The sequence below is a fragment of the Corylus avellana genome, chromosome 8, assembly GCF_965113065.1.
Source record: "Corylus avellana chromosome 8, dhCorAvel1.hap1.2, whole genome shotgun sequence".
Classification (NCBI taxonomy): Eukaryota; Viridiplantae; Streptophyta; class Magnoliopsida; order Fagales; family Betulaceae; genus Corylus; species Corylus avellana.
In genome coordinates, this window is record NC_142497.1 from 10,062,311 (window position 1) to 10,134,399 (window position 72,089).

At 36.9% G+C, this 72,089-nt stretch overlaps 2 protein-coding genes and 1 pseudogene across 2 annotated transcripts; 1 reads left to right on the forward strand and 2 right to left on the reverse strand.

The window, feature by feature from the left end:
* Positions 1-9,692: 9,692 nt before the first annotated feature.
* LOC132162906 (uncharacterized) lies at positions 9,693-10,683 on the reverse strand. The gene is made up of 2 exons (XM_059573120.2): positions 10,278-10,683; positions 9,693-10,186 (listed from the first exon to the last, which is right to left on the reverse strand). The coding sequence occupies exons 1-2, from the start codon at positions 10,681-10,683 to the stop codon at positions 9,693-9,695; spliced, it is 900 nt and encodes a 299-aa protein (XP_059429103.2).
* Positions 10,684-19,342: 8,659 nt separating this feature from the next.
* On the forward strand, positions 19,343-29,704 carry AKINBETA1 (5'-AMP-activated protein kinase beta-2 subunit protein). Its single transcript, XM_059574700.2, has 4 exons — positions 19,343-19,770; positions 28,204-28,382; positions 28,515-28,677; positions 29,222-29,704. Exons 1-4 carry the CDS (start codon positions 19,549-19,551, stop codon positions 29,537-29,539), a joined length of 882 nt encoding a protein of 293 aa, XP_059430683.1. The 5' UTR covers positions 19,343-19,548; the 3' UTR covers positions 29,540-29,704.
* An 8,162-nt stretch (positions 29,705-37,866) lies between these two features.
* On the reverse strand, positions 37,867-54,108 carry LOC132164570 (urea-proton symporter DUR3-like; annotated as a pseudogene).
* Between the last annotated feature and the right edge of the window lie 17,981 nt (positions 54,109-72,089).

Consider the following 72,089-nt stretch of genomic DNA (forward strand, 5'->3'; position numbering starts at 1 on the left):
TGTCCTATGTCTTCAATTGAAGAACAGGAGCAAGTAAACTATGTTGGGCAGAACAATTACCCTTCAAAGAATAACCCATACTCCAACACCTATAATGTAGGGTGACGCAACCAACCCAACTTTTCTTGGAGTAACAATCAGAATGTTTTGAATCCTCAAGAGTAGCAATGAAATTTCCAACAGGGAAATAACTACCAAGCTCCACCACAAGCGGCCCAGTCAAATCCTGAGCCGAAAAAGAATGACGTTAAAAGTGCTATACTCCAGTTCTTGAATGCATAACAATAGACCAACACTCAAACCTCTCAAGCCATTCAAAGACTAGAGTCCACTACAAGTCAAGCCATTAAGAAATTAGAGGCGCAGGTAAGGCAATTAGCTAAAGACCTGAGTGAGAGGAAGAGAGGAGAGTTCCCATCTGAGACCATACAAAACTCAAGAGGACAAGAGGAGCTCAAGGCCGTAACTATTGTTAAGAGGGGAGAAGGCATAAACAACAACGGGGCATCTTCTTCGGGGCAATAGTGAGAGAATGACAACAGTCTGGCTGAAGACGTTAAACTTAGCGCTAATGGGAGGCACCTCACAGATTATCCTTTTATTTTTCAGTTTGTTTTTCAGTTTGTTTTTGTGTTTATTTCTTTTTATTTTCCTTCTTATTTGCTTTAGTGTTTTGTTTTTCAAAGACAAGTGTGCTTGAATTCAAGTTTGGGGGTGTGCTTCGAGCCATACCAGTCTAGCCAGTTCCCCCATCTCCCAGGTGACATCTTTCCATGTCTTATACACACTGGGGACAATGTGTAATTTACGTTTTGGGGTATAGGAGACACATGACACACACGTCGTCTCTATTTTTGTTTTAATTTTGAAGAAATAGTGCATATTCATGTTTATTGATAAGTGCCAAATATTGCATATTTGGACCCCTGTATTTACATTAGTTAATCCTTTAGCTGTGTCGTTATTTAATATTTTGTGTTAGTTTTGTGTTTTTAGTATTTTGTAGGTCGTTGAAGAAAAACTACAGCTTTAAAGGGAAAAATGCGAAGTTTCGAAGAAAGCATACTTTGAGAAGACCTAGATTGTGTGGTTAAGTCTAACCAAATCCAAGAAAAGGTTAAATCAGATTAAAGTTCAGATTGGATAAGATTTCGGATCGGATTCAAATTCAGATTCTGCACACGTCTTAGTATTTTGACCATAACTCTCCGTTCAAATATCGGATTGAAGTGATTCAAACGGAATTGGAAAGCTAGCTCAAAATACTACAATTTGTTGTGAAATAGGATTTTCGTAATTCGTACAGTTTCTATGCCAAAATCGCCCCGCAATTAAAGGACACAAATCTGGACGAATCCTAGTCCGATTTCAGACTTCTATTTTGACTGGGAGACAGACCTCCGAATTATCTAGGTTTACTTGGGCTTCTAAGACTTCCCTAAGCCTATAAATAGACTTCTTTGCATTCAAGAAAAGATACACAATACCAGAGAGCAAAATTCTTTTGTTTAGTTTTTCTTTAGATTTAGATTTAGGTTTAGATTTTATTTTTATGTGGAGCTAAATTCCCAACTAAGGTTGGGGATGAAGCCTCACCGATGAAGAACAACATCACCTTTATGTAAGTTTTTATTATTCTGATTTTATTGGGTTTTTTATTTCAATTGTTTTACTTTTAATCAATTGTATTGATTGATTCTTGGATATCTCTTGTGATTCAAGGATACATGTGATGATTTGAGATAATTTCATATGATTGATTGCTTGGCTTTTAACTCATAAAAATTGGATATCCCTTGTGATTTGTTCTACGGATACATCTGGTGTTTCAATTTAATTTGGATTCCTTTTGTGATTTGGTCAATGAATGGATACATGGGATGGTTTTGATTAATTCTTTGAAGTATAGTAAAACATATCTATGATTTAATTTGTGAGAACTTCGGATTAATATTGATGAACATAAAGTATGTTGTTATGATTTGGTGAGTGTGAATTCCCAAACCTTAGTACCTTTATCCTTAGATTTACTTATTTTATTTAGTTTATGTTTATCCTTTAATTTTCAAAACTCAAAAATCAAAACCCTTTTGGAACTAGATTAGGATTTAATTAGTTTAGATATAAATTGTTCTTTCAAAAATACAATTCTCTGTGGGATCGACCTCGCACTTGCAATCCATTAAACTACAATTGATTCGTGCACTTGCGAGTTAAATAAATTTGCACAACATCTATCTTAAAGTTTTTGTTGATCTAAAAATTGTGATTTAATTTTCATTAGTGAGTTTAAAATTGTGAACACGTGATCTAATGAAAGAGTTTCTCAGTTTGGTTACTTACTTTAGGCATGTGAGAATTCATCTGTTTGATTTGATCCAAACAAGCACACTAGCACATCTTTTGTGAGGTATGACATGTATGCTTGATATGTATGTTTCTCTCTTGGGTAAAGCTGGGTGATTTATTGTATGGATACTGGCATGATTCCAAAAAAAAAAAAAAAAAAAAAATGGATCAATTTTAATGTTCGCACTGAGTAACTGGACCTCTTGCCTCATTAAGTAATGAATGTTCAGGTCAAAAGGTGAAAGTTTTGAATTAATTAAAGTCATGGCTAGTTTAGTTCTATAGCCTTTTTGACTCAAGTTAGTAAGTCCTTAGGGGTGTCTTTACACCTAATGTCCTAAAACCATCTGGTTTGGGATGCATTGGCCTAACACTCGTTATATAGGTCAATTAGAAAGCTTAATAGAACTAAACATTGCACAGCCTGACCCAAAAGAATAATAATGTGACTCCATGCCATAGTTTTTCATGTTGATAAGGATCCTAGTGGAATTTGAGATAGTGAGATATTGCATATTGGAACTACTTGGAAGCTTGATATTTATTTGCTAATTCACCTTACACCATTTTGAGCTTGTGATGCCTAAGTCTGCTTTTGTAAGTGATTAAATTTTTGAAATTCCAATTCATTGTAAAGATGGAGTTTATCTTTTTAAGCTTGCTAATAACTGAAAATCCTAATTCTTAGTAACGCTTTAATTTTAAGGATGACATGAACTATGCATGAATCTTTGTGGGTAGGATTTCTGTAAACCCTCACAAGACTTCACTCATCCTACTATGGATGCCTAGGGGTTTAAAAGGCTTGTTGCATATGCAAAATGCAATCATGTTTCTTACGAAAGTGGAGGTAAAGTAGTTTTTGTTTTTATTTCTTTTTATTTCAATTTAGTATTGCTAAGGGACTAGCAATATGTAAGTTTGGGGGTGTGATATGTGCTAAAATATTTTAGCCCCTTAATTTATGTGTGTTAATCCTTTAGTTGTGCTATTTTATGTTGTTTTACTTCCTTTTCGTGTTTTTGTCTAAAAATAAAGCGTTTCTAGAAGTTTTGGGCATCAAGGGCCAATTTTGGGAAAAGATGGAGTTCGGATCGAGTGTAACACACTTAGGCTCGAGCGCATCAGTGTTCGAGCGCAATAGAGGAACGATCGAGCGCAAGCTGCGATCGAGCACAAGGTATGGCGATTGAGCGCATACAGGCGAACCAGATACGGAAAGACTTATTTTCCACTTAAAATTAGCTTTTCCCAACCCTAATTGGACTAAGGTTTTGTTCTCCAATTTTATTAGGTTTTCTAGGGTTTCTGGGTCTTTCTAAAGCCTATAAATAGACCTCTAGGCCTCTTAGAAAATATAGAATTCCAGAGAGAGAAATTGGAGGCTACTTCAAGAAGCGTTTTCCGGTTTCTTCTTTCCCTTTTCTTTTTATGTTTTAGTTTTAGTTTCACTATGTGTAACTAAACTTATTGTTAGGGCTAGATTGAAGCCCTAATCATATATTTTTAATTTAATATTAGTGCCTTTGTTTCAATTATTGTGGTTTAATTTAATCGATTATGTCTATGTGATTGAATTCCCCATGTGAATGTGCCTCATCATTATTTGCATGTGTTTGGAATCTGTTAATTAAGTCAATTTAGATGACTGAACCTTGGGCTTAGTAAAGTGACAAAAGAAATTCACCATGGGTTCTTGGCTTAATCAACATGGGAATTAGGAGTAGATACCATGCCTTAGGACTCATGTGTTTGTTGATCTCCATAGAATTATGTTTCCCTAAAGAACAACTTAGTAGTACCATGCTAAATTCTTTAGGGAAGAAACGAATTAGAGTAGATACCATACCTAATGCCTAATTCATTTGTTAGAGAGATCAATAGCTTAAGGTATAGATACCATGCCCTTAGGTTGACAAGCATTAAATATACCATATGATTGGAACATTGGCCTAATATTTTCTTAATTAGTATGATTTGTGGTGGATATCAAAACCCTAACTTTTTCATTATCTTTATCTATTATCAACATTGCAAATCTGTGACAATTTAGCAATTTAATTTGGAAAAATCAATTCTAAAATAAAAACAACAATCCTCGTGGGAATAATCTCGTACTTACACTCTATACTTACGTTTTGATCTCGTGCATTTGCGAGTAAAACGTACCAAGTATTTGCCTATTAATTTAGGTAGGTATGTGGCACAATAATACCATCATTAAGAAATAAATATAAGGGGTAATTACCTTTTTTCCCCATCAACTACAACGCATTGTCACTTTGCCCCCATGAACTGACAACCCTACAGCCCGATTATATCAAACTACCATTTTGTGTCCAAAACACCCCTTCCGTCAGTCAAAGGCATTAACTCAGAAGGTCAACCCGTCACGTACGTCCCACATGCCATCTTGAAATTTTCTATCCCACTTTTGCCCACAGTAGGGTTGTAAGTTGATGGGGGCAAAGTGACAATGCGATGTAGTTGATGGGGGCAAAGTGACAATACATTGTAGTTGATGGGCGGAAAATGTGGGATAGAAAATTTCAAGATGGTATGTGGGGTGCACGTGATGGGTTGCCCGTTTGAGTTAACGCCTTTGACTGACGGAAAGGGGGTTTTGGGCACAAAATTGTAGTTTGATAGGGTCGGGCGATAGGGTTGTCAGTTCATGGGGGCAAAGTGACAATGCGTTGTAGTTGATGGGAAGAAAATGTAATTACCCCCAAGTATAATCTATCTTCGGTTAGCACGGACCGTTCACCTAACCATTAAGATGCAGTACGATCCGTCTTCCCTAGGTATGGATTATCTAATTCCTTAATAGGCTACACACAATTAATGAATAAGCATAACCCATCTTCGGTTGGCACGAACTGTCTACCTAAATTACACCAAACTAGGGTGTAGTTCAATCCGTCTTTCCTAGGCATGGCCTATCAAATCCAATTGATCATGTGTCAGTTAAAACCGTTGTATAATAATTATTCATATAATTACAGAAAATATGAATGATTGAGTTCAATCAATATAAAAGACTTTCTAAGACAAGAGACAAATTCATAATGATTGAATATAATCATTCATAATGATTCTCACAGTTATACAACTATCATGCGTATAGAAAGACCCAAATTAAAATACAATTAAATTATTATTACTTAGAAATGGCTACATCAACGCACTATTACAGAATTAGTTGCTCATCCTGATCTTGGGAAGGCCTCTTGCCATGTTCCTCTTCTCTTCAACTCTCCAAGCCTCCAAAAAGATATTTTATGTCCAAAACTATGTATACCTCTCTTCAAGGCTTAGAGGCCAATTTATAAAGTGTAAAACAAACCCTAGAAGCCTTATGAATTCTAGAAAACTGTAATTTAGTCTCCCAATCGGATTGGGAGACCTAAAAAAGCTTTCTTTATCAATTTCAACATCTTCCAGGCTTTTCAACACGAGTGTATGAGCCCACCTACTCACGTGGGCTGAGGTGCGCTCGATCCCACCTATTGTGAGCTCTAGCGCGCCTACACACGTGGGCTACTTTGCACTCTTATCTTGCAGGACAATTTTGGCATAGCAAACTTCCGAATTAGGAACTTTGTATTTCACATTGAATTGTATTATTTTGAGTTAACTTTCTACTGCCACCAGGTTCACCTCAATCCGATACTCGAACCAAAAGTTATGGTCAAAATACTGAGACATATGCTAGGTCTTCTCAAAGTGTGCTTTACGCCCAAAATTTATGGTATTTCTTGTATCTTTATTAAAAACCCGAAAACAGTAAAACAACACAAAATCAAACAAATAATAACACTAAGGAATTAACATATGCAAATTAAGGGGCTTGAATGTGCAACATTCGGCGCTTTTCACACCCCCAAACTTACATATTGCTAGTCCCTTAGCAATACAAAACAGAAAATAAACTAAAAAAACAACAAGAAAATCTTTTTTTCTTGGGATGTACGATTGTATTTAGCGTATACAACAAGCCTTTTAAACCCTTAGGCATTCCTAGAGGACGGGTGAAGTCTCGTGAGGGTGTAACAGGAATAGAACCCACAAACGTTATCATCATTATATTATTCAAAATGATGAAGTATGACACAAATAATGGTTCTCATTCATTGGCAAGCATAAAAAGATAAACTTTATCTTCAAAATTCTAAGAAATCACAAATCATATCACTTACAAATGGCAGTTTGAGATACAACAAATTACAATTAGTGCAAAGTGAACTAACACATAATTATGAGATTTCAAAGTAATTACAATATAAATGAATCAACATCTCATAATTTATTGAACTTCCTATCAGATGAAACAACCAAGGCATATATTTTCTCCTTTTATATATATATATATAAATAAATAAATTTTATGCAGGCGATGCAATGCTTAGCTCCTTTAAGCTTTCTAATTGACCCATATATCGAGTGTTAAGCCAATGACTCCCAAACCAAATGGCTTTAGGGCATTAGGTGTAAAGACACCCCTAAGGACTTACTAACTCGAGCCAAAAAGGCTACGAAGCTAAGCTAGCATTGCTATTAATCAAACAAAAGTTCTCACTTTTTGATGCGAACACTCACTGCTTAATGAGTCAAGAGGTACGGTTACTCAGTAGGAAACTCAAACTTGACCAATATTATTCTTTGTATATATATATATATATGCCAAGATTATTCATCCAATAAGTCACCCAACTGTATTCAAGATATTGAAAACAAACATGATTGATCTCAAATTTCATACCTTACAAACATATGCTAGTGTGCTCAAGGTAAATTTAAATTGAAATAAGAAGCATCTCATATTTCCAAAAGTAAGTAACAAGACTCAAAATTTCTAAGTCAAATGATCATGTGTTCATAACCGAATCCTGTAGGATATGGCTATATTGAGGGTGTCAAACCTCAAGGACTGTAGGGCTTTTATTATCAAAATTTGAAAGATAAAAGATTGATTTGTTTGTGTCAATTAAAAGTGCATGAAATAAACGGAAATAAAGAGAGTAAATATATGAGAGAGAGAGAGAGAGAGAGAGAGAGAGTAGGGTATTGACTTCATCACTATCCGCACAACAATGATTAACCATATTTAATTATAGCAATTCATTCTATGCATGTTACAATTTAAACAAGAAAATGCATTATTAAAGAATAAAAATAATTCATCTTCGGTTAGCATGGATCGTCCACCTAACCACTAAGATGCAGTACGATCCGTCTTCCCTATGTCTGAATTATTTGATTCTTTAATAAGTTTCATACAATCAATGGAATAGTATAACCCATCTTCGATTGGCACGGATCGTCAACCTAAATTACACTAAACTAGGATGTAGTACGATCCGTCTTTCCTAGGTATGGTCTATCTAATCCTATTGATTGCATGTCAATTAAAAACCATTGTATAACCATCATTCTTATAATCCCAGAAAATAAGAAGGATTTGAGTTCAATAATAGTAAAATACTTTCTAAGACAAGATAAGAATTGTACTAATATTGAGTTGGAAATTAAGATCAATTGCATTTAATATGAAGAACGGAAATCAATTATAGCAATCCTCCGAGTTATACAATCAACATGCATAAATTAAAAAACTGGAAATTAAATACAATCAAACCATTGTGCTTGGAAAGTGGTACATCAATACCCCACAATTGGTTTAGCCGCTCATGATCTTCTAAGCTCTAAAGACAATTTTCTGATTTTTAACTCTAGAAAGCGGTGTGTCTGTTTACAATGTTTAGAGCCCTATTTATAGGGATTAGGAGAACCCTAAAAATCCTAGGAAAACCAGAGGTCAGTCTCCCAGTCCAATTGGGAGACTGAAAACCAAGTCCAAGCTGGAAAAGGATTCTTGCGGTGCACTGTACGCCCATGTACGCTCGATCCGAAGGTTGTGCGCTTAAGTGCAGTGCGCTCGAGCTTAGTTGATGTGCGCGTGAGCGCATGCATGCGCTTGATCCTGGGCCGCAGGTGCTTGAGCGCAGGCATGCTCGATCTCAAGAACAGCTGCGCTCGATCCCAAGTCCAGAATGCTCCAGCTTTTGCCCTTTTAAGCCCACTTTTCAATGGTTTGCCAAATAAACCTGAAACACAAAAACAAAACAGAAATCAAACAAATAATAATGCTAAGGAATTAACATTTGTAAATTAAAGGGCTTGAATGTGCAACATTCGGCGCTTATCAGTAACCTAGATAGGTGATCTGCAACCACATTCTCACTACGCTTTTTGTCCCTAATCTCAAGGTCAAATTCTTTTAATAACAATACCCACTTGATTAATCTAGGCTTTGAATCCTTTTTAGCAAACAAATATCTCAAAGTAGCATGGTCAGTGAATACAATAACCTTAGAACCAACTAAATCCGACCTAAACTTCTCTAAAGCAAATATGACAACTAACAACTCTTTCTCAATAGTAGAATAATTTAGCTGAGCATCATTCAAAATTCGAGAAGCATAGTATATAGCATGAGGTACCTTGTTGATTCTTTAACCTAAAACAGCTCCAAAGGCAAAGTCAGTAGCATTGCACATGAGCTCAAATGGAAGACCCCAATCAAATGCGATCATTATTGGTGTAGATGTGAGCAGCTTTTTCAATATGTTGAAAGCATCCATGCATTATTCAGTTCATTCAAACTTGACATATTTGGCCAGTAGTGCACAGAGGGGTCTAGAGATTTTTTAGAATCCTTGATAAACCTTCTACAGAACCTAGCATATCCCAGAAAACTTCTTAAACCCTTGGCCGTCATAAGAGGAGGGAGTTTGGAGATGATGTCAATTTTGGCCTTATCCACCTCAAAACCCTTGCTGGAAATAACATGACCCAACACAATGCCTTGTTGTACCATGAAGTGGCACTTTTTCCAATTGAGTACTAAGTTGTATTCTTCACACCTCTTGAGGACAATCTGCAGATGATTAAAGGATTCATCAAAGTTAGAGCCAAAAACACTAAAATCATCCATAAATACCTCAATGAATTTCTCCACAATGTCCAAAAAAATGCTCATCATGCATCTTTGAAAGGTGGCTAGTGCATTGCATAATCCAAATGGCATCCTTCTATAAGCAAATGTGCCAAAAGGACATGTGAAGGTGGTCTTTTCTTGATCCTCTGGTGCAATTGCAATTTGATTGTAGCCATTGTACCCATCCAGAAAGCAATAGTATCTATGGCCGGCTAACCTTTCTAGCATCTGATCAATTAATGGCAAGGGAAAGTGATCTTTTTGGGTTACCTTGTTTAGCCTTCAGTAGTCAATACATACCCTCCAACCGATGGTGACTCTTGTAGGTACCAGCTCATCTTTGTCATTCTTCACCACTATGATTCCACTCTTCTTTGGCACTACCTGAACCAGACTTACCCATTTGATGCATGCACTTGGCCGGACTTATTCCCTTGATGTCGGCAATAGTCCATCCTAACGTAGTTTTGTGCTTTCTAAGAACTCTCAATAGCTTCTCCTCTTCCCCCAAACTTAAGTTTGCAGCAACTGTCACTGGTAGGGTCTGGTTCTCTCCCAAGTAAGCATATGTTAGATTTTCTGGCAACTGCTTCAATTCCAATTTTGTTGCCTTGACAATAGAAGGGAAAAGAGTAGTGTTAGTAGGCATAAGAGTTTCAAAGGGAGCGGGATACTTACTTGGATGTTGTGGAGAGGACTCAAGAAGGTGCATGGCTTCAATGATGCCATCAGTAACATCTACAAAGTCTGGCTTAATGTCTTGTTGTGTGATACTATAAGTGAGGGTGGCCTCCAATGGGTCCATATGATGGACCTGAAAAACTTTCTCAACAACACCTTGAATTATACATACATTAAAGCATTCTAGATTATCTTAGGGTAATTTTAATGCATCAAATATCTTGAATTCTATCTTTTCACCATTTACCTTCATACTGACAGCACCATTTTTCACACAAATTTTTGTTATCAGCTATTCTCATAAAGAGTCTTCCTAAGATAATAGGCAAAGGCAATGGCATAGGGCATTCTTCCATATCTAACACAATGAAATCAGTAGGTAAAATAAATTGATCTACCTTTATCAAGACATCTTTCGGTATACCTCTTGGTCTTTTAATGCTTCTGTCTACCAATTGTAAGGTGATTGAAGTCGGTTGAAGCTCCCCCAAACCCAGCATCTCATACACATTGTATGGTAACAAATTGACACAAACTCCTAGATCCAGCAATGCACGATCAAAAAGATGGTCACCAATCCTGCAAGGAGTAGTAAAACTACCGGGATCTTTCAGCTTTGGTGGTAGTTTTCTTAACAAGACTACGGTATCCATCTATGCTAAATTATCTACAACCACATAGTTGCACATATGGAGGAAAAAGGGAAATAATACAAGGGTAAGTCCGACGACTTAGTGAGTATAAATGCACATGACGTACCCGTCATTAAATAGTGAACTCAGTTGTTTATAAAGCACATGCAACATTATGAGATGACAGTTTATCATGGATGTGATATAGATATAATATATGCTTATGATCATGAGTAACAGTAATAGTTCAAATGTATGGTCTACCTGAGATGTTACCCCTTCTCAGCAGGGTTGGCGTTGTCTCAAGGGACCTGTAATACACCATCGGTGCTCCGGATATTGTACGCTACCGTACATAACATTAGTGGCATGACCGAGTCCGACCTCGGGTGGCCCAGACCACTAATGATGTCCGTCCTATAGTGACCATTCGTTAGGGAATGGCTGCGCCTTGGTCACGAAACCATTGGATCCAAAGCCCACACACACATACATTTGACCAGAAAGTTAACCTATATAGTAAGCCCATGGCTGTTGTCCTGCACGTACCGGTGTACCATGTTATACGGTTCATATCAGTCTTTTACATGCATAGTTTTACAAGCCTCATCATTATCTTATTAATCAACATACGTTTTCGCAAAAGAGAGTTCACAATAGTTCTATAATATATTTCAAAAGAATTGCAAAATATGCATGTTTGATATATATAAAATAGACGTTCAATACGGGAAAAGTAACAACAAGCATCCATGTGAGTTTGTACTCACCTGGGTCTTAAGGCTCCTCCATAAAATTCCTTTGAGGCTCCATAACCTCGAATACTGATAAAAGACCTATCATTAGTTCTAAATCCAACTTAAACGAACCTAGAACATGAAAGCAGAGGCTATCAGACAATTGGCCAAAGTGGCATTCCCTGGAATACTTCTGAAGTATGTCCGGGTCCGTGGTCGTACGTTCGCCCAGAAGGCTTGTACGTCCGGTCTCGTGGCCATACGTCCGCCCAGAAGGTTCAGGTAGAACCTCATTTGGTTTAACCGTCCTTCTATCCTCCCAAACTGGTTCTAAAGCTACTAAGAGGATTCCTAGGACTACCTATCTCAAAATAATGTCTCCATGCAAAAGGAAATATGCCCAACAAGAATTAAACTCTAACCCATGCTTAAACCAAGATTAAGGCAACAACATAACTAGAAGCTACAAACTACTAACTAAGCTAACTATGAAAAGTATAACGACTAAGGAACAAACTAGGCTTAGAAGATTACCTCATTGAAGCAAAACCTCCAAAAATCACCTCTTCTTCTCCAAGAACTCACAAAACCCACAAAACACTCACACATGGTTATCAGAGAGCTTGGGGGAAAGAATGGGCGTGAAAGGGTTAGGGGTAAGGGGTATTTATAGGTGAGGAAAAGCAGAATTGTACTATTGTCAGCGTACGTACGGTGGTCCCCCAGCGTACGTCCTCACTAAAAACAAGATCGTATGTATGATGGTCCCCCTACGTACATCCGGTCCAACAATCCAAAATTTCCAAAATGCCATTCCAGCTGTCCCTAGTGACCCAAAGTTCAAATTAACCCTCTAACTAAACTTTCTAAGCTTAGTTAATTATTTGGGTCACTACAGCTGCGCTGGTGCGCTCGAGTGGAAATGACTTGCGCTCGAGCGTTTGTCTACAATGCGTTTACAATGCGTTTGAGCACAAGTTGGAAGGATTGAGCGCACGTACGGCTTTTCCTTGCAGCCTTGTGCTCGAGTGCGCTCGAGCATACTGAGGTGCGCTCGAGCTCACTACGCGTGGTGTGTCTAGCAGGAACTGCAAAACAAAAACTAAACATAACTCTTTTTTTTTTTTATTAGATAAATAAAAATAAAAATAAACAAAAATAATAGTTTATAAACAAAATTAAAATGAACAATTCTAACTAAACTAGTAGAAAAATCAAATCAATCTCGACAAAAAATTATTTTCACAAACAAAATAGTTCCCTGACAGTGGCGCCAAAAACTTGTAAGTTTTAAATGTTACTCACAAGAGCACGAGTCGTTTACAAAATAGCTTTTGTAAGTGCAAGGTCGAATCCACAGGAAATTGTGTTTGTGTAAATAAACTTCTATCTAAACTAATTGAATTTTAAACTAGTTCCGAAAATTGAATGATTTTTTATTTGAAAATAAAAGGCATAAACTTAAACAAAATAAAATTAATCAATGGACGAGTGTTAAGGTTTTGGAATCAGGCTCGACAACTCATAGCAACAACTTTCATGTTCATCCATATTTCTCAACGTTTTCAACAACACATTTTATGTATGTTCTATTTTTGCAAAATAAATGAATCAAATCATCCAAAATATCCGTTCTTTGTACAAATCACAAAGTATACCCAAAATAAATTAAATCATCCCATGTATCCATGCTTTGCACAAATCACAAGGGATATCCAACTTAAATCAAATAATCTGATGTATCCTTTGAACAAATGACAATGGATATCAAATATTTAAGCAAATAAACCAAGCAATCAATTAAGAATGATCAACAATTAATTGAACATAAACAAAATAATGAGAAATAAAATTCATATCATTGGAAAAGTATCAATTTACATGAAAATTATCCGTTGCTAATCATTTGTGAGGCTTCATCCTCAACCTTAGTTGGAGATTTAGCTTCTCATGGAATTGAAAGAAAATACAGCCACAATTGAATCCATGGAGTAATGAGAAGCTTACAAAATAAAACCAAAATTGAGAGCTCCTAAAGTAAAGAAAAGCCTACAATTTTCTTGTCTTCTCTGAATTTTCGTCCCTAGTAGGCCCCCTTCTCTTCTGAAATTTCTTTTTCTTTTTATAACTTTATTTATAGGGTTTTTGGGGGTAAAAACGGCGCTGGTCCGTACGTCTAATACATGGCCTGTCCGAACAAGCCTTTGCAATGTTCGGACACCTTTTCTTCTCCTGAATGCGCTTGGGCGGTATGGATGTGCGCTCGAGTGCACATCCGTTCGGACAGGCATTTGTGTTGTTAGGACGTGTGTGCTTCAAAACACCCTCTAGTGGGCACTTGATGCTTCCTTGATGGCTTTCTTCCAAAAAATTGTATTTCTCACTTTAAATCCAGTATTTTCCCTTAGCAACCTTCAAAACATTGAAATTACAAAACTAAAACAAAATGTTAGATTATAATACGACTAAAGGATTAACAAATGTAAATTAGGGGGCTCAAATATGCAATATTTAGCACTCAACAATCCAGGTTCTCCAAATCTGTGGAAAACCTACCATTAGTCCTAAATTCAACTAAAACGAACCTAGAACATAAAAACAGGAGCTATTGGATGACTAGCCAAAGTAGAGTTCCCTGGAACGCTTCAAGTCATACGTCCGGGCTCATGGCCGTACGTCCAGCCAAAAGGTTCAGGTAGAACCTCATTTGTTCCAAATGTCCTCCTATCCTCCCAAACTTGATCTAAAGCTACCAAAAGGGATTTCTAGGACCTCGTATCTCAAAATGATACATTCAGGCATAAGAAAATTTGTTCAACAAAGGTGAAATGCAAAACCAACTTAAATAAAGATTAAAGAGAAACAACTTAACTAGAAGCTCAAAACTACCAACTAAGCTATCTATGAAAAGTACAACATAACAACTAACTAAGGAACAAGCTAAGCATAGAAGATTATCTCCTTGAAGCAAAACCTCCAAGAATCACCTCTCCTTCTCCAAGAACTCTCAACTCACCAAAAACACTCAAGCAACAACTCTAGAGAGGCAATAGAGGCTAAGTGGGGGCAAGGGTCGTGTAAGGATGGGGTATTTATAGGTGGGAAAAAGTTGTGAGCGCTGTAGGGCTGTTCTGAAAAGCTGTGTACGTATAGTACTATTGGGGTGTACGTCCGCATACTGTTTACCCAGTGAACCATAGGCTGCATCGTATGTACGGACATTAACCATTGGTCAACCAAAAGTCAGCATACATCCGGGTGGTCCCGCATGCATACATTAGCAGACTATTTGTAGGCTTCCACGTGGTCCCCCACGTGTACGTACCATTAGAAAGTCCAAATTCCCCAAAATGCCCTCCCAGATATTCCTAGTGACCAAAAACTCAAATTATCTTTCTAACTAAGCTACCTAAGCTTAGTTAATTATTTAGGTCACTACAAAAACATTATAAGAAATGTCATTGAATTAGGCCAACCTAAAACCTAACAAAAGGTAAAATCCACTCCGGGGTAGCTAAACCCTAAAAATCACTATATGTAGATTTCGAGTAATAGACTAGACGATAGTCACAACCTGGAGGACCTCTAAACTTAGTAAGAACAACAAGCCTCCCAGCTTGTCTCCATCCTGACCATTTTCATGGAGTACATTTCCTCACCGACCCTTCAGTAAACTTCTTTCTTCAAGTAATCATGGCAACAATCTTTATGTAAGTGAATGAACAGGCAACACGCTAAATAAGAGCAAAGGGTAGGCCGAAGCTTTATCACATCCTCTTTTTGAACAAACACTCCCAAGACATAGTGCTAGTAGAGAACTATTGAGACTAGCACAGAGAAAAGTATTTCCAAAAAGTCTCTAATGAATAGTGACATGAAAATCATTTTTATAGGAGAATGTTTTACTCTCCACGTCCTAACGGGATACATTTCTCATTAAGATGGGATGAACAAAATCATAGATCTGAAAATTCCACGTCCTAATGAGAAAGCAGTTTCGTTATGACGGGAAGAACAAATGTCACATCTTCATCACATGTCCCGTCCTAACAAACTATATGACGAGAAAACAGGGAGTCCAACATTGGTCCTATTACATGTCCCGTCCTGACGAGGAAACAATAGCTTTAGCTTTAATCCTGTTACATCCCCGTCTTGACGCAACTCCTGATGAGGAAACAGTAGATTCAGCCTCAATCCCGTTACATGTCCCGTCTTGATGAAAGTCATGACGAGAAAACAGTAATCCCCTGTTACATGTCTTGTCCTAATGGTACTCTTGAGGAGGAAATAGTAACTCCTTGTTACATGTCTTGTCCTAACAACACTCCTGACGAGGAAATAGTAAGCTCTTCATACAGTCCCGTCCTGATGGGGTTCGTGATGGGAAAACATAAAATTGTTCAAAAACCCATGAAGACCTAAGTGCTATTTCCCAAAGTTTTAAACACAAAAGAATTACAAGAAATATCATTGAATAAGGCCAAACTAAAACCTAACATTAGACATGGGAATTAAGGGGTAATTGTTGGACCTACAACCTAGCGAATAAGAAAACCTCTAGCATAAAACAAGTAATGCTACAAGTCTCCCTTGAGTCCCTCCAAGAATAATGTGGCTATTAAAATCACAATTGAGCTTGTAATTGATCATTATTGGATTTTGATCAAATGCTGATTTTAATAGCCACATCATTCTTGGATAGACTTAAGAAGGACATAAGAGGGACTTCCAGAATTACTCAGCATAAAACTCATAAACCCGAGAGTATTGTGCTGGCCATCACACCGAACCCATTCCCATGTCACGTCAATAACTGCTCCATAATTCCCAGCACGAGGTAAGAGGCGTGAGGGAGGTCATGTGACATGGAATATTTGTTCCAGGAAAGGTTACCAATGAAAAGGCAATACTATAGAAAAATTTACCATCAAAGGCGACCAACCTCGGGTGAAAGGATAATTTTTGTCTCCTTCCCCTAGCCTCAACTTTTTCTCATTAGCTATTTGTTAACTTAAGCATATGAGCTATCTCCACCGGTCAACTTTAACAAGCTCTTTTGATAATATTTATTTTTTAAAAATAAAATAAAATAAAATTTCAGGCACTATATGATTGATACTGTCACAAGGAAAACCGTTTTAATAAAATATAACATCTTAACCTAGGTTAACAAATCAAGCTCAGTCCAAGTGATATATCATATATGGTTAAGAAATAGGGAAAAGTCCACATCCTCCTCAAACTACCACTCAATTGATAATTGTCCCCCCCAAACTGTTAATTAGGACAATGTACCCCCTAAACTACCAAAAATTTGGCAATGTCCCAGGCCTGTAAAAAGACAAATATGACCACAAATATTTTTCAATAAGACAAAAATACTCCAATAATGTTTTCTTAGTTTTTATTTTTTATTTTAATTTTTAATTTTTTGTTTTTAATTATTTTATTAAGGATATTTTCGACATTGAGAAAACTATTAACAATTTTTGGTAGTTTAGGGAGACATTATCAATTTAATTGTATTTTAAGCGGGAGTACATGAACTTAAAAAGAAATAATCTAAACTTCAAACTAAAATCAAAGCGGTGAAGAAACGAACTAAAGTGAGAATCGTGAATACTTATCACGAGCTTGATTTTATTTTACTCTTTTTCTTCTCTAATTAAACTTTGAACTAAATGTTCAGCTCCATTTTTCAAACAAAAACCGAGATTAATTATTTCCCATAACGTATATAAGCTCTAGAAAATATGCTAGACATTGAGTGGGGTTGACGAGGGTAGATTAGGTAAAGGATTTTATATTCCAGCGTGTTCATAAGAGATAACGTCAATAAAACTATTGGATTAAAGGTATCCTCTTTACATTTTCTACAATCTCTTATCCAGTGTCCATTCATGCTGAGCTGATGCTGCTGTTAAACTACCAAAGTCAATTATTTGACTGCGTTTATGATTGTGATTTTAAAAAATAATTTATATTTAAAAAAATATTATAAAATATAATGCGTTTGACATTACAATATAAAAAAATATGTAAGCCAAAATTATAATTTCACAAAATAAGAATAGTAATTTATATAATACTGGCGTGCATTAACAGTTAAGCACGTCAATTTTATAATATTTATTTTTTACTATTTAAATAGTTATAATTAAATAACACTGACGTGCATAACGGTTTATGCACGTCAATGTTATAATATTTATTTTTTACTATTTAAATAATTATTTAATTATATTTTATAATTAAATAATACTAGCGTGCATAACGCAGTGTTATATAAATCAATGCCCACAAAATAAATATTTAATAAAAAAATATTTTTAACATAATTAGCTTTAAAAAGCATCAATATCAAAAACGAAAATTTTAAAATCATTCAACCTGATCCATAATTAGCTCACTGACACCGCTGCTCTAAGCCTCTAAAGACCTTATCCGTTTTTGTTTTTTTTTTTTTTTGGGCGAGCGTTATCATTGCCACGGAGGATAAACAAACAAAAAAAGCAGGCGAAACATTGCTTCAATGGTGGCGGGTCTTAATCACACACGTGGTCTTCGTTTCCCACGTAAGACAACCTCGTAGATAAAATTTAGTATAAAAGTATTTGCATCTCCACGCGCCTATCCTCACGCTGTAGCCATCCATGAAAGATCCATCCAAATCAGCAAGGGGGCTAGGTACTTTCATTGTTTCTTTTTTCCTAAAAATAATTAACCCCCACTAAAATAGCTTAAAAAATAATATTGAGGATTAAATTTAATTTTGGAAAAATTTCACTTATCTTAAACTTAAATTGCCATGAAATTTGCTAGGACTATATAAATGGGACGGTTATAACATCTAATTGCTAACTACATAACTGCTTTTGGTAGACAGTTATAAAAAACTGCTAATCTCCTAAGAAGTGACGATTAGCAGTTTTAAGAGTAGAAAAAAACGGTTAATATAAATATATATTATACCTTCTATATTAAAACAACGCCGTTATGGTGTTTAAAACCAAAATGCTGTCGTTTTAAATACGAGTTAGGAATAAAGTTTCATTATTTTTTAGAATACTTTTACCCAAAATTATTTGAATAAGCCCAAAAAATATGCATTATGAAGGTCCAAAACACTTTAAAAAGCTCATATAAAAAAAGTGGCTATAGCCACTAACCATTGGTTATAAAAGAACTGCTAACTGCCGTTATATAAATCCAATAACCGTATTAAGCCATTGCGGTTAGCGGTTTTAATCAATAACAGATAATCTCAACCGCTTGTATACCCCTAATATTTGCAATATTAATTTAGAATTATCAAAATTTGTAATATTGCTATCTCATGTTTCAACTCCTTTTAATTTTACATATTAGTTACAATTTTCTGATAAATTAAAAAATACACAAGATAATCTGTTTTTTAAATTAAAATAAAAAAAATAAAATTTCGTAGTGTGAATTTAGGTTCTTATTTTATTTTACTTTATTTTTGGTGTTTCAATTAATGTTAATTTGTATTTTTTTTTTTACTGAAATATAAAAAATATTCCACTTGTTTACTTTATGATTTATTTCTAAGCCCTAACAATATGGATATAATTAAAAAGAGAAAAAAAAACTGAAAAATAAAATATTAACATTACATTTTATTAAAAATAAGTTAAAATTATCATTACAAAGGTCAATGAATCAAAAGACATTCAGAACAAGCTGTATGTAAAATGCGCTCCCCCGTTGCATGCGGATGTAGCCAATTGGAGCGTGACTGAAAAACAGCGAGTGGGGCAAAGAAAATAGGAATTTTGAATTAAATTAATTTGAGTTTTTATCCATTAGCGTACGGCTTTGTTGTCTGCGCAATAAAGCTCAGAGGCCAGCGCTACGTACAAGTAGGCACGTTCCTTGGGTCCCGTAAATAAACCCAACTTCAGCGTCATTTTGAAAAACCCCTTTCTAAAACATTTTCTTGCACCCCCGCCACCTCGCTGCAACCACCTTCCCCACCTGCATTTCCTCCATCTCTCTCTCTCTCTCTCTCTATACATTCATATATGTATGTATGTATGTATGTATAATGCATATATAATATACGTGGAAGATTTACTTGTGTCTTTGGTGGATCTGTGAGAGTGTTTTTGCTGGCGAAAGAGCGATGGGAAACGCCAACGGGAGAGAGGAAGGAGGCGGTGGGATTGGGAGGGACGATGATGATTCGTTATCAGGAAGAAGATCCAACGGTGAATCGGGGGTCGGTTATAACCACGCGCCCAATTCGCATCCGCCAGTGCGCCTGGCGTCGTCGGATTCGATGGGCAACAACACTCCTCCTCAGAGCCCCGGGCGCTCTCGATCCCCCATCCTGTTCGCTCCTCAGGTGCTCTCAATCTTTCCCCTCCTTTCATAATTTATGTTTGTATGTGGCTATGTATGTATATACACGCACAACGCACATTGGGCCTGTGAATGCAACAATTTGAATGAGATTTTTTTTTTTTTTTGTGCTTCATTGGATTTGGAAGTGCTTACAATCACAAGAGAAATTCAAAAAAAGAAAGAAAAAAAAAAAACGAAGTTATAATATCTTATTTTCTCTTGCTTGCTTATTTGGGAGACAGTGGAAGGAAAATAAATGAAAGAAAATATGGGTTTGGTAACTTTTGTTGTTGCAGATAATTTGCTCTCCATAACTCATTTACTAACCAAACAATAGAAAAGAAGGCAAAGTTCAAAATTTTTATCTTCTTTTCCATTCTCTCGTGGTAAACCAAACAGAGTGTTAGTTTACGAGGTCACAAATTTAGCCATTGGGGTATGAGTAATACTTTTGTTGGTTACGTGCATCGTTTTTTCTTTTTGCTTTTTGTGAGAAAAACAAATTTAGTTTATCATGTTTTGATCACTTTATTTTTATCTTTTTGTAGTCAGCAGCTGGTACATTTAGAATTTTGATGATTTGTAGTTTAAATACTTGTATGTAATTTGTGGGAGTTCCAATAAGACATATGGATTTTGGAATCTACAACTTGGCAAAAGTTTGATAATAGATGCGTGAAGATGTAATTTTAAAGATTATAGTAGTTTGGTTCTTTTTTTTTTTTTTTTTGGATAAAGTTTGGTTCTTTTTTTTTTGAATAAGCTAAGTATTATATCCAATAGAAACTGTACGAAAGTACAGGGGCATACCCCATCAAAATGAAAACTCGGTCTAGTGGGCATACCCTTGTAACCGCAACACAAAGGAAATGAAAATTGCAATAACTCTATCGAAACACCTCATCCAAGATTCCTCACGATCTTTGAAGCCATATATCTTTCTGAAATGGTTCAAGACCATGGAAGGTATCAATTCTAGCCTTAACACAGAAAATAATGTCCTAAATGACACAATCGTGTTTAGTTTTTTTGTGGGAGGTTCTTGCTTTCCTTTCTCTTTGTTAAATCACCTCTTTTCCCATACGTTTAAGTTGATAGGAAGAGGTAAATTTAATCCCTTAACCATTATTTTAACACTCTCCCTCATGTGTGGGTTCAGTGAGACCCAACATATGGAATATTTAATTGAAATGGGAGTGAATTGACAAAGTCAAGCTTTGATCCTATGACTTTTGGCTTTGATACCATGTTAAATTGCTGGTTATTCCAAAAGTTTATGGAATATACCGCTACAACAAACATTAATTTGCATGTTAGGGTATAAAGGGACTTGCCTTTAAAACTGCGTGACATCCACTCTACATTGTCTTTCTTGCTACTTGGAGACCACCCAATGTTGCACTTATCACAAAGAAGGCATCAGATTTCTATTGAAAATGGCATTAGTGTGGACAAGGATGGCTGGAAATGAATAAGCATAATGGTGTTGAAGTACATATTACTTTTTTTTTTTATTTTTTTTAGAAAGGGAAAACATTTCATACTCATTCATTGATAAAAGGTCGCGAGCAAGAGTTCTTACAAACAGAGCAAAAAGTTTTGAAGCAAATCATAGTCGAAGCTAAAGTTACAGTCATCAACCAATCAAGCCAAACAAAGGCAACAACATCCGCTAACCCATGACTATTTATCAGGTTTAAGATCAGATCTACACCAAACAGACACCATTCAATGCATAGGTAGCACTTAATCCTCGGCCCTGAGAGCAAAGACTTTCATGCCGAAACTCATCCTCCTCGACCCTATCGCCAGGATAACGTTCACATCCACAACCCAAAGGTCTGGACCAAAAGCAAAACGGGTAGATCATAGAGGGAGGACAAAGCCTGATTACAAACAAAAAAAATAGAAAAGAAAAAATGTACAGGGAAATAAAATAGGAAAGTAAAAAACAAATACATGAAAAAAGGAAATACAACAAAAGGAAGCTCACAATATAGGGAAAATAACAAGAGAAGCACACAAAGCGGATGATAGCAGCCGGAAGAAGGCCGATTGCGTGCTAGCTGGAAACCGACGCAAAGGGTGGCGTTAGAAGCTCATCACTGGGGGACACGTGAAAAGACCCGGCAACTGACGGTGGACGGCAAAGCAGGCGTGGAGGAGATCAGCGGCGCACTCAAAGAAACTAGGGGGAGAGTTTGAGTGAATCTCCAAAGAGTGGCACCCACAAAGTGTGCCAAACAAGCAAAAACAAGAAACAAACACAAACACAATGAGAAGCCAACGACAAAAAGGAAAAAAGTCATAGAAACAAACCACAGCCGGATCGATGAATTCGATGCGAAAGGTGGGATGGACATTGACGGATCCAGAGAGCAGGAAGGCGGGGCACGCGTCGAGGTGGGTCAGACAGAGGAAGGGAGATCGAGCTAAGGCAAGCCGATTCAAAGCCAAGCCCGACCTAGACAAAGCGCGGCAGAGATAGATGGTGGTGGAAAAAGACGGCACAGTGGAGAATGGCTATGCGGGCACAACGGCAAAGGAAGACGGGTAAAACGCCAGAGAACAGGACAAAAAGGAAAAGGGGCGGCACAGAAAGAAGATAACTGCACAAGCCGAAGGGGGAGGGAGGAGGCAATGGAGCTAGGGGCATCAAGTAAATAGGCTAACTCACCATGCAAAGGGGGCGAGGGGAGGAGGGAGGCATCCAACGGCCGCCCCTCCTCCCCAAACCTGGGTTTACCTTACGTGTGCGGCGCTCTAGAGAAAGAGCTAGTACATGCATATTACTTCTACAACATGAAGATGTGGTTGACCATTCATATGCAAAAATTTAGAAAACAAAAATTAAGGAAGAATAAAGGAAGGTGGAGTTGACAAGTGTCACAAATTAATCTGTTTGGTAGCTTTAATGAAATGATGTGTGTCGATATGGTTACTTTTCCATTTTGTGCATTCTGTGCAAGCCAGGTGTAATACAATAGGAGTTGGATGTCTCTCTTTAAAATGGGATCTCCATTTGTTAGAATGGTAGCAATATTCAACAAATCAACTTAATTGATTTGGCAAAATTCACGTGGCATACTTGTTGGTGTCTAAAATGTCTACTGCATATTGCAAATGGGCACTCCATTTGCCCATTTGGAATGTCAAGTATAAAATATGCTATGCTGGAACCCTTTGTCAACAATGTAATAATCTTCACTTCGTATTCTTCCTGAAATTTTGTGACGTCTGTCCTGAGAAGTTTGCAAGTGAAAGCTGAATAATCCTCACTTATAAATATTTGGGAGGTTCATCTCAGCAGTTGGAAAAAGTAATCCTCCTTTAGCATCAGTTTTCCTGCATGCAAAATATGTTTTGGGGTTGTTGAAATGAAGAAATATACCTTTGTTCTTCTAAAAAGACATGGACAAGCACATTAACAATCAATGTGGTCTTATTATCAAGTTTCACTCTAGTGTAATAAAGAAAGACAACCATCTTGCCGTATGCACCGATTTTTTTGGAGGTTGACTAATGTAAAGAGACTATCAAAAGTCAACTCAGAACTTTGCCATTGACTTACCTTTGTGTCCCTCAGTTTTTTTTTGGATAAGTTGTATTTATTAGATATTATATGCAATTGTGCCTAGGTTGGTCTTTGTGCTTTTAATAATATTTTGATTACTTAAAAAAGATGCAGCAATTAATGGTCATTATTTGCACATGTCATGTATGTAGTTGTATAGATTACATGTTATCCTCTCGAGTCATTATCATTTTATTTTTGTAGGAAGTGGTCAAATAGACCATCTCATGTGATCTTTAAAGATCTTGTATTTAAGAGGGTACCATGAGTCTCTCCCCTGGTCCTTTGGAGGTTTTGGCCTATGAATACTATGATAAAATTTTATTGCATTGATCCTGAACAGACATCGTTAAATTCATCTCTTCCTGCTCAAAGATTTTTAATTTGTGATCAATTTGAGAGTACATGTGAGCTTCGAAGAGGAGAATGATATGTTTTTATCCTTATTGCTGCTTCCATTAATTTGACTTCCATTCCTCAACTGAAGTGGTGTGGCTTGGCTGGGAAAATAAAACAGTACAGTATGTGTTGGGTGGGGGGGAAGATAGGGAGAGGGAGAGAAAGAGCTTTACCTGTTTGGTTATTTTTCCTTTACTCTTCCCAATTGCATGAGATTCAGAAGGGAAAGTGTATGCCAGTCAATCTATTTGTGGTTTGTTTTTAGTTTCTGGTTTGGTGTTAGTAAATTGATTCATATGTTTATAATGTCGTATATCAAATCACTTTTTGATTATTTAAGGAAAAGGTGAAGAAGGAAAGCAAAATTATGACTCCGTCTATAACTTTTTTCAGACCATCTAGCACTCTAGCTCTAAGGAAGTCTTGGATTAGGCCAGTCACACAATTTGGCTCTGAATTTTGCTCTATATTTTGTTGTATTTATCACCAAAACAAACATATTGAGACAAAGAAGCACTAGGAGTCAGCATGGAATACGTCTGCATTTAAGGACATCAGGTTTGACTTCTTTAATATATGTTTGATATCATCTATAAAATCCAAAGATTGTGAAGATGTATTACTTGGTACCAGGATGCATATGTAAAGTTGGTTACTGATAAAGGATGTTGACACAGTGTCAATCCGATGATCTGACTTAGTATTAAAGATGGTTGATCGCATGTTGAAATGTATAGGCAACAAGTTAATGTGCAAAGCTTTGAGGGGTTGAACTTGTTCTCAAGGTGATGATCTAACATTAGGCATAGCAATAAAGATGGTTGATCCCATGTTGATGTGTATAGGCAACAAATATCTACAAAGCAATGAGGCATTGAACTGGTTCCACTGTATTGCAACCCAACTTTGAGATTCTCTTCCTCTGTTTTTAATATTTTATTTTCCAATCAATACCCATATTCATGCAGACTTTGAAACAAAGAACACTTAATGAGTATTAAGAATGACATACTTGGCACTTTAATTTGGATTACTAGGATTTCTCTTGGTAGATTTACTAAAATTTGGTTGAGAAATGCATTCTAAAACTTAGGTGCTTTTAGATTATTTTTAGTCTTAGGGCCTGTCAAATATATTTTAGTTTTTGTAGAACCTTACCTAATTGTAAAGAGAAATTTTTGATGTGTCAGTGTAGTAACAAGATAATGTTTTGTTTCCTACATTCAAGCCCAAAAAACATAACTGCTAATGCACAGGGCTTCATAGATTGCTATTATTTCCAAATTGTTTTGAATCATGACCTGAGAGTTTATGCACATACATGGTGCTTGCATGTGCAAGTGGTGCAAAAGGAAATTAAGGTGTGACGTAGTGATACGATGGAACGTTTTGCACCAGCCCTTAGTTCACTCCTTTGGGGTTGTATTGAAGTGGTAGGCTTCCCAAGGCCTTGGAATGTGAGATGGCCTTAGTAGAGCCTTAGGAAATCCACAAGAGGTTTTTAAGGTATAAATAACAGTAAACGAACAAATAAAACAAAAATAAGAGAAGAAAAGAAAAAAGAAGGAGAAGAAGAATGCATGAGAAGTGGATGCTAAGTCCTGTGGGGAATGTGGAGCAAGTGGAATTGTTAGCCGGTATTTTAGGGTGTGGGGCAGTTACGTTGCCAGTGAAGTACCTTGGTCTCCCGTTAGGAGGCTCTTATAAGTCCAAGCATATTTGGGATGGAGTTATCGAGAAGATAGAACATCGGTTGGCCAGCTGGAAAAGATTGTATTTGTCGAAGGGGGGTAGGGTTACTCTTATCAAGAGCACTCTCGCTAACTTGCCCACTTATTACTTGTCTTTATTCCCTATTCTGGTGAGTGTTGCTAAGCGCATTGAGAAATTACAATGCAATTTCTTATGGGGTGAGATAAGTGAAGAGTTCAAGTACCACTTGGTGAAGTGGTCGCAAGTCTGCACTCTGATTAAGGAAGGAGGGTTGGGTATTAGGAATATATTGGTGTTCAATTGCGCTCTTTTAGGGAAATGGTTGTGGCGATATGGGTCGGAGAGAGATGCTTGGTGGAGAGTTGTGGTAGATTCGAAGTTTGGGAGCTTATGGGGTGGGTGGTGTTCTGTTGAGCCTAGAGGAGCGTTAGGGGTGGGATTATGGAAGAATATTAGAAAAGGGTGGAAAACTTTCAAAGGTGTTACGAGATTTGTAGTGGGGGATGGGACAAGGGTTAGCTTTTGGCATGATTGGTGGTGTGGAGATACAACTCTCAAGATAGCTTTCCCGATTCTTTTTAGTATTGCTTGTGCGAAGGATGCCTTAGTTGCGGATAATTTGGAGATGCTAGGTGGGTCCATTCAGTGGAATGTGAGTTTTTCTAGAGAGGCTCATGACTAAGAGGTGAATGTCTTTGCCTCTTTCTTCCAGGTGTTGCATGAAGCTAGAGTGAGACGATGGTTTGAAGATAGATTATGGTGGAATTCCTCCATTAGAGGAACTTTCAAGGTCAAGTCTCTCTTTTTCTCCTTGGCGTGTTCGGAAGGGAGGAGGTTTCCCTGGAAGAGTGTGTGACGGACAAAGGCTCCTCCACGGGCAGGTTTCTTTGCGTGGTCGGCGGCTTGGGGCAAAATTCTGACCTTAGATAACCTCAGGAAGCGACATGTGATTGTGGTGAACAGATGTTGTATGTGTAAGAAGAGCGAGAAGACGGTGGATCATCTTCTTCTTCATTGTGAAGTAGCGTCTGCTTTGTGGAGTGCATTTTTTGGTCGTTTTGGGTTATCGTGGGTGATGCTTGGATGGGTTATCGAGTTGCTAGCCTATTGGTGGTCTTTTGGAAGGGGGCGGGGGGTGCCGCGGTCTGGAAGATGGTGCGTACTTTTTTTTTTTTTTTTGGTGTTTATGGAGAGAGATAAATAATAGGTGCTTTGAGAACTTGGAGAGGTCCTTCGAGGACATTTTATCCTATTGTTTCCATACTTTGTATCTTTGGACTGTAGCGTTTGTTTTTCCGGTATCGATTAACTATGATGATTTCCTTGTACGTTTTTCCCCTTCTAGTTAGGTGATCCTCTTTGTATACTTCTAGTGTACTTTGGCACGCCTTACGCTTTTAATAAAATCTACTGATTACTTATCAAAAAAAATAATATATGAGAAGTGGACTGGGAGGAGGGAGGGGAGTCCTTGGACATTTGGACCACAAACCTGTCAAGAGCTGTCTGGAAGTTGAAATCCTTGGGTTTCACTTTCCTGGAGTTTTTATTATGAAATTTAAAGGAAATAAGATCTATTCTCTTGTTTTCTTTTGTATGTGGGCCTTCAAATAATAAGAATATTTGAACAGTACATTGTGCTTCACATAGCTTTTAAGTACACAAGTTAGAAGCAATATATGGAATGGTGTCGTTGGACACATTTGGACCACAAACCCTGTTGAGAGCTGTCTGGAAGTTGAAATTCTTGGGTTTCACTTTCCTGGAATTTTTATTATGAAATTTAAAGGAAATAAGATCTATTGTCTTGCTTTCTTTTGTATGTGGGCATTCAAATAATAAGAATATTTGAACAGTACATTGTGCTTCACACAGCTTTTAAGTACACAAGTTAGAAGCAATATATGGAAACATATCTTTAACTACCGATGACACACAGAAATGAGGCATTTGCTTATATTTGTTCAGGTTTTAACTGGTATGAAAAGGTCAAATATTATGAAATCTCAATGAACTAGATTTTAAATCTTTGCATAACATGATGGGCCAATCAATCTTAATTAGAAATTGGAGGGCTTCATGACAAAATTCACCTGTTCCAATTCAATATAATTCAATGCTATTGGACTAGTCCTGTATTTGAATTTTTATGAAATTATAATTATGATTAATATACTCCTCAGGCTGACTGCATATTGTATGAACTTTCTTTATCACAGCATGGACAGTTTCACTTATCACTAAATGTTTATAAATTTTTTAAGTTTATGGATCTTTTGGATGATTGTAGCTCAAGCTGAGCTAAAATTTTGAAATCCACTAAGATTGGGTTGAATGTAAATTTCAATTTCCAGTCAGAACGTCGATCCTTCTTTATGTTTCTGTGTTTTAAAATGGTCTAATTTTTACATGATATCTTGGATGCCTTGGATGTTATTCGAAGTACGGACAAACTTAGTAGTATTTGATATTTTAGGGATGCGTGCTAGTGCACAATTGCTCACATGCATGCGTATTTTGGTTGATTCCTAGTGTGTGCTAGCTGCAGTAATTTTGTAAGCGACCCATTTTTGCTTGTGGTGGAGAATCTGCAGATTAAACTATGTTCTTGGAATAGTCAGTTCTACTGTGAAAATGATGAGACAATAGTAAAAAATCTGAATGTTGTTTTGACACTGTGAACTAAGGAGCTTTACAATACCCTTATTATTCATTCAAACTGATGGGTTGTCTTCTGTGCATTTGCAGGTTCCTCTAGCTCCCTTGCAGATGGCTGATGGGCCTCCCCTTTTCAATAATATCTGGCAGAATGAGTCTCAGGGAGCTGTTAATCATCCTCCTGAGCCAGGAATCCCCACCATGATTATATGGAACTTTGGTGGTAACAATGTGGCTGTGGAGGGATCTTGGGACAACTGGACAACTAGGTAAACTAAAGTCACTTTTTGATCATAAACATTGACTTTATCCTATCTGGTAAAACTATGAAATGCCATTTTTGGCTTAAAATATACCATGTATGTACAAAGTGTGCTACACGTACTTACTTCTTTTTGCAGGAAGATGCTGCAGAGATCTGGTAAAGACCACTCAATTCTTATGGTCCTTCCATCAGGTATATACCATTACAAGTTCATTGTTGATGGTGAATGGAGATATATCCCTGATCTTCCTTTCGTAGCTGACGAAATGGGCCATGTTTGTAATCTTCTTGATGTTCATGTAGGTGTCTTGCTTACCCTTTATTTTGCATCTATATTCTCCTGTATTTTTTTTTTTTTTTTCCGAGAGAGAGAGAGAGAGAGAGAGAGAGAGAGGAATTTTATGCAAGCATGTACATCAGCTGCTTGTGATGATCCGAATGCCATAAGTGGAAGTGGAACTTACATGCAGACACAGACACATATATATGCTGTAGTAGGGTAATCAACTCTTACTTTGTAACCATAATAGTAGTTCCACTAAGCCATTAATTTATGTAATAGAAATCAATTATCTGGATCACCATTACTTTATCCATTTTTCGTAACAACTAGGAAAATGTAACAATTTAGTTTGTTAGTTTATTCAAACAGACAGATTTCATTTCTTTGGACTCCCAATCAAACAACTTTCACTATATGACTTCACTTTCTTGGACTTTTTTGAAAGATAAAAAAAAAAAAAACTGATTTCCCATGAATTGTGTGGTTCAAGATTGAATTTTGCATACGCCATCATTATGATCATCTAATTGTCCTCTGTTAGCTTTTGTTGTTTTGTGCAGGATTATGTGCCTGAAAACTTTGAGAGCGTCACTGAGTTTGAGGCTCCTCCATCACCAGAATACAGCTACACTCAGGCTTTGCCGGCGGAGGAGGATTTTGCAAAGGAGCCATTGGCTGTTCCACCCCAGCTGCATCTAACTGTCCTAGGTATGGAGAACGCAGATGAGGCTTCTTCTTCCAAGCCTCAGCATGTTGTGCTCAACCACCTCTTCATGGAGAAAGGATGGGCCTCCCAGTCTGTGGTTGCCTTGGGGCTAACCCATAGGTTCGAGTCCAAATATGTAACAGTTGTCCTCTACAAACCACTCAAAAGGTAAAACTGCCACTTTTCAAGCTCAACTCTGTAAAGGAAAAGATCATAAATGCTTTTAATGTTAATTATGAAGGTATGTCTGTTTATAGAACAGCTCGAAACTTAACTCACAACCATGTTTGTTCTGCATGCAGCAAAACGTTAATTTCAATCATTTGCTTCTTTCTTATTTACATTTCACATCTACTCTTTTTTATCTTTTTGTTTTTGGGAAAAGATCAAATTAGCTCCCTTTTGCTTTGCTCCATTATTAAAAATTACTCTTTGAGTTTTCAATATTATCAAATAGATGTCTACAGTTCAAGTCATTATCAAATAAATCATTTGGTTCATATTCTGCCAATTTTCTAACTCTTGAAATGTCAATTATGTCCTAAAGAAAGCTAAAACAATGCAAAAATATAACCCAAAAAAAAAAATCAACCGCCCCTTGCAAAGGGCATTATGGATCATAGAAGGGGTAACCAACCCCCTCCACGGTTTGAGACGTACCTTGCACCAACACTTGAATTCTTTTCTGCATGGTTACATCTATAGTTGTTACTATTTCTCTTTTTTATTTTTTTATTTAATTTTTTATGCATTTGGTTTGCCAAGAATGGTGTTGACAGATAGTAAAATGTAATAATAGAAGATAGAAGAGGAATTGGGAATGCTTCTAAACACAAGGTTGGTAGCGGCTCACTTGATGAGGCGGTGCGCACGAAAGTTTGCACTTCTAGAAACTCTTGTAACATTCCAAACTTGAAAATGTAGTTTCAATTGAATGTCGGCAATGATTAGAGCAATGGTCCATTCGGTGAAGAAATTCTGATTGTTTATAGCTAAGGTGGAAACCAAAGAGTCACCTTCAATCAACAAATTGTTGCAGCCTTATAAGATAGCAAGATCTATTCCTGTAAGAGCAGACATGGATTTTCCCTTGCTCACATAAGTGGAAAGCAGTTTTTTGGTGAATGCTGAGATGATGTCACCCGATGAGTTGCTTAGGACAGCAGCAGTGACTGAAAAATAAACATTAGTAGCAACATCAAAGTTAATCTTCATAGAACCTGTAGGAGGAGGAAGCCAAATAGATTGATCAAATGAAGATGCTTTCCAAGCTTGGAGATGTGTCCGGATGACATTAGAGATGGACTTCAAAGTGTTAGAGACAACCGGGGTGATATGTTTGTGAATCAATTGGTTACGGGCAAACCAAATCTGGTCTAGAACAATCATTGCTGTCAATTGGAATTCAAAAACATCCTTAAAGGGGATGCCAAGCATAGAGTGAGGCCTAAGCAAAATTCTAATCCATGAGGGAATAAAAATATTGCTAAAGGCAGTAGTATCCAAGGGCCATTTTTGGTTTCTCCAAATAATCTTGGCAAAGGGCATTACCATGGCAGAGAGGGCATTCCCACACCTTCGGATCTGAATGAGAGACAAATTTCCCAATGTTTTCTCTAACATAAAGGGCATTCCAACTCAGTTTCCAAAGGAACTGCTTGTGTCTATGTTGGAGTTTTAGGCTCCAAAGAAGGTTCCGGTCATCGTGGTCTAGGGGAGGAGTTCTGGAGTTTTGTGAATGAATAAGCAATTCATTGGCTGATTTGGCAGAGAACTTTGCTGTGGGGGAAGGGGCCCCAATTAAATTGACATTTCTAATGGAAAAAGGGAGATGGAGGTTGAGAATTTGGGAGGCTGATAAGGGGTCGAAAAGTTCACAGATAAGAGAGGAATTCCAAGAATTGATATTCCTATCTATAAGGTCTGAAACATTGAGGTTAGGGAGGGGGGAAATGGAAAGAGTTGGGGGTAGAGTTAAAGCCAAGTAAGGAAGGGATCCATGAGGAAGACCAAATGTTGAGATCCAAGCCTGTAGAAACTGCCCAGCAAGCCCCTTTCTCGATAACAAGTCTATTCTTGAGAATACCTTTCCAAAGCCAAGAGGACCCATTCTTGATAGGAGCATCCAAAAAATTGCCATTGCCCAAATATTTAGCTTTTTAAGCCCCAACCCACAAAAGATCTTGATTGGAGTAGATTTGCCAACTCAACTTTGAGAGGAGGGCGCTGTTATGGAACTCCATAGATCTGATTCCAAGACCCCCCAAAGATTTGGGGGTGCAAATGCTTTTCCAAGACAAGAGAGTGAGATTCTTTTTCTTATCAAGTGGAAAGCCCCACCAACATTTCCTCAACGTAGAATCAAGTTCAAGGCAAAAGGATTTGGAAAAAAGAAATAAGGACATAGTGTGTGGGAATTGCATAGGCCACAGTTTTGATCAAAGTTGTTCTATCGAGAGCAACTTAGATTTCCAACCAGAGATGCGGGAAGAGATCGTGGATTTAAGATCTTCAAAAGCTATATTCTTATTTCGATGAAGAAAAAGAGGAATGCCAAGGTATCTTGATTTAGTGGTCCTGTGATTGAGGTTGAGGGTAAAGCAAATGGAAGCAAGCTTGAATGGGAGGGCCACAATTTTTGCTAAAGAAGATGGCAGATTTTTCAAAGTTAACCTTTTGCCCTGACCAAGAGGAATAAGAATCGAGACTTTTTTTGATAGATGCGGCTTTTGAATTTTTTGCTCTCGAGAAAATCATGAGGTCGTTAGCAAAGAGAAGGTGTGAAATAGGATGGCTGAGTCTTGAAATCTTGAGACCATGAATGAGACCCCAATTTTCTTCTCTAAGGATGAGCCTAGAGAGAATTTCCAAACCCATGATAAAAAGGAAAGGTGATAGAGAATCGCCTTGCCTTAGTCCATGGGTAGGAGAGAATTTTCCAAATGGGGACCTATCCAAAAAAAATAGAAAAAGAAGCAGTGGATAAACATTGATGGATCCAATGCATCCAAATGGAGTTGAACCCCCCAGTAATTTTAAAATCTTGATAAGAAAAGGCCATTCCATAAAGTCGAAGGCTTTTTCCATGTCAAGTTTTAAGGCCATTAAACCTCCATTGCCTTTCTTATTCTTTAGAGAGTGGAAACTCTCATGTGCCATCACATTGTTGTCTTCAATGAAGCGGCCTTGAATGAAAGCCAATTGGTAAGGAGAGACAAACTTGTGAAGAAGGGTTTTGAAGCGGTTTTGCCAAAATTTAGGATATGATCTTGTAGTTAAAATTTACGAGGCTAATGGGACAAAACTGGTTCACTCTAGAGGGATTGTCAATCTTAGGAAAAAGAGCAATGTTAGTGTGATTAAACTCTTTTAGAAGGAAACCTCCTCTAAAGAAAGATTGAACAAAAGTAACCACACGAACCTTAACTATAGGCCAATAAGATTTGTAAAACAAACCAGTCATTCCGTCTGGGCCAGGAGCTTTATTAGGACCTAATTGGGAAATGGCTTGGTAAATTCCTCTCTTCAGGAATTTTGCAAAGCATAAGATTGTCTAAGTCAGAGATAATAGGGGAAACCAAATCAGCAAGACCATCATTGATCATAGGGTTAGTGGAAGTAAAAATGGAACGAAAGAAATCCACAAAGTTGCTGCCAATATTTTCTCTATCATTAAGAACCATACCATCAACAGTTTTGAGAAAAGAAACAGAGTTATACCTCCTACAGTTTATAGTAGAAGCATGAAAAAATTTTGTGTTGAGGTCACGACAAGTCAACCATTGCTCCCTGGATTTTTGTTTTCATAGGATCTCCTCTCTAGCAAGTTGTTCTTGAAGGAGATCATTTTCAATTCCCAAGTTCTTATCAGAGGGAGGAGTTTGTTGAATTTTATCCAAGTCTAAGAGAATGGAAGTGATTCTGGATTGAATCTTCCCAATGCGATTTCGATTCCACTCAGTAAGAGCTCTCTTAGTATTCTTCCATTTTTGGCAAAGGGTAAAAGCAGGAGAACCATCAACAAATGCATGCTAGGCACCAGCAACCACGTCATAACTGGAAGAGTCTCTGATCCAAAACGCTTCAAAAGAAAAAGGCTTGGAGATATGGAAGTAATTACCACCGGTTTGGAGCAGGATTGGATTGTGATCTAAAGCCACTGCTGGAAGGTGTTTGATGATAACATTCGGAAAGATGTGGACCCAAGATTGGTTGGCCAAACCCCTATCCAATCTGTGGAACCATCAACAAAAGAATGCTAGGCACCAGCAACCACGTCATAACTAGAAGAGTCTTTGAACCAAAAAGCTTCAAAACGAAAAGGCTTGGAGATATGGAAGTAATTACCACCGGTTTGGAGCAGGATTGGATTGTGATCCGAAGCCGTTGCTGGAAGGTGTTTGATGATAGTATTCGGAAGGATGTGGACCCAAGATTGGTTAGCCAAACCCCTATCCAATCTTTCTTTGATTTTAGCTCGTCCATGTCTACAATTATTCCAAGTGTAAGAATTTCCATTGAAGCCAAGGTCAACCAAACCATTTTGATTCACAAAAGAGACAAATTAATTATGGGAGGTTGCACCAAAATCTCTTCCCCCTCTTTTTTCACTAGGGTTCAAAATGGAGTTGAAATCTCCAAAAACTAGCCAAGAGCCTCCAAAAGCATTACCAGTAGAAGACAGATTCTCCCAGTATGCAGCCTGGTTGGCTCAAGAGTGAGGACCACGTGTACAAGTCAAAAGCCACAGGCAAAAAATAGGGTCTGAGTACACCAAGCATGAAATATGATATCCATCCAGACGAATAGGTTTAATTTCAACTCCTTGCTTCCAAGCTATAACCATGCCTTCACTAGAGCCATTAGTAGGGAAGTGCAACAAAAAAGGAAAGCCAAAACCATTAAGATTTTGCTGGACTGACTGAATTGAGATTTTTGTTTTTGACAAAAAGATCATATCAGGATTGTTCCTTTTGATTAGTGCTCGCAGAGTTCGGATTGCCGCGGGGCGAGCAAAACCCCGGCAATTCCAGGCCAGTAGATTCATTTGGCGACTGTGGGCGTGATAAGGCTCGCCAGCTCAGCTGAAGAAGTATTAGGTTCCATTGGGAAAGGGAGGACCAGAGAGGCTCTGTTAGGACTGTCAGGAGTTGTAGGAGACTCCATGGGAGATAGACGGATTTGCTTCCCGTTATTTCCATGAGGGGAGGAAAAGAGGGAGTAAGGTTAGAAGCATTTGGGGGTTGAGTGGATCCTTTTGCGGGGGTATGGTTTGGTAAAATTTCTGGAGCTGACTTGAGTGCTAGGAGAGGAATGTTTGATGCGAACCTCAATCGACACGCTTTGAGACCCAACAAACAATATTGGAACTTAACCCAAGAAAGCTAAAATCAGATGTTTAGATAGAAAACCCCGACCCAACGTTTATAAATGAAACGCGAACCAAAGGTATAAAAAGTAACAACCTTCGACCCAACGTTTATAAACGAAACGCAAACCGAAGGTATAAAGTTTGAACGCCACAAGGAAGAATCCTTGATAAGTTCACAAGTTCTCTGAAGAACTAATAGAAGAAGCAAACCTCACTTTTTGTATTTTCATTCCTGATTTCCATTACAATGAGTGCATGCTATTTATAGAGCATGGCTGAAAATATGACTACCTACTTGCTATGGAAAGGAAATTAAATTGGTTCCAACATTGGAAAGTAAATAAAGTAAAAAATGACTAACTAATGAAAGCCTAAAATTAAGGTTGATTTGGTCTGAAATTTGTAGCTCCTCCATGCCAAAAATAGACTGAGATTGGCAATTAAATCACGCCTAAGGAAAGTCTTGAGATAGGTAAGTCAATCAACCAACTAATTGGCATGTAATTTGGCAAGTCAATCATCCAATTAATTGGTATGTAATTGGATAGTCAATTAGCCATAATCAACCATTAATCCATGCCATTGCTAAGGAAATTTTGTGCAATCTGCTCCATGAATAGCTTGGATCAAATTTATTACGCCTTCATCTCCCTTCGGGCCAAGCTTGGAATGCCCCATTTTAGAATCAGCCCAAATCTCTTGAATCAGCCCATTAAGTGCTTCTTTGATCTTCTTGGATCTTGCTCTAGTAATAGGCCCAACTGGAACATGCAACGGATCCTTTAATGGTGCTTGTTGAATCTCATCAATGTTGGTGTTTTATTTTGGTTGAGACAAGCAAACTTTGGTCCGTGGAATTAGGAGTGGGGTTTGGTGGGTCCTCAGTAATTTCTTCAATATCAATGATTTGGGAATGGTATAACTGAGGGGTAGAAGAGGTAATGGTAATTTGGTTTCCAAGTGTGGGGACTTGTTTGGCTAAGGTTGTGTTGAAAGGTTGGGGAGTGGCGAAGTGTTTGCCAGCATACACGGTAGAAAGATTGTGAGGTGTATCTACGGGCATTAAATGTTTGGAGATTTGGTAGTGTATAGCTGCATGAGGGATAGTGGAGAAAGTAGGCGGCGTTGGTATGTAAGGCGCTGCCATCATGTGTGATGGGTTTTCCTTGGAATGGGCAAAGGTCAGAGGTTTAGTGATTGAGGTAGGTGAGTTTATAGACTGGGTTACCGAGTTCGGGTATGGGAGAGGTTGAATTGACTCAGTATGTGTGAGAACCAGGGAAGAGGATGAATCAGGGACACCTATGTGAGGGAGGGGATTTGAGCTTCGGCTTTTTTGAGGGTTAGGAATGGAGAGAGAGTTTCCATGCATAATAGGTTGCTGAGTATGGGTCGGTTTGTTGGTAAATATGATGGTTTCCACACTAATGGCTGGTGGGGGGTTGGTAAGGAGGTGAGGGCCGTATGGAGGTACTGAAGTTGGAGAGGGATTTTCAGGGCAATAGAGTTTGGCATGACCAAGTCTTCCACAAGCAAAACAGAAGTTAGAGAGTCTTTCATACTTGAAATGAATTCAAATCAAGGGATTCTGCAAATTAATATTGACATGAACCCTCAAGAATTGCTTGCGGTTTAAGGCCAATACAGTATTCATTTCCACCTCAATGAGCTGACCAAGCTTGTTCCCAATGGCTTTAGCGTTTCTCGGATTCATCAACTCTAGTGGTAAATCATGGATTTGAACCCAAAAATCACCATAAGTAAAGTCAAGTTCTTTGTAGGTCATGCTTGCTTCCCATTTCTTTAAATTAAGCAAGTGGCCATTTATATTCTAGGGAGAAAGATCAATGACCTTTTGTAGTTGTGTAGCGTTCTTGAAAGTGAAGAGAAAAGCATTTTACCGATGGCTTCGAAGTGCAAGGAGTAAAGGAAGTTCCAAGCAGAGTGGAGGTTTCCTTTCACTTTTGATTTGGCTATGGGATTATGAGATATTAACTTTTCCTGCAAGCATGTGCAGGGAAGGGAAGTTTTCTGAAGGATTTGTGGGCAAGAGGAGTGGTGGATTGTCAAGCCAATTGAGATTTTCGGCTTGGTGGGTGATCTGTTTGATTCCTTCAAAAGGGTTTTCTATGGAAGGAGAAAGAAGGTTAAGGTAGGAGTTGGGGAGAAATGAGTTCTCCAGGAAAGCTTTTACGAGAGAGGGAAAAGCAGCATGTGTTTGTTTTGTTGCTTGTGAGTTTTTAAGTCTGAGATTCAATATCTTGAAAGAGAGCCATTGCCCCTCTTCTGCACAAGGGAGAAGGCTCGTGGATCGAATCGGTTGTCATCTCCGTGACCTGGCATCCTATGTAGGTCGCAGTATGACTTGGCCACCACTTCACAATGGTGGTGGGTCAACCCTCCGCCCCTCCATGACCTACCCCTTTTTTTATGCCTTTATTCATCGCATAATTTGCATCATGTAGTGCAGCTTCATTCTTCAATTAAATTCCAAAAGGGCGGTTAATGATATCATAATACAACTTTCGAATTGCACGTTTCACAATATGGAGGGGTTACGGCTCAACGTCAATCTTAATTTCATTTTATTGATGGACATCGTACGCCAGAAAATGCATTAATGCCTATGTGTTTGAAGCCAGCTTGCAAATTAAATCCAGGCTGTTGAAAAAATTATAGGGTTTTTTTTTTTTTTTTTTTTAATCATAATACAACTTTCGAATTGCGCGTTTCACAATATGGAGGGGTTACGGCTCAACGTCAATTTTAATTTCATTTTATTGATGGACATCGTACGCCAGAAAATGCATTAATGCCTATGTGTTTGAAGCCAGCTTGCAAATTAAATTCAGGCTGTTGAAAAAATTATAGGGTTTTTTTTATTTTTTTTATTTTTTATTTTTATGGGACCTAAGCCAAATCCACTTGGAAAACTAGTATTTTCACATAAAAGACCATATTTATTAAGAAATCCTTGTTAAAGATTCCAAAGAGATGGTTACTATTAAATGCACCAACTTCAAATCTTGACTATGAAATAGAGAGAATCATATTCTAAATTGTAGTCTAAAAGATTCATTCAAGCTAAAATAACTATGCAGGCTTAGACATATGGAGATTTGAACTTATTACTCTGATGCTTCTTTCCTCTTGGCCTTCTCTTTCTCAAGTAGGTAAATTTTCTCTGCTTCAGTAATAGCCAACATGATTGTGTGCAGCTTGAGATTCATCTCCTCCACCTTTTCCATGAGCTTGTCATTTGTAAACATGGCCAAAACAACGCTTTGCATGGTTCCCCAGCTTTCTATTAGTGGTAAAACAATAATTACAATAGAACCAATGGTGCCCCATGCCATAGCAATCACTGCCGAGAATCTGAAGTACCCCTTACTGAATGCTCCTGCATCATACAAAATTAAGTTACTGAAGTATAGTTGGGACAACGGATCTAGATTAATGCTATTTAGTAAACTCTTATGCGATTGCTAGACAACTACGATAAGTAAAACGAAAATTAAAGTCTGATTTTTACTGTTACGTCATTTCAGCCTACTAAATACCATTTCTCTTTCATATATCAATGGGGTTCTTCACCGAAAGGACAATTATGTTTGGAAGACTACAATAATAGCATGGATTTTGAATATTGCAAAGAATTCATGCAGCAACCGAGTAAAAGAATTTACCTGCTGGAAGAGAGAGAAGAGGCCACAATATGACAATCAGAACAGTAAAACCAACACCCCATTTTACAATCCATGCTTTAGCTCTCATCAGTTTTTGCTCATTGAACTCTTCTGCTGGCTGTTCACTCTTTTCCTTCTCAACCACTGTGATCTGCTTAGTGGTACCCCAGTCATAGTTTTGAGGCCACAAAATGCTACAAATAGCATGAACAGCTCCTACGGTAAGTAGAGAGACAAGGTTTCCGGCAAGCATCGGTGCATTTCGCCCGGTCGTATCAAGATTTACCCGGCCATACTCGGATTTTGTAACCGACAACCAAGTGATTATTCCAAGAACACAACCACTGGTGGCACCAAGAATGGCACCAATTGCATTTGCTTTTCTCCACAGAAGCATAAAAGCAATCGGCATAACTACTGAACCAATGAGCACTCCCATGGCTAGATACATCTAGCCCAAGGAAATCCCAGCTTTGTTGAGTATTACTGCTAACATCCCCATAAAGCATCCAAAGATAAGGACAACACCCCTTGACACTCTAAGGATTTGCTTCCCACTTGCCTCTGGATTTATGTAAGTACGATAGATATCATATGTGCATAATGAGGATACTGCAATCAACTCAGATGAACCAGCAGATGTCACTGCCCTGATCATTATAAAAACAATCAAAGGTTGAATAGGATTTAGAGAACTTGGGGTTTGAAGAATATTAGGCATTCAAATGCAGGAAAAACCATTAAGATGAAAGCAAAATGCAAACCTTATGGTATTTCACATGAGCCAATCTTTTAGAATATTGAAAACCAAAATGAAAATTGATTAACCGACCCTTCCAGGTCTCCTATAAGTACTTACATGAAAAGCATAGTAAGAAGAAGAACAGATCCTGCTTTCCCCATCAAAGCTGTAGCAGTAGCAGGAGGAACAAGTCCATGGCTTGCCTCACTTGCTGTAATCGGCAGATCGAGGGCGAGTGCTCCCAAACCCAGTGATGTTGCCAAAGAAAATGGCACTGCAAACCATACCAACCCACCCAACAAGTAGCCCTTATGAGTTGAAGAAGGTCTTGCAGCAATGGCACTCACCCAATATCCCTAGAATTTTATTATTTGAAAAGTGTTAGCATGTGAGGCTAATTCTAAAATGGAAACATACAAGGGAAATGGGCTTACATTGTCAATAAACACAGTGCCAAAGTTGCCAACAATGTTGATAATCCCAAAAACAAGCCCGCCGGAACTCAACATTGTCAAGTAAGACCCTTTGTAATTCCCACTAACGGGGCCACAAGATTACCCATCATGGGAAAGTGGCTCCTCACATATTCTTGATTTGCTTGCTACGTCAACCAGATGATTGTATACAATACTAGGGCTACCAAGCTTACTGCTTGCCGTGTAAACCAATTAGACAAAGATGACTAAAACAATATGTACTGAAGCCAAAAGTAAACAAAACAAATCTCAGGTTAAAACCAGAATATAAATCAAACATTACATAGAAAATTTTAAGACAATAATCGAGTAAATTACCTATAACAGAATGTATATAGCTAGCCAAGAAGGTTGCTTTTAGTCCTCCGGCTAGTGTGTACAAAATAACTCCAAGTGGTATCAGAAAGCTAGCAGCATAAATGTTCACTCCAGTCAGTGCATTTACAACAGCAGATCCACCAAGGAGCAACATTGCTGTTACAATAATATTTGTCAAAAAGCAGAAGGCAAGGAAGACAATGTGCTCCACAGTCCCCCAACTGGCATTAGATGAAGATTATCATTAAGTTAGAGGCAAAAGATCTAGCAGAAAAGTATTTAGCAAAGGATGCATTCAAAGTGCAACTTACCGAGCTTTTACTATTTCACAAACAGTATGAGCATAAGGAGCCTTTCTTTTGATCTCTATAGCCATTAAACCAAACAAGAGTACCTGTTCAAAAACAATATTAAAATCAATTACTATTATAGAATTTCTAATGATGAGAAAAATTTATAGAATCTCCGAAGGGAGGCAAATTTTCATTGAAGATACCTGGATGGTAGCCCCACTAGCATACCAGAAGGGCCCACTAACACCGTACGCCAGTGTAATTTTTTTTTTTTTTAATTAAAACACGCCAGTGTAATTTTTTTTTATTTTTTATTTTTAATTAAAAATAAAATAAAATAAAATAAATTTAGCTAGCATGCGCGTGCGCTGTATCACGGTCCATCAGGTCCATCTAAATGTGGTAAGAATGTGGAAATTACCTGAGATACAACCACACTAGCAATAAGTCGAGTCTTGACGTTTCTCCTTACAGTGTTGAACCATTCAGATGTATGGCGAGACCCAACATAACGCTTCTCTAGCCACACCCGATCCCACAAGCAAATTTATGGTCAGAAACAATAAATTAACCAAAAACCGAGTGGTAATTATAATTGTAGTTTTCAAGCTTGGGTGATGAATTTTCAAACAAATGGTGGCAGATAATAATCATAGGTGTTGGTACAGTTTCCGGTATGGTATATCAATTGAACTGAATACCTCTCAATGTGAGGGTTGCTTGTATTATATAGGGATTGTATAGCTAATTACAGGCTGTATCTCAACGATTATAGCAATCTAGGAGAACAAATATGGTAACTAAAATCTACCTATTAATTACAAGATACTATAGCTATAATACAAAAATATGTCATAACTAGAGAGACTAATTATGGCTAAATATATATGATATATATGCTGTATCTAACTCACATCTCCCCTCAAATTGATGCTGGTCGATCAAGAAGCATCAATTTGCTCACAAGGAACTGATGACGCTGTCGTGTCATGACCTGGGTGAAAACGTCAGCTATCTGGAGATTAGTGGGAACATGAGGAAGAGAGATAACACGAGTGTCCAAGGCTTGCCAAATAGAATGACAGTCTACCTCAATATGCTTCGTACATTCTAAACAGGATTAACAGTTATTTGAATGGCACTAGTATTATCAGCATGAAGGAGAGTAGAATCAGATTGAGAAAAACCAAGCTCAGCCAGAAGCCCACGAAGCCAGACAACCTTAGAACAAGCAGCAGACATTGCCCTGTATTCGGATTCAGAAGATGATTTAGAAACGTGAGCTTGTTTCTTACTCTTCCAAGAAATCAAAGAATCACCAAGAAACATACACCAACCTGTGACAGACCGCCGAGTATCAAGACATCCGACCCAATCCGCATCACTATAAGCAACAAGGCGAAGAAGAGAGCCGGTTGGAAAGAACAACCCATGGCCAGGTAACCCCTGACGATATCAAATGATACAGCAAACAACAGCTAAATGAAGATGGCGTGGAATTTGCATAAAGTGGCTAATCTGCTGGATAGCGAAGGAAATATCAGGCCGAGTAATAGTCAAATAGTTCAAGCTGCCTACCAACTGTCGAAACACAGTAGGATCAGAAAGAAGATCACCCTCCTCACTTCGATATTTCACATTAACCTCCATAGGAGTATCCACTGAAGAAGAATCCTAAAGACCAGCGAGGCTAATCAAGTCTTGGGTATATTTGTGTTGATTCAAGAATATACCTGAAGAATCAGTGTGCACCTCCAACCCCAAAAAATAGGTAAGAAGAACAAGGTCTTTCATATGAAAAGAAGCCTGAAGATTCTGTTTGAGATGGGTAGTCAAACTGGAGTCCGTGCTAGTAATGACAATATCATCCACATACACAAGTAAAAGAACGAGACCAGTCGGAGTCTTGCAAAGGAACAAAGAGGAGTCATATTGGCTTTGGACTAAGGAGAAGCAAAGCAGAGTAGACCTGAATTTTTCAAACCATGCCCGATGAGCCTGTTTTAAGCCATAGAGAGACGGCTTTAACTTACACACAGTTATAGATGGAGAAGAAAACAAACGCAGAGAAGGAGTCATGTAAATATCCTCTTTGAGATCACCATGAAGAAAATCATTTTTGACGTCCATCTAGTGAAGTGGCCAGCCTTGGGAGACGGGAATAGAAATAACTGTACGCATTGTGGTCATCTTTGCCACTGGAGCAAATGTCTCCTCATAGTCCACCCCATATTCTTGCATGTTCCCAAGAGCAACTAATCGTGCCTTATACCGATCCAAAGTCCCATAAGAGCGAAGCTTAATCGAGTAAACCCATTTACAACTGATGGCTTTAACATTAGAGGGGCAAGGAACCACGTCCCATGTATGATTGTCCTGGAGAGCCTGAAGTTCCTCATCCATCACTTTCCACCAACATTCATATTTAACAACCTCGGAAAAGCATGTAGGGATGGAAATAGAAGACAAAGTAGCATTAAAAGATGTGTGGGAAAAACCATAACGATCAGGAGGACGTGATATTCGGGCAGATCGTCGAGGACTAGACTTAGGAACTGTCTCAGATGGCGGGTCAATATGAGGAGAAGTTGTGGAAGCAGTTTCAGATGAAAGGTCAGTCTCGGGAAGGGGCAAAGTTGGTAGATGTCGAGTATACACAATTCTAGGTTTGAATCATTCAGGCAGAGGAGGCAATTCATCAAAACAAGGTAGAATACTAATCTCAGTCAATGATGCAACATGTGTAGAAAAGAAACATTGATTCTCAAAGAAAACAACATTACGAGATATACGAAATTTGTTAGAACAAGGATCATAGCAAACATAACCTTTCTGAGAAATACAATAACCCATAAAGGCACATTTAACAGGCTGAGCAGTAAGTTTGTGACGTTCATGTTGAGGTAAATTGTAGCAACCCAGATTTTTAAAGTCTTATTTTAGAGATATTAAATTGATGCTATGATTATATTAATATTCATATTAGGTAATGGCATTTACTTTGAGGTTGAGATATTTATTGATGATATTAGGTAATAATATTTATTCTTAAGGAACTTATTAGATCTTATGAATATTATTGGAATGAATATTGATTTGAGGTTATTATATCATGATGATGATTTTATATTGATTATTTTATTGGGAGATTTAAGAGATATGATAATTGATGATTGATTGGTATAATTTGGAGTATGATTGTAATAATTGGTGATATAATAGGATAGTAAATGGTAGGTATAAGGATGGTAGAATAAGAAGGTAGAATAGTATAGGGTTGGTGAAATAGTATAGGGTTGGTAGAATAGTATAGGGTTGGTGGAATAGTATAGGGTTGGTGGAATAGTATAGGGTTGGTGAAATAGTAAAATGAGGGTATAATTGTAAATTGAAGGTAGAATAGTGTTTGATTTTCTCCTATAAATAGAACTCTTCTCCTTCACAATTTTCACCACTCATCTCCTCTCCCATCTCTTGCATATATTCTTCCTTCTTCCGCTTTTTACTCGGTCTTTCTTCTTTCTAAGAGTGTTTACTCAGAACAGAGAGAGAAAGGGCGAGACCAAGCGCTACAAGAAAGAAAGAACACAAGAGAAACCGAGAGTGAGATGGGAAATTTAAGACAGAGAGCTGAAGAGGAAGAAAGAGAGTTTAGGCGAGAGAGAGAGAGAGAGAGAGAGAGAGAGAGAGAAAGTCAGTGAAGGGATTGTTATGGGTATGGACCAACTACAGCAGAACGGGTTCCAAGTAATTACCTTTGATGATCCATTCATGTAATCCACTGTAAGTATTCTTACTTACTGAGTATGATATTGATATCCAATAATACAGATTTTTGTGGTTTTATAACTTGTCTAGCATTTTGCTATATATGATTCAACAATGATTTATATTGTCGGAAATCAATTGACTCACTACTTCACAGTTTTTGTAGTGCTTGCAGGAATGGAAAATCAAGGTAATTATGCAGTTGTGATTAGAGATTCATATTGAGATGTACAGAGATTCCAAGTTGGTTAAGTTTTGTCTAGAGTTTAGACTGTCGGATAGATTTGTATAAATGCCTTGTACGACATAGCTTTGGGTATTTTTGTATAAAGAAAAGTATTTTTAACAGTATTTTTTTTGTATTGATAATTACAGTTTTTCCGCTATATGAGATTGTTACAAAATGGTATCAGAGCCACCTAGTAACACCAGGTCATGTGGTATTGAAGCACTGCATGACGTTTTAAGATGGGGAGTTTGTAACACCCCGGTCCCATATTGGGAAAATGAGAAGAAGCCCACATTGAGTGGGTAGTTTATAGAGATAGTCATGGGTGCTAAGTCCCACATTGCCTAGTTACTAGGTGAAACTAGGCTTTATAATGAATTCTAGGGAAGCTCCAAATTGACTAGTCATTTTGGGGTAATAGCGCAGATGTGGCTAGCGCTTTTCCCTGGGATGTTACAAATGGTATCAAAGCATTACCCAACCTGAGATGGTGGGAGTGTGCACAAGCCTATGAGGGTCGCTAGTGGACACACGTTGGTGATGCCAAAAGTGGGTCATATTATAATGGTGTCAGTTAAGACACAATGAAATGTATAAGGGCCAAAAGTTAAGGGCCGAGAATGAAGAAATTCCCTGAGGATTGCCAACGGTGACACTGGTGCCCAAGAAGAGTGCTTGTAGAGTCTCACATCGCCTGGGTATGGAATATGTTATGATATTTATTTATGAACAGATTGAATTTAAAAATTTTTTTAACTTGAGTAAGTTATGGTTCAAGTATGATTTGTTTTTAATTTGGGTTGCTCTATTTGAAGATAGGTGGTAATTTATGGGCTTTAATTTCGAGGACGAAATTCTAATAAGGAGGGAAGATTGTAGCAACCCAGATTTTTAAAGTCTTATTTTAGAGATATTAAATTGATGCTATGATTATATTAATATTCATATTAGGTAATGACATTTACTTTGAGGTTGAGATATTTATTGATGATATTAGGTAATAATATTTATTCTTAAGGAACTTATTAGATCTTATGAATATTATTGGAATGAATATTGATTTGAGGTTATTATATCATGATGATGATTTTATATTGATTATTTTATTGGGAGATTTAAGAGATATGATAATTGATGATTGATTGGTATAATTTGGAGTATGATTGTAATAATTGGTGATATAATAGGATAGTAAATGGTAGGTATAAGGATGGTAGAATAAGAAGGTAGAATAGTATAGGGTTGGTGAAATAGTATAGGGTTGGTAGAATAGTATAGGGTTGGTGGAATAGTATAGGGTTGGTGAAATAGTAAAATGAGGGTATAATTGTAAATTGAAGGTAGAATAGTGTTTGATTTTCTCCTATAAATAGAGCTCTTCTCCTTCACAATTTTCACCACTCATCTCCTCTCCCATCTCTTGCATATATTCTTCCTTCTTCCGCTTTTTACTCGGTCTTTCTTCTTTCTAAGAGTGTTTACTCAGAACAGAGAGAGAAAGGGCGAGACCAAGCGCTACAAGAAAGAAAGAACACAAGAGAAACCGAGAGTGAGATGGGAAATTTAAGACAGAGAGCTGAAGAGGAAGAAAGAGAGTTTAGGCGAGAGAGAGAGAGAGAGAGAGAGAGAGAGAGAGAGAGAGAAAGTCAGTGAAGGGATTGTTATGGGTATGGACCAACTGCAGCAGAACGGGTTCCAAGTAATTACCTTTGATGATCCATTCATGTAATCCACTGTAAGTATTCTTACTTACTGAGTATGATATTGATATCCAATAATACGGATTTTTGTGGTTTTATAACTTGTCTAGCATTTTGCTATATATGATTCAACAATGATTTATATTGTCGGAAATCAATTGACTCACTACTTCACAGTTTTTGTAGTGCTTGCAGGAATGGAAAATCAAGGTAATTATGCAGTTGTGATTAGAGATTCATATTGAGATGTACAGAGATTCCAAGTTGGTTAAGTTTTGTCTAGAGTTTAGACTGTCGGATAGATTTGTATAAATGCCTTGTACGACATAGCTTTGGGTATTTTTGTATAAAGAAAAGTATTTTTAACAGTATTTTTTTTGTATTGATAATTACAGTTTTTCCGCTATATGAGATTGTTACATAAATGAACAAAACAAACACATCCAAAAGTATACAGATTAAGATAGCTAGGATGCTGATGATACAAACGATAATAAGGAGAATCAAAATTCAAGACCTGAAAGGCAGTTTATTAATTAAGTAAACTGCAGTAGTTAATGCCTTAACCCAAAATTTAGAAGGAACAGAGGATTCAAGCAATAAGGTGCAAACAACGTCCAAGAGATCTCGATTCTTTTGTTCCACCACCCCATTTTGTTGAGGAGTATATGGACAAGACCGATGAGAGACAATTCCTTTGTGGTGTAAGAAATCATGAAACTCGTGGGACATGTATTCTCCACCAGAATCCGACCTCAAAATCTTAATACCTGTAGAAAATTAGTTCTCAATATATGCTACAAAGGTCTAAAAAACAGACAGGACCTCAGATTTGGCCCGAAGAAAATAGACCCAAGTATACCAACTGAAATCATCTATGAATGTCACAAAATATTTATATCGAGCATGAGAAATTACAGGAGAAATGCCCCATACATCACTATGCACAATATCAAAGCATTTTGCAACACGACTACCATGAGAAGAAAACGAAAGAGTCTTACTCTTACCAAGTTTGCATACAGAACAGTCAAATGAAAAATTTTTAGAAACTCATTCTTTATTGCCTAACAAATCAGAATTTAACATATGAGATAGAATAACAGAGTTTGGATGACCCAAACGTTTGTGCCATACTTCGTTCGAAGTGTTAACTATCCTACAAGCCAAAGATAAACAACTAGGAATTGAAAAGTGCAGTGGAAATAGTCTGCCAACTTTAGGCCCCTTCGTGAGTATCTTCCCCGACTCTTTATCCTACACAAGACAACCATCACGAGAGAAATGGACATCACAGTTTTCTTCAACTAACTGGCCAATGGAAATAAGACTATTAGAAAGTCCAGGAGATACATAAACATCTATGAATGAAGGATTAATATCTCCTACTTCATTAATATCTAAATGACTCCCATTAGCTACTTGAATATGGGAGGAACCATGATATGGATGAACATTGCAAAGAGTATTAGACGATCTGGTCATATGATTGAATGCAACAGAATCAATAAGCCAAGACTTATACAAAATAGTACCATTACCTTGGAGCCCTAAGGCGAAAAAGGCTAACATAATCATTTGCTGGACCATTTCAGGAGTAAGAGCAGTTGATCCGGCTGCAGAAGAAGAAACTGAGGACATCATTGGAGCAGAAGAGGTGTTCACCGCAGCCTGAGAGGCGGTAGCTTGACGATTCTGAGGCCAAGCGAGACATTCTTTGATAAAGTGGCCCTATTTCTTATAGTAGTTGCAAGATTTCTTTGCACAGTTGGCGGCAATATGACCATACTCCTTGTAGCTGAAACACTGGACCTTGCGCATATCCTTAACCTTCCATTTTCCCATAGGTTGCATAGGCTACTAGATTCGGGTTGGAATCTTGCTAGAATGTAGCCTGTGTGAGAAGACGCTGTTCCTCGCAAAGTAATTCTCCAAAACAAACATCCAAAGATGGAGAAGGATCCCGGTTCATTAAATTTGAGCGTGTAACCTCAAACTCGGAGTGCAATTTCATCAAGAATTGATCTCTCTTGCTTTGCTGATGAACAATCTGAACATCAAAGAGAGATGCAGCAGGTACCTTCGCATAAACCATATCAGAAAATTCTCCCCACAAATTCTGAAAACTAGAAAAATACTCCGGAATGGAGAAATTGCCTTGAGTGTAACTAGCAATCTCATATTCCAACTGAAAACGGCGTGCAGTATTGTCCTGGTGATAAACCTTCAGCAAATACTCCCACATGGTCTTCGCAGTCTTATAGGGCCTCAGATTGAGCACAATAAGAGGATCAACAGACCTTAAGATCTAGGACATCACACATGCATCCTTGACCTTCCACTTATCCAATTCCTTAGTCTCCGTAGGAGCTAGATCGCTATTGTCAATATGGCCCCACAACTCTTTTCCCGTAACAAACATTGAAACTAGAATTCCCAAGCAGAATAGTTTTTTTCCAGTAAAACAGACCCCAAAAGTCTCGCTAGAAGACATGATGAAATAAAAAATCAGAAATTATAACACCTGATAAAGGAGTAACAGGCCACCAGATCTGTTGGACAGCAAGCCCAAGTCCACACAAGTCAAACAGCACCAAATAACAACCAGCCCAAGCCTAGCAAGTCCAAGTCCACATAGCACCAAACAACAAGCCCAAGTCCATGCAGCCCAACCTGAATAGCAAGTCCACGCAGCCCAAGCCCAGCAAGCCCAAAGTCCACACTCACCGCACCAAACAACACCAAATACCAAGTCCGTGCAATCAGTAAGCCACCCAAAAATCGTCGAACAACAACCCAAGTCCTCTAGAAATCATCGGCAGCCCCAATGCCTCCACGCCGACAACCCCAACTCCTTTAGAAATCGCTTGCAACCCCAATGCCTCCATGCCGACAGACCCAACTCCTTTAGAAATCGCTTGCAGCCCCAATGCCTCCACGCCGACAGACCCAACTCCTTTAGACATCGCTTGCTGCCCCAATGCCTCCACGTCGACAGCCCCAAAGCCTCCACGCCGACAACCCCAACTCCTCCAGAAATCACTGACAGCCACTCCAAGACTACTCTGGCAAGGAATAGCAACCACAAGACTTACCGACAACCTCCACAAAGTCTGCCGATAGCCACTAAGGAGAAATTTCAGTAAAAATAAATTCCCTACCCACAACAGAAACTGCCGAATAGCAGTTTAGAACCCTCACCAGAATTATCCACAACTTTCCCTGAAGTTACTGATAGCCAAATAGACCAATAGCTCAGTCCCAACCCAACTCAAAAAACTCGAATCACAACCCTAATTTAGATGATTTTGGCTCTGATACCATGTCAATTGAACTGAATACCTCTCAATGTGAGGGTATCTCGTATTATATAGGAATTGTATAGCTAATTATAGGATGTATCTCAGCGATTATAGTAATCTAGGAGAACAAATAAGGTAACTAAAATCCACCTATTAATTATAAGATACTATAGCTATAATACAAAAACATGCCATAACTAGAGAGACTAATTATGGCTAAATATATATGATATATATGCCGTATCTGACTGACATGGTGGACCCAAGGGTAAATGGGGGATTCTTTCTTGTTTGCTTTCCTTTGATCCAGTAAAAAAGAACACAAGTCAAGAGGATGCACTGGGTGGTGGCCAGAGCATTCCTCCTCCAATGCCTAAGTCAGTGACTATTTGAGCTTAGTATAGTGTTTAGTTCAATTTGTCTCCATACCTGTGGCATATGAGCCCTTTTATAGCTAGGTCCCTTGGAGATGGTAATAATGACCGGGCAGAGGATCCGAGATGTTACGGTCCCTTGGCCGTTATGTGTGATGAGAGATCATCCTTGCCATTGGTGTCATTCTGAGGATGGTGAGTGGCGGATATCGTGGGTGGTGTGATCATGGGAATGATGCATAACCGTCGATGGCATTTAAGGGTATGTCATTACTGACCCAACAAGTATGCCACAATCAAGCTACTAGTGTGACTGGCGCATATCTAGCCCGCAACTCTCGTCTTCTCACATTAAGTATACCGTTGATTATGCAAACCGAGTGGACGTAGTCTTCCGAGAGTGTGGGTTTGGCAAAATGACGTTTTTCCCTACTTCCGAAGCCAGGTTACTTCTTCGCAAGCCCATATGAAGGAGCTAGGCTTTTATCTGGGCAAGTGGGCTCTTAACCGGATTGTCGGATACCCGGCCCAGTGACTTTAGGATAAAATATGGTGTAACAACAGGCTTCTATATTTCGTCTATATCTTTGACAACATCAAGAAAACAAACATAAAGTGGACATTGTCCTTGAATCAAACTTGGTTTTCTCTATAAAAACAAAAGGAAATGAGAAACAGTTCCACCTTGTTCTAGGAATGTCTCGTTAGAGCCAATAACAAAAAAAGAAAGGAGATTATAAGAAAATGTTTAGTTACAGACAATAACTTATTCTTCGAATTCTGCAAGGGTAACCCCTTCAATAACCTTGGCATTTGGAGCAAACAATTCATTAAAAGTATAAGCCAAAAGTGTTTAGAGACAAATTTAAAGAACAATTTGTAAAGTACAACCAAAGATGTTAGGGAACCAGTGGATTTTGGAAAAAAATCTTCAAAATTAAGTCTCCTACCAGGCCTTTCCTAAAATTCTTGATAGGCAAATGGGACACATAAATTCTTGTAGCATGACATAATACTTGCCTTATCCAAAAAAAAAAAAAAAAAATCACCAGTGGACTAGACTTCAAAAAGAGATGATTATTCATGACATAATACTTGCCTTATCATTAAAAAATGAACATATATAGTTCACAACTTTCCATCACAAGAAAAACTTTTTCAACTCAAAATACCTTTCAAAATTATTAGCAAACATATCCAGTAGTTTTCCTGAATAATGTTTTCAACGGAAAACGTTTTACTATCAGAAAAAGTTTTATGTTGAAACAAGCGGAAGCTAAATAAAATCCAAACGAAAATATTACATAAAGCATCTAGAAACAAAGAAAAAAAAGATTGCTTAATAATAAGGGTTAACTACTTTTTTAGTACCTTGGTTTACACTTTTTTATTTTTCCCCACTATGTTTGCAAAACAGCAAAATTGATACCTCCATTTTTTCCATCAGTCTAAATTGACGGAAATCTAAGTCATCGACACTTGTCACTCGGTAAGCCCAACATCTGTCGTAGTTACACATTGAACTTGATTTCTCCTCACCTTCTGGCCACATCATCCATCCTCATTCCTCATCTTCTTCAAACCCGACCTCCCTACCCATTTACCCCTAAAATCGCATGAACCCTAGAATGCTACACAGTCAGTTCGTTCGCTACAACCAGAATCGAGCTTAAATCAAATTCATGTCGCGATATTACTGAATATGACGTAGATTTCCGTCTATTTAGTCTGGCAGAAAAAACAGAGGTATCGATTTTGCTATTTCCCATAGGTCAGGTATTAGATTTTACTGTTTTGAAAACATAGAGGGAAAAACATAAAAAAAGGGGAAAAATATAAAAAAATCCCCCCAAACTATGAGCCGTTTTCGATTAGCCCCCTAATGTTCCAAAAGTGATAAAGTAGCCCCAAAACTACCAAACTATTGCAGTTTGGCCACTCCGTTAGTCAAAACCGTCAGTTTGGATGGAAACTGTAAAACGACGTTATTTTGTTACAGGTAAGTTACTACAATGCCCTTTCATGAAAAAAAAAAAAAAATGGGGGAAAATTATAAAAAAGCCCCCCAAACTACTAGCTGTTTTCATTTTAGCCCCTAATGTTTAGAAAGTGATAAAGTAGCCCCAAAACTACCAAACAATTGCAATTTGGTCACTCCGTTTGTCATTACCATCAAATATGATGAAAATTTTAAAACTACGTCGTTTTGGCAAGGGTAAGTTACCAAAATGCCCTTTTTGGAAAAAAAAATCATATTAAAACAGGCAAGCAAAACAACGTCGTTTTGCTTGAAATTATGGTTTCCTTACACTTACAAAAACCGCGCCGCTTTAGTAAGTGTTAGGAATTAAAAGAAAAAACCCTAGACCCCACGCAGGTAACCCACAAAAAAACCCCCAACCCCAATTTATCTCTCTCCCCAAAACTGCCGACCACCACATCGTTCTATCTCCGGTAGCCTGTAAATCTTACCCATAACTCAATCTTTTTATTGTATTTCATGGTATAGCTGTCGGATCAGTGTTGTTTATCTACAAACGTGGTTTTTTCGTTTGATTTCTACAATGGGTAAGAATTTTTTGGTGGCGCTTCGTAGCCACTAGATGGTGTGGCCGGCGGTGATGGATGGTGGTGGCAGGGGCAGCCGATTTTGAGAGAGAGAGAGAGAGAGAGAGGGGTGTTGCGTTTTTTTTACTTGCGGGAGAAGGTTGCCGGAGATAGAACGACGTGGTGGCCTGCAGTTTGGGGGAGAGAGATAAACTGGGGTTGGGGGTTTTTTCTACATGGGGTCTAAGGTTTTTTCTATTAATTCCTAACACTTACCAAAACGGCGTCGTTTTGGTAAGTGTAAGGAAACCCTAATTTCAAGCAAAATGGTGCCGTTTTTCGTGCTTGTTTTAATATGATTTTTTTTTTCTAAAAGGGCATTTTAGTAACTTACCCTTGTCAAAACAACGTAGTTTTGAATTTTCCATCATATTTGATAGTAATGACTAACAGAGTGGCCAAATTACAACTGTTTGGTAGTTGGGGGGCAAAAATGAAAACGGCTGGTAGTTTGGGGGGCTTTTTTATATTTTTCCTACATTTTTTTTTTTTCATAAAAGGGCATTGTAGTAACTTACTCGTAACAAAACAACGTCATTTTGCAGTTTCCGTCCAATCTGACGGTTTTGACTAACGGAGTGGACAAAATACAATTGTTTGGTTGTTTGGGGGGCTACTTTATCACTTTTGGAACATTAGGGGGCTAAATCGAAAACGGCTGGTAGTTTGGGGGGCTTTTTTATATTTTTCCCATAAAAAAGTGTAAACCGAAGTACTAATAAAGTAGTTAACCCTAATAATAATTAGGAGAAACTCTACTTAAACCCCTAAATTGTTATCATTTTTGCAATGTCCCCCCCCCCCCCCCCCCCAAAGTTCAATTTAGTATATCGAACTTTGAATTTTTTTCAATGCACTTCGTTAGAATTTTCTGTTCAATCCCAATAAAATTCCTAAAATACCCTGATTTGTTTTGCGAAAAAAGAAAGAAAAAAATTGCAAAGATTAAGGCGTTGGTCCCAAGTTAACGGTATTTGCAAAAATACTCATGCCTCAATCTTTGCAAAAAAAAAGGTATTTTGGAAATTTCGTTGGAATTTAACGAAAATTTCTAATGGATGGGAGACATTGAAAAAAAATAAAAGCCCGATACACTAAATTGAGAGGTTTTGAACTTTATGAGAGACCTTTCAAAAAGAGTTATAATTTAAAGAAGGTAAATGAAGTAGCACCTATCGAGAGTTATAATTTAAAGAAGGTAAAAGAGTTATAATTTAATACCAGTGAACCGAAAACTTAGTAGCACCTATCGATAACTTAATTCAAACGTGTTTTAGGCTTAGTTTTTCATGATGTGGATGCATTTCATGTTGAGTCCAAGTTATTATTTTTGACTTATTCAAAGTGGTTGTTAGCTGTTGCATTCCATGTAGGAAAAAATTGGTTGTTCATATACATTGGATTTGTTGCTAATTTTTAGGTAGCAGAGATGGTGGGTTATCATCTACTTAAATAAGGGCCCGTTTGGTTTACGAAATAGGTATTCCATTAGGAAAATGCATAGCTATTACTTAGAATAGAAAAGGGTGGAATGAAATAATTATTCTTATTCCTTAGTTTGGTAACAACAACACATATGTTTAGGCAAATACATAAATTAGTGTGTATAGTCAACCAAACACTAAATATTGAGTTTGTGGGAGAAAAGAAAAAAAAGAAAAAACAATTATGGAAAAGATAAGGCATACCCACCAGGAGAGATGTGAAAACAGTGAAGAAGGCACCAAAGCCAAGGATAACAGAGTACCCAACAACTTGATTAAGCACTGGCTTCCCATCAAAGAAATTGCTCTGTCTGACGTAGCCACCCTGAGAGAGATGATAGTAGTTGCCTGAGAATCCCAAACGTGGACACTGCGATTGAGATGTAGCCATCAAGAAACTGAGGGAGCCGACTGCAATATCTATTGCTCTCTCATGTTGGTTCCAAATCCATGGGCAATAAGAAAGGTTTGGAAAGTTGGAACCAATGAAATTCTAAGTCAAACTAAGAAGGTATCTATCTCTTTCTCTTGAATTAGGATAAATGAACCGAAGAATATTCAGTTAGTATATGAATATCCAGTTAGTTATATTTGATGATTATTTTTGTCATCTCAAAAAGTAAAAATATAAAATTAACCTTCTAATATAACCAACCAGAGGTTATCCAGTTCACATGAAATGGAGAAAATCTTGTACCTCGTAAGTATGACAGGAATACTTTAAGTCAAACTACCCGCACTTTGCTTAGGGCCTATTTCATCCATAAAACCCAATTATGGGCAAGCCCAATAGGCCTAATGATAACTCTGATGATCATTGGTCACATTTGCTATGCTAAACTTGAGAATGGAACAATGGTATTGCTTGTAGAACTAATCCTAATCCTAATGTTGGAAATAATTTTAGATTGTGCACAAATTTACATTGGTATAAAATAATTACAATATGAAAATTAACATTCTAATAAATAAAATAAAAGAGATGAAAAGTAGAGTATAGAAATATCTCACAATATGCTATAGAATCACGCAAGAGCGTTGTCCTTAAAGGTTGATTCGTGCCTCCCGGAGTGAATAACGCGGTGCGATCAGATCCTTTGACACGCAACCTCCCAAAATTAGACTATAGTATCTACCTTCGTTAAGGACGCACTTCCAATAATGAAGAGTAATAGAACAACCCTTTGATCTTATTAATAAAAAATCACATAGAGAAAATACAAAGAATAGAACACAATAGGTGGGCATAGCCACTAAATCTATCAAGAGTATATATATATATGTGTGTGTGTGTGTGTGTGTTCTTTTCCTTCTCAAACTTAATATTAAAAAATATATTCGTGGGATGTTGAGAATACTCTTTTTTATAGAAGTGGTATGCTGATTTTTCTTTTAAACTATGTAATAAATACAAACGGTCATAAAAGTAATATCATTGAAAGGTTGTAAATAAAAAAGTAGAATTAGTCAATAGCTTGTAAATAAAAAATTTAATGATTGAAAGGTTAAAAGAAAAATCAATGCTTGTAAAATGTTTTAATGACTAAATGGTTTGTAAACAATATTAATGTCCAAACCATTATAAACCAAAATGGTTAAAGCTATTTTTATTTCTCATAAAAACTCATGAAGATAATATCAAATGATAAAACGGTTTCAAAGGATTGAAAAATGAATGTTTGTAGCACATATTACGACAATCCCCCACATGTTACAAACATTAAAATAAAATGAGATTGAAAGCATGAATCGATGTGGTACCCAAAGGTTTTAACCACACCTAGGATAAATAAGTAGGAACTTAATAAATCGTGGTAGAGTTAAACTCTTTTAACCAAATTCACAAGTTGACCAAACTTATCACCCACATAACTTTCTCAAAAAGAAATCAAATCAAAGAAATTTGGGTTGTTCTATAGCGGGTTGGCGCCTTATACAGGCCATGCGCCTCTTGGTTTCATGAGTGCTCTAGAGACTTGCCAAAGTCTCATAGGAGGCGGCACCAACTCCACACTCACATAGGTGACGTAGATAAAAAATGTGTGCAGAGAACACCCCATCCCAACAAGGGACTATGGACCCATTAAGAGTTTTCAACTCATCCTTACTCACTTTGAATCTTTTGTTGTTATACCCAAAAATGGCTTTAATGAGTGCTCTAGAGACCTACCCAAGTCTAATAGAAGATAGAATCTCCACACTCATATAGGTGGTATCCATCGAGAGTGTGTGCAGGGAACACCCCATCCCAACAGGTAGGGACTATGGACCCATTAAGAGCTTTAAGCTCACCCTTAATCACTCTGCATCTTGTACTGTCTTACACCATAGGGATGGACTCATCACTAATCTTCTCAACAAGATAGTTAATAAACATAAATCGACAATACCATACCTCATTTCACTTGTGACTTTATTTCCCATTAAACCTCATTAATGGGATCTCCTATCATAGAGGTTTGGTATCAATCACAGTGTCTTAATTTGGGTTTCAGCCCTATCCCCATCGATGCTTCTCTCACTAGCCTTCTTGCTAGTGGCATGGTCAAAAAATCTGCAAAATTCTTTTATGACCTCACAAAGTCCATGGACATATACCAACCTCAATAAGTTGCCTCAAAATATTGTACACTTTCTCATTATAAATTATTTGCTCGAGCTTTGGCAGCCTGATAATCACAATAAACACATAGATCCAACTATGTTAGCATATAAAGGCAAATTAAATAAATTAACCAATAGGTTCTTTAGCCATTCATCTTCAATTCATGCCTTCTCCAATGCAATTAACTTTGACTCCATAGTAAACCTTTCTATGCAAGTCTTTTTGAGGACTTTCAAGAGATAGCTCCTCCAGCCAGAGTAAACACATAATAGCCATTAGTAGGCTTTGCTCATCTGAATCAATAATAAAATTGCATTCCTTTCAATATAGCAGGATAATCACAATATGACAAACCAAAATTAATTGTGCCCTTTAAGAATCTCAACAATTTAGTGATAGCATCACAATTGCTCAATACCATAATTATGAGTATATCTACTCAATTTACGAACAATTTATGTAATACCAAGGCATATACAGTTTGTCAAAACATCATGCTACCAATGATTTGTGCATACTTTTTCTTGCAAAAACACCATCACCATGATTCTTAACCAAATGTATTTTTGAATTATATGGTGGACATAGGTGGATAATAAAAGTGCTCAAATCTTTTAAGCATCTTTCAACATAATATTTATGGGATAAAATAATACAATCATTATCTCTAATAACTTTAATGTTTGACATTAGCTTTACCTATGTCTTACATATCAAAATTAGATGCAAGAAATATTTTAGTTCATACACAATATCAATGTAAGTTCATAAAATAAGCAAGTCATCAGTATATATAAACAAATAATGACACATTCATTTTTGTAAAACTTGCTATGCATTTACCTACACCATTAATCAAATATGCATTAGACAACGTCACCTTGTCAAACTTGTCATGCCATTGTTTAGGAGCTTGCTTTAATCCATACAAGGATTTCACCAATTTTTTTGGTCGGGGATTACTAGTCCCTCAAGTTGCTCCATATAAATCTCTTCAACATTTAGAAAAACAATTTTGACATCCATTTGATGTCCAACAAGTTTATAAACATAAGCAATGACAAATAACATTCTAATGGATGCAATTTTAGTAATGAAAAATAAGTATCAAATAATCAGCATTTGGCCTTTGCTTGTAGCTTTTAGCTATTAAGTATGCCATGTACTTATTTATTGTATCATTTGGTTTAAGCTTCTTCTTAAACACTTATTTACGACCAATTGGTTTGGTCATAGAAGGTAACTTAACGAGTTCCAAAGCATGGTTAGACATAATTTATTCCAATTCATTATTTATAGCTTCTAACCAAAAATGCATCAAATAGAGATTTAATTGCTTCAACATAACATATTGGATCATCATCAACAAGATAAGCAATAAAATCCATACCGAGATTCCTTTTCGTTTTAGCTTGCTTCCTTCTTCTCAATTCTTACACATCATCAACAATTTATTAGAAGCAACAGAAAATTCATGAAATAATTTTTCCTTATTTTTCAAAGGAAACACATGCTTAAGAAAAATAGCATTTTTAGATTCAATAATAGTAGTGTAATCTAAAACATCACTTTTGATAATAAAAAATCTATAGCATGAACTATTACATGCAAAACCAATAAAATCACAGTCATAGGTTTTAAAACCAAGTTTCCTCATGTTAGATTCGAGTAACATAACATTTGCCAAATACCCCAACACTTCAAGGTATTCGAAACAATGCTTATGGATGTGACAAACAAAATAATGGCTTCCCCCCACACTTTGGTGAATAGCCCAAAACTGACAATCATAGCATTAATAATTTATTCCAATATTCTAATTTTTTTCATTCCCTTGATGTAGCCAAGATTTACATATATAAATCTATCATGCTAAATATTAATGGAATAAACCAAATAGTCACAGTAAAATAAATTTTCATTAATAACATACAAATACTTTAAGAAATGACTTCCATGAGCTCATTTTTCTATAAGTATGATATGTCATTTTCTCTTCTTTCTTTTCTCTCAATTGATTGTTTTCTGAAGCATTGATTTGTTAAGAACAAATACTAATCACAAATTGTGATTTTTCAACATGCATGGCTCTTATATATAGGAGTTGCATATTACAAGTTCTATTAAGATATTAAAATAAAATCTTTTTAACTAAAACCCCCAATAAATATGCAAAGTATCAAGCTCAAAGAAATAATAATCAACTATTATTGGCTCATTGTCAAAAATATGACATTGGTATCAATCTAATGATACAATAAATTTATCAGATATCAAATGAGTCTCAATAAGAACATCAATAATCACATATATTTTATTATAAACCATCATAACAAGAAATTTGAAAGCTGAATGATATAGATGAAAAATTATCAAATACTTAAAGTATTTATGCTAATCTAGTATGTCATAGCTAACATAAATGCTAGATACTATTTCTTCTTTGAAATAGATGAATCAATAGAAGTCACCGCTTATCATATACAAAATTCATGTAATTATAAAATTTTGCACCAACTTTAATTCAATCAAGGAGCACCTTCATAACTTGAATTTTTTTCATTTTAATAAATGAAATGGTATATTATGTCTTAAAAAAAAAAAATAAGACCTATGAATTAGCATTTAAAACTCACAACGAAGCCAACAGCTTTACTCCAAGATCTTCCAAAATAGATTGTCACCACCACACACCAACTGGGTGCCGTGAGAACCGATCGACTCAATATGCGCACCACATCTCTTTCTCCTACTATGTGCTTACCTGCAAGAATCTTTAGCAAAGTTGTATTCTTTGCACACAGTTAGCAATGCCTATATATTTTTCTCCATCATAACATGAGTAACCACTCACTTTGTTATTATTAGTCGACGTAAATATTCTCCAACAAACTTAGCATTTCACAATAGAAATTGCTAAATTCTAAAAATCTATAAAAAGGCTTAATAATTTTTATTGCAAGATTCATGACCCAATCAATAAAATATTATTTGACAAACAAATTAAATTAACAAAATTTGGGGTCAAATAATCAAAAACTCTTCTAGTCAAAATATTTTCACTTACAATGCCTACACATGACATTAAACTCTTTTTCTAATAAACAAATCAATTATCAGATTTTTTTCATAATAAAATCTTTCCACTCAAGAATTGATTTCATCTTTCTCGTATGCAAATTGTATACCGCATACTCTTATAATATTTAACTTCTCATAAGTTTAAATACTACTGTTATGATCTAATCAAAATATTTGTGCAACCATCATGAAATCAACCTTTAAGATTATTTGAAATAATTTTGGATGGTACACAAATTCTCATTGATATAAAATAATTACTATTGTGAGTGTATTTGTGAGTGTTGTGTCCCACATTGAGAAAATATAAAAGAAAAGAGTGTTTAATATACCTAAGTGGACCTTAGTCCATTAGCTTAGGCTTTTGGGCTAGAGTTGTGTTCAACTATGTATATTAATGTACTCTTGATAAAAACTCCATAGCCGTTTTATCTCCCAACAATTGGTGTTAGAGCCTAATTCTACGATGGTTGGGATTAGTACATCTTCTGCGAAATTTGACGTGATGAAGTTTGACGAAAGTGAAATTGGTAATTTTGGGTTATGGCAGATGATGAGTGCCAAATATTGCATATTTGGACCCTTTAATTTGCATTTACTAAGCCTTTAGCTTTATTATTTTCTGATGTTTTGGTTAGTTTTGGTGTTTTAGTGATTTGCAGGCTGTTAAGAGAAAAATGCGGCTTTAAGGTGATAGTTACAACTTATTCTGGGCTTAAGACACTTCATGGAGTATTGGTAGCAAATTGGGATCGAGCGATGATTCGCACTCGACGAGTCCCACTAAAAAGGTCATATCTTGAGTTGTATAGCTCGGATTGAGGTGATCTTGGTGTCATTGGAAAGCTAACTCAAATATCTACAAATTAATATTTCACAAGAGTTGGAAAATTCTGACTGGAAGTGCGCTCGAGCGCACTCGCGCCCTGTGCAGCAACATACATGTTGCACGAGTGCGATCAAGCGCACTCGGCCGACCTGGCAGAGCTAAAACCCTAAAATTAGCTTATAAATATCATTCTTTTCCATTGTAAACGTATGCAGACAAGCCGGGGGGGTCGTACTTGGTCAAAATTTGTGTTTTCTGGGTTTTTGGAGCGTTTGCTTCAATTTTCCATTGTAAGTTTTATTTTCTCATGATGCCAATTGAATTGTGGATTGTTTTTGTTATCATGAGAGGTTAAATCTTTCAACTAAGGTTGAAGATAAAGCTTCGTCATTGACAAACTCATGTATTCTCGTATTTTGTTTATATAATTTTAACTTTGAATAAGGATGTTGTAGATTTTCATTTAATTAGTTGATTTATATCTTTTAATTGAATGTGATGAACTGTTATGTGTTGGAGTTGGATATTTGATGTGTTTCATCCTTCGAATACATCGAATCATTCGATTAAAATCGGATATCCATTGTGATTCGTTAACCAAACGGATACATAGGATGATTTAATTTCAAATCGGATATTTGTTGTGATTTGTAAAAATGGGTGGATTCATTGAATGATTTAAACTAGATATTTGTAAAACATCGAACAACAGTTTGAGCATAATAGTTTGTCTATTGTAGGAACAAATACGAGAATATAGAGTTAAGATTTGGTGAAGTGAATTCTAAAACCTTAGTATTCTTTACCATTTTATTTCATCATTTTCTTTAGTTTATGTTTTATTTTTGCAAGACAAAAATCACGAAATTCGGAACTAGGTTAAAATAGAGTTGGTTTAAATAGAAATTGGTTTACACAACACAAATCCCTGTGAATCGACCTCGCACTTGCACACACGCTATCTTGCACATGACTCGTGCGCTTGCGACTACAATTAAATTTGTACATCAAATTTTGGCGCAACAAGGGATGGTGAAGGTGTTATATGGGATGAAAACCAGAAGGTATGTCAGACATAGATTGGAAGGAGCTTGAGGCAAAAGCAGTGGCTACTATTCATCTTTGTCTGGGAGATGACGTGATATATCAAGCAACAGTTTGATTGAAACTGGAAAGTCGGTATATGTCAAAGTCGTTGACGAACAAGTTCTATCTAAAGCAGCGGTTGTACGGGTTGAAGATGGCGAAGGGCTCGGATCTGAGCCAACCCATCAATGCGTTCAATCAGATAATCAGAGAACTAAAGAGGGTTGATGTGAAGTTCGAGACGAAGACAAGGCATTGATGCTATTGAATTCACTCCCAACTTCTCCTACGGATGAGAATTTGGTTACAACTCTAACATGGGGAAAGGAGACCTTGGAGTTAGAGGACGTTACAAGAGCCCTGTTGGCTTTTCAGCAAAGAAAGAAAAATATTGATGAAAATTCTCAAGGAAAAGGGCTAGTTGTGAAGGGTAACCATGAGCGTGGAAGAAGTAGTAACAAGGGTGGTTCAAATGGCAAGAAGTCTCGGTCAAAGTCAAGGAAGTGGAAGGACATCAACTGCTATAAGTGTGGGAAGAAAGGGCACATAAAGTGGGATTGTCCAGATCGGAAAAAGAACAAGGACGGCGAGAATGAAGGTTCCTCAAAATCTGTGAACGTAGTGGAAGACAATTCAGACGATGTTGACGGTGATATGCTTTCTGTTGCATCTAATTCAGAGCATCTTGTGGATTTTTGGATTCTGGACTCAGCATGTTCGTTTCACATGACGTCCAACAAAGATTGGTTTGACACCTACAGATCAATTAATTTTGGTATAATTATTATGGGTAATGGTGCACATTGCAAAATTACTGACATAGGTAATATTAGAATTAAAATGTTTGATGGTGTGGTTAGAATGTTATGTGATGTTAGACATGTACTAGACGTGAAAAAGAGTCTAATTTCATTAGGCACCTTAGACTCAAACGGTTATGGTTATAAGTTTGAAGGTGCAGTAATGAAGGTGACTAAGGGTGCGATGGTAGTGATGAAGGGAAAAAAAGTACAAAGAATATCTATAAACTATTGGAAGTACAATTGTAGGTAGAATTGCCTCTGTGGAGTCTAAGTCCAATTGTACTGTTTTGTGGCATATGCAGTTGGGTCATATGAGTGAGCGGGGCATGTTGGAGCTCCATAAGAGAAATTTGTTGAAGGGTGTCAAAACATGCAAACTTGATTTCTGTAAGTTCTATGTTCTAGGGAAGCAGAATCATGTACAATTCAAGACAGCAACACACAAGACAGAGGGTATTCTGGATTATGTTCATTCTAATGTTTGAGGACCAATGAAAACAGTCCCTTTTTAGTGGGACTCATCGGGTGCAAATAATCGCTCAATCCAAATTTGTTGCCAATGCTCCCTAAAGTGTCTTAAGCCCTAGAATTAATGGAATGAGTTGCATTTTTCCCTTAGCAACCTACAAAATACTAAAAACCAAAACTAACCAAAACCTCATAAAATAATAAAGCTAAAGGCTTAGCAAATGCAAATGAAGGGATCCAAATATGCAATATTTGACACTCATCAAATACCCCCAATTTTCCAATTTGCTAGTCCCTTAGCGAAACAGAATCAAAAAAATCAAAAAAATCAAAAAAAATCAAAACATGAAACATAAATCCGCTATTGTAGGAGAGACGATTGCGTTTAGCGTATGCAACAAGTCTTTTAAATCCCTAGGCATCCCTAGAGGATGAGTGAAGTCTCGTGAGGGTTTAACATCAATGATACCCAAACATTTTTAGCATTGTCATTGACAAACACAAATTTTCACACAAACACATGGTTCTTACATCATGAGCAGGTTTAACAAAGTGAACACCACAATCACATCATCAAGTCAACCACAAATCATTTAACTCAAAGATGAAAATTTTTTAGACAACACATGTTCCAATAAGTGCAATATGAGACTAACATACAATCATGAGATTTCAATTTTTCTTAAAGTTAGGTATACCTCAAAATTTATAGGAATTCACTCAGATGAACACAACCAAGGCTTAAATCAAGACATGCATTTTTTGTGTAGGCTGTGCAATACTCGACTCCCTTAAGCTTTCTAATTGACCTATGTAACGAGTGTTGGGCTAGTGAATCCCAAACCAGATGGTTTTAGGGCACTAGATGTAGAAACATCCCTAATGGCTTAATTACTCAAGTCAACAAGGCTACGAAACCAAACTAGCCATCCAATCAACCAAATTGAATTTCTCATCTTTTTACGCGAACACTCAATGCTTAGGGAGGCATGAGGTCCAGTTACTCAATGAGAAGCTCAAACTGTTTTTTTTTTTTTTTTTTTTTTTAAGCCAAGGTTTCCTAAAAAATTCATCATACAAATCTCAAGACACACTCTACTCAATTCAAATCTCATACCTATGCTAGTGTGCTTGTGATGATCAATTTAGACATGTGAAGTCTCTCTAATCCAATCAAATGAGTCAAATGACTCAGATTTCTAATGACATGATGTGTTCAATAAGTTAAACAAACCAATGACATGCAAACCACGATTATAATGTAACTTATGCTCAATCAACAACATAGCAATTTTTTTTTTTTTTTTAACACAACAAACAAACAATTTAAAACAAACAAAAGACAGAGTGTCTTTCCGTACCCCCAAACTTAAACTACACATTGCCCTCAATGTGTAGTAAAGAAGTACATTACCAGAAGTATGGAATATCGAGGTGTGAAAAAGGTTAGGGCGTCCCCCAAACTTGAATACCAAAACACCTATCAACAAAACTAACAGCAATATTTTCTCACAGAAACAAACATCAAAAGGTTAATTGTTGTCAGAAACAAAAAACAAAAAAAATAAAATGACAAGAAATAAAATGACAAAAGAAAAAGACTCAAAAATAAAGTACGGAAAATAAAAAAATAAAAAAATACTGCACTTTCCCCGATCATTTGGGTATCCAACCAAACCCTTCCACCATTTCTTCTTTAGAATTTGATATCCCTCCAGAAGGATGTTTCGCCACCTCAGGTAGCCTAGTTGCTTGCTTCGAAGAATCTTCTTAGGAACATGGTTCCTAGATTTGTGATCTTGTGTGCATAGATCCTTGAGAAGTTTAGCCTGAGATGGCTGTTTGAGACATTGAAGAATTGAAGCTTAGGGTTCATGAACTGTCTCAAGAGGGATTGTGACGGATGAATGAGCTTCAATACTCACTTCCTTGTCATTGGACACTTTTTGAGTTGGTGGGGGCTCAATTTACTCAACTTGCTCCTCTTTTTCTTCCTCCTCGTAGCTATCAACAATGAGAGGCTTAGCTGCTGGTGAAGATGGTTTAGGGAATAATATCTCAGTGGTTTCTCCATTCTCAATACGCACCTCAGGAGTAGAATCCAATATTGCATCTGCTTGGTCAAGTAACTTATCCAAATCTAAATCATCTCCAAATTGAGCAAGGCATGCTTCCAAAGGATCCTCTAGACTTGACTCATTAACAGTCTCCTTGACAACTTCCTCACTCCCAACTGTGGTGGTGGATTGGACATGCTCATGACAAGAATTGCTAGAACCATCCTCATCAATCATGTATTGCCCTCTCGCCATCTCCTGACTTTGAAGCTCCTCTTCCTCGATTCTGCTGAATTCAGTAACTAGATGACCGAGCTGTCCTTCTAACCTTGCAATTGCTTCAGTGTTGGCCATAGTGACATCTGTGATTTCTTGAATGGGTTGGTTGACTGTTTGCCTGAACTCACTGAGTGCGTCTTCCAATGATAATTCTGGTTGTGGCATGGGCCTCGTGGATTGGCCGGTTAGTTGCATGAATTCCTTGAGAGAGTCTTCCAGTGGAGATTGTTGAGGAAGATAGCCATATGATGAAGGAATGGAAGATGGATTATCGAACTGCGAATATTCAAAATGGTGCAGTTCATGAAATTGAGGAGCAAAATTTCCTATAGCATGAGCTTGCCACGAGAAATCAGAATGGTTGCTCCAATCCGGGTTATAAGAATTGGAAATTAATTCAAACCTAGGACTGGAGAAATTGGTGTTCCTCTACTCATGTGAAAAATTGTCCCCAAGATGAACAACTACCCGAACTATGATAAGGGTTGGAGCAGTATGAACATGGTCCACGTGGGTATAAATGGTGAGGGTAGTTGGTAGGAGTGGGTGTGGGTGTGGGTGTCCTACAACTAGGGGTAGCATCAAAATCACCAAATGGAGAATTCATGCTTACCCTCACTCTTTAAACAAAGCACACTTCCACATGAAGCATTAACCAAATTTTTGTTTTTTGTTTTTTGTTTGTTATTATTATTATTATTTTTTTTTTTTGGACAGTAGGCTAAACAAAAATATAGAAAAGAAAAATAAAAACACAAAACACAAAATGGACAAAAAGAATTTGCAAAATTTTTTTTTACTTAGCTGCTTCTAGTCTGTTTAGGCAGATTTTGGAAGTGCGCTCGAGCGTAGGTGAATGCGATCGAGCACGAGTGTGCAATGCACTTGAGCACAAGCGCAGGATGGGTCGAGTGCAGGTGTGATCTCCTGCTACCAGTGTGCTAGAGTGTGTTCGAGCGTAGGAGCGGTACAAACGATCGCAGTGGCAGGGACTAATTTTTGTCGACACTGCAACAGAAATACAAAAACAACCAACCTTTTCTCTTTTTTTTCTTTTTTTTTATGTTAGATGAAAGAGCACATAAACAAATAAAAATAAACAAAAATTGCAAAAAGAAAAGAAACAAAAATCTACCTAAACTAGTAGAAAAAAATCAATTTAAACAAAAATCAATTTTTACAAACAAACAACTCCCCAGTAATGGTGCCAAAAACTTGATGTGCAAATTATAATTACTCGCAAGCGCACGAGTCATGTGCAGTACAGTGTGTGCAAGTGCGAGGTCGATCCATAGGAAATTGTGTCGTGAAAACTAGTTCTTATCTAAACTAATCCTATTTTAACCTAGTTCCGAATTTTGTGATTTTGAAATTGAAAACAAAATAAAATAAAACTAATCAAAAGATAAAAAAACTAAGGTTTTCAGAATCCACCTCACCAAATCAAAGCACACATAATCATGTTTGTTCATACATCTGAATTTCAATAAAATCCTACGCATGTTCTATTATTTTTATAAAATCCTATTGAATCATTCAATGAATCCATTTCTATTACAAATCACAGCGAATATCCAATTAAGATCAAATCATCCACTGTATCTGTTTGATATACAAATCACAATGGATATAAGTCTCAATCAAATCATTCGATGTATCTGTTGGATGAAACACAATAAGTATCCAACGTTTTCACAATTTATAAACAACAATCAATTACAATTTTGTCACACAATTGAATTGATACGAACATACATTACATTAAACGACATAATTGTATAAACAAATCATAAAAATATGCAAAAAAATCAATGGTGAGGCTTCATCTTCAACCTTAGTTGAAGATTTAGCCTTTCATGACAAAATAAGTCATAAAGAAACTGAAAAATTCATTGAAATTGACAACTTACAAAAGAATTGGAGTTCAAAGCTCCAAAAACCTAGAATAGTCAAAAAATTGACAAAGTACAGCACCCCTGGCGCATCTCCATGCGTTTACAATAGAAAAGAATGATATTGATAAGTTAATTTTAGGCTTTCAGTGCTTCTAGGTCGGCCGAGTGCGCTCGATCGCACATGAGGTACGCTCAATCACACTCGTGCATAACTTTCCACTTTCGATGGGCGCGTGTGCGCTCAAGCGCACTACCTTTGGAATTAGCCAACTCTTGGCAAACATGAATTTGTATATCTTTGAGTTACCTTTCCAATGACGTCAGGATCACTTCAATCCGAGCTCAACAACTCTAGATATGGTGTTTTTAGTGGGACTCGTCGGGTGCGAATAATCGCTCGATCCAAATTTGCTGCCAATGCTCCCTAAAGTGTCTTAAGCCCCAGAATTAATGGAATGAGTTGCATTTTTCCCTTTAAAAGCACATTTTTCCCTTAGCAACCAACAAAACACTAAAACTAACCAAAACATCATAAAATAATAAAGCTAAAAGCTTAGCAAATGCAAATGAAATGGTACAAATATACATTATTTGGCACTCATCAGTATTCAGCAAGGTGGAGTTTCGTTGTATTGTGACAGTCAGAGTGGCATTTACTTGGCAAAGAACCAGGTGTATCATGCAAGAACCAAGCACATTGATGTGAGGTTTCACAAGATCAAGGAATTGGTTGCTACAAGTGAATTATTACTTGAAAAGATTCACACTTCTGAGAATGCAGCGGACATGTTGACGAAGCTTGTTACCGTAGACAAGTTCAAGCATTGCTTAGACTTAAGCAATGTCTCCAAGTGTTAGAAAGGAGAGGAAAGGAGGCGGCATCCCTAAACTTATCAGTTCCAGGTGGAGGCCCAATACTTGATTATCTTCAAAGAGGTGAATACTCGCCAAGGTGGAGATTGTTGGAACAAGTAGCTCATATTCTACTACTGGCCCATTGGGTGTAATTAGTTTATGTGGGCTTTGGGACAAATAAGTTGTGGGGGGTATTTTGGGGTTTTCTAAAATACTTATAATTAGGGTTTTCCTATAAATATGTTATGTTGTAACCCTAAATCATTGAATGTAAAATATATCCACTCTCTCCTGTTGCCGTAAGCACATTGCCGAACCAGGTAAATTTGTGTCGCAACTCTTTCTTGATCTCTCTCTTTCGATTCCATATTATTCATCATTGTTGTGCACGGTAGCAACAAATGCTATCAGAGCCATGGTTACCTTCCTGGGACGGGTGTCTAGACGCGTTGGGTTTAGAGTTGTGTCTCCACTCACTACTCGGGTTTAGAGTTGTGTCTTCATCCTCAACTCTTGACGTGATACACTCTTGGAAATGTAAAAAGACTCACAAGCGAGGGAGAGTTGGGTCAATGTGAAGAGACTCACAAGTGAGGGGGAGATTGTTGTGAGTGCACTTGTGAGTGTTGTGTCCCACATTGAGAAAATATAAAAGACAAGAGTACTTAATATACCTAAGTTGACCTTAGCTCATTAGCTTAGTCTTTTGGGCTAGAGTTGTGTTCAACTATATATATTGATGTACTCTTGGTAAAAACTTCATAACCGCTTTATCTCCCAACAAACGGTATCAGAGCCATGGTTACTTTCCTAGGACGAGTGTCTGGATGCGTCGGGTTTAGAGTTGTGTCTCCACCCATAACTCGGGTTTAGAGTTGTAACGCCCCTGATCCTATAGGGTTAGGTTTGCTAACTTGATCTCTCAAAGGCGCAAACTATTATAAGGCTTTCCAGAGCAATTAACTAAATGTGGAAATAAATGCATGATAAAAATCTATTGAATGCGAAAACATTTGTTCTAAACAAGTAAATTAACAACATAGTTCTAAAAATCCAAATAGCCTAACTCTGTGCTAGTGCACTTAATATAAAAGAAAACATATTTCATGACATAATGATAAGTGCTAAAATATCCATATTTTAGCCCATTAATGTATATTTGTTAATTCCTTAGTCTTGTTAGCTTGTGCAATTTTATTTCCTTTTTGTATTTTCTTCGTTTTATAGGTTTTTGGAAGAAAATGAAGCATTTCTAGAAGTCTAGGGCGTAAAGAACAAATTTGGGAAAAGCTAGTGGTTCTGATAGTGTGATCGATCGTAGGGGACATGCGCTCGAGCTCACTACCAAAGAAATGTCTAGACAAGCGCAAGCTTGCGCTCGTACGCAAAAGAAGAGGCTCGATCGCAAACCTGCGATCGAGCTCACATGGGCCGCGATTGAGCGCACCCATGCTTGAAGAGCAAGGCAATAGCACCATATTTCAGAAAGTGCCCTTTTTCACCCCTACTAGGGTTTTCAAAACTCTAGGCGAACTAGAACGCAAAAGCTACAATTTTTAGGGTTTCTAAAGTGTTCCTAAGGCCTATAAATAGACCCTTAAGCTTATAGAATAGACATAATTCCAAGGAGAAGAATTGGAGGCTCTTCAAGCTCAAGTTTCGAGTTTATTCTTTTCCTTTCTATTTTATTTTATAAAGATGTTTAACATCAAACTCATGTGTAACTAAACTCTTTAGTAGGGCTAGATTGAAGCCCTAATTATGTTTATTTAATATTTCAATATTGGCATCTTTGTGATAATCATATTATGATGTTTAACTTGATTAATTCCTGTTTTATTGAATTCCTCATATGTGTGTACCTGATCAACATATGCATGTGGTATGGTTTAATTAATTAAGTCAATTTGGATAATCGGGTTCTTGGATTAATTAACATGGAAAACTGGGACTATACACCCATGCCCTAGGTTCCGTGTATTTGTCGATTTCCATAGATTTATGCTTTCTTAAAGAACAACTTAGTATACACCCATGCTAAATCTTTTGAGAAAGAAAAGAGTTAGAGTATATACTCATACCTAATTCATTGCTTAGGAAAATCTATAGCTTAAAGAGTATACACCCATGCCCTTAGGTTGGCAAAGCTTAAAGAGTATACACCCATGTCCTTATTATATTATTTGAGCATGGTTAGTGGTGGATATCAAAGCCCCACCTTTATCTTTATTAAATCAAAAATCACTCTTTGTTTTGTTTTAATTACATAATTTATTTTAAGCATAATTTATGGCAATCCTCGTTGAAATGATCTCGTACTTGCATCCTATACTATTATATTGATCTTGTACACTTGCGAGTTAAACGTACATTTATTTGCCTATTAATTTAGGTCGATATTTGCACAACACATAAGCCTATGGTCCTCCTAACTCCCATTCCGGCCTCCTATTCCTTCATGCTTATTCCCTGAAAACAAAAATATAATAAGGGTGAGCGAGAAAAAAAAAAAAAAATTGTTCAGTAAGTAGAACCTCAACCATAAAACAGTTAAGTTAAAAATCGTTTTCTAAAATACTAATTTTTCTTCTATGAAATCTCCAAGACAAAAATATTTTTCTCTTTCAAAAGAACAACAATGAATACTCATCTAATAAATAAAAAAATCATTCTTAATAAAGTTGTTCTCTTAATAGGACATGTACATTGTTACCCCTGTGTACTAGGGTTGCACAGTCTTTATGACCGTGGTAGCGCCTGCGGCCGCAGACATGACTTCTGGTGCTAGTCAATTAACTAACGTGCACACAACTTGGCAAAACTGATAGATCCAACCTTCTCAACGTCCTTCAGTGGGTTGCACTTCCATCTCTAGCGCTGGTACCGTGCTGCTTTTCTCTGAGTTCTTGGGCCAAAATTATCTCCTCCACGCTCTTGCCCCATATAATAAAACTCTTTTCTTTTCCTTCACTTCTTTTCTCTTAGCTCAACCTTGGGCAAGATGTCGGAAGGTTTACTTCTCTTTACTTTAACGAATTACCCTTAAAATCTCAAGTGACAATAAATAGTTCTTTTTCTAAATTGAAAACTTCTTATGTCAATATTAAAAGTGACATATAAATCTTTGTAAGCTTATAAGTAGATAACATAAGCATTTAATAACATTACATAAACATTTAAATAAAACAAGTAATAAGTTTTACATAAAAAACTATGCAAATGAATAATACTTTGAAAGGAGTTAAGGACTTCCCCTTACCTCATACTGCAGCTATTAAGACTGATTTGTACCGTTAATCACCTAAACCGATAGAATTCAGCTATATCAACTTTAAGCTAAACACATAGGTTCTATCTATAAGTCTATCTTGACTATGCCCGATCCCTTAATAAAATTGGATCAATTATACCCCTTATTATTATTATTATTAAAACAAATAAGCAACTCAACCTTCCAAGAGTTTTCTACGAAATTCCAAGTTTCATGATCAACAGATTGCTAACTTCTTTTTCATTAATGGATGCTGTATGTATAATTTACTAAAGACAAAACTAAGCTTATTCCTTAAAAACAAATTCGGTTTTTCTGTCTTTTTCCATATTACTACTCTACGGGTGTTGTTGGTGTAGTTCACTAAAAACAAATTTAACCAAAACTCATATTTCTTTAATTCATTTAAATTTTAAACCCATTGCAGTAACGCATTGTATGCTTATAGGTAAATAATTTAAGAAATATTTTTGTATGGTTTATTATACTTACACCTTTGCAGTAAGGTATTATGAATCATGACTAAATCGAAACTTCATGGTTCAAAAAGCTTAAAATTTGATAACCAAAAGAAACATTCCTTTTTCAATTTATAAATACCCTTGTGCAGTTACGCATACATATATATATATATATATATATATATATATATATATAAGGTTCCTAAATGACAAAAACAGTCCCTATTTCCTCAATTACAGATTCGGTCAAGATATGCTTTTCTAGAAAAAATTTTGTTGATAGCAAGTAACAACCAAAAAGCTTCGTATTTAATATATATTTAGGAAAAATACAGTTTATCCCCCTTAAGTTTTAGAGATTTTTCAATTTTAACCTCAAAGTTTAAAAATTGACAATCTACCCCCTTGAAGTTTTAAAAATTGACAATTTAAACCCTCTGTTTAATTTTTCCATCAAAATAGACAGAAATCTATGAAATTACATTACTACCCTCATGCTTTTTTAAAAAAATTTCCGTCCAATTTAACGAAAAAATTAAACGAAAGGTTTAAATTGCCAATTTTTGAAACTTCAGGGGGTAGATTGCCAATTTTTGAACTTTGAGGTTAAAATTGAAAAACTCCTGAAACTTCAGGCCCTAAACCCTAAACCCTAAACCCTAGGAGGGTAAACTACATTTTT

Coding starts and splice junctions, on each gene's coding strand:
- AKINBETA1 (XM_059574700.2), top strand. CDS start 19,549: ATGGGAAACGCCAACGGGAGAGAGGAAGGAGGCGGTGGGATTGGGAGG. Junction 19,771..28,203: donor CCATCCTGTTCGCTCCTCAG/GTGCTCTCAATC, acceptor GTGCATTTGCAG/GTTCCTCTAGCTCCCTTGCA. Junction 28,678..29,221: donor GTAATCTTCTTGATGTTCAT/GTAGGTGTCTTG, acceptor TGTTTTGTGCAG/GATTATGTGCCTGAAAACTT.
- LOC132162906 (XM_059573120.2), bottom strand. CDS start 10,683: ATGGATACCGTAGTCTTGTTAAGAAAACTACCACCAAAGCTGAAAGAT. Junction 10,187..10,277: donor ATGGTGCTGTCAGTATGAAG/GTAAATGGTGAA, acceptor GTATAATTCAAG/GTGTTGTTGAGAAAGTTTTT.